We start from the raw sequence: 72089 nt of genomic DNA on the forward strand, positions 1-72089 counted from the left end.
GAAAAAATGCGACAGGCATCTTTGTGAAACTCCACCTGCCACAGCTATTACCCCTTGGTAACTGCCAGATTCCAGGAGGTGCAGGCAACAGAGTACCTATACATGAGTGGGTATTGCGTGCGCCCTTGGTGTCTGGTGCTCCAGGAGTGGGTGCAGGTCCCCTATGAGGTCCAAGATGGTGTTTGGGTGTAGCCTGTAGCGCTCATGGATTTCAGCCTCAGTCAGTAGGAACAGTGTTATTCGCACTCTGTACATGCGCTCCTCCCGTCTCCAGATCCTCAGTCCTGCTGCACGCAAACGTAGCCACCTTGCTATCACGTACAAGGGGGGCGCCATTGTGTTCAAACTGATACATTTTGGGGCTGTTTTTATGCTGTGCACCTGATTACCAACTGCTTTCACTTAGTGTTATATACCGATTCTTAATTACCGATTTTTGACAAATTCGGTATTACGGATTCCTGGTACATAGCATTAACGAATTTTTACCGATTCCTTATTTCCGATTCTGTATTTTTTTTCCGATTCGGTATTTTTTATTCTAGGAATCGGTAAATAAGGAATCGTTAACTGTTTTTCCTTATTTTTTCTGATTCCTTATTACCGAGGCCAATCGGTAATACCTACATCGCACATGGGTAAATACCAGTCTGTAACGGTGAAATTTACCGAATTTCACCGTCACCGACCGCTATTTAGCCACCTACATCTAGCCCATAGTTATGGGAATACACAGGCACTAACTATACAGATATGGAATGGAACTACTGATGTAGCTACTTTGTACTCAGGGAATCATGCAGGCACTACCTATATTCTGAGAGAATTACACAGACACTATCTATGCTCTCATCCATTCATCCAGAGACTATTGTTGTGCCCAACCAGAAGCACATGTATTTACAAGTTTTAGTGAGTAATGTGTACTCTTTCAGAACCATCTGGTGAATTATATATGTAGCAAACACATAGAGAAGATGCGTGGAGCACTGAAACTTTTCACAGATTCACCGCCGTCACAGATCTGGGTTGAATCCATCATCGTTCTGTAGCTCACTTTGCCACCTCAGTTCGGACCCAGCTATATGCAAATCAGTCTTGACCCTGTGCCTCATGGGATCAGTCCAGCCTGAACTGCCAAGCCAGGTCTTCCCTGAACTGGAAACAGGCATCCTGGGACCGGTTTCGAGGTAACACCCCTGATCAGCCAGGCTAGCTTGAATCCAGAGGCAAAATAAGCAAGGGACCAACGTCTGGGCACACCCTGCCAACTTAGGGTGAACAAAGCAAACCCAAAGAGATGATGGACTGAGCGCTGAAACTTTTCAGACACTCACCCCCAGTCACAGATCTGGGCTGTATCCATCATCGTTCTTTAGCTCACTTTGCCACCTCAGTTCGGACGCAGATATATGCAGAGTGTTCGAAAAGTTTCAGCACTCCGTCCTTCATCTCTTTGTGTTTGAATTATATATGTTACCTGTCACACACTGTTTGCGTGTACTGTGAAGAATTAGTGAGCTATATGGTGTGATACACATTATTGTGCAGATTTTTATATGGAGTGTTTCTCAAAATGTAAATCTGACACATCTAAGTAGAAAAGTATTGAAACACTAAATGTACCGGGATCACAGTAGTAGAGAGGCACAGAAATAGGTCTTATGTTGTATTTTTAGAATTACAGTATTGAAACACTGTATGTACTTTTATTTTTTGGTTGATGTCTATTTGAAAATTGTGTACTTAAGGGATAAAGTGGTCTTTCAGCCTGTATAATTGAGAACTGAGATATGGTGCAGGTGTGTTGTTGGTTTTGGGTATGGTATATTGAAGTAAGTGCTTGTAGTTATGTAGGTAGGTTGATTTTAGATTTAAAACTGCAAGATGACCTAGAAACTATTTTTGCATTATGTGTATCCAGTAGTAAAGTAGCCAATACATTGGCTATAAAACAATTCAAATATTTTCGTTTTTTGTACTGAACAATATCTGCATAATTACAGACAGATTGCCTACAAAAGCTCAGAGGGAAAAGGAACAGAGGCAACTACGGTATCTATGCAGAACTGAGATTCAAAAGAGGCAAAATGAATTAAAAGTGGTGAATAAAAAAGAGCTTACGGTAAGAGGACAAACTCATTTCTTAAAAATATACGTGGACATTTCCAAAGATAATGACATTATGAAAATAAAATTCAAACTATCGGAAAAAACAACAATTGACAAAATCTATTTAGCAAGAACAGGAAAGAATGCAACAGATATGTATACACCATAACCAGGAGACCAAAGCAGTTTAAGAAAATCAGAGCTAGGATGTTTTGTAGCAGAGTACTTATAAATTTTCTGAGAAATACTAAGAAGTATTGAAGAAGGAGACATGTAATGAAACAGAAAGAACGAGTTGAGAGATTAGTTGATAAGGCCTTTGCTTTGAAGGTGAAGGATTTTATTTTGATTATTAATAGAATGAAGACTCTTGACAAAATGGTGTTTTACTTGACGAGACAAAACCAGGAAAAAAGATTAGTGAATAGTAACTTTTGTTCAGGAGACTGCATTCATACTTCTACTTCAGAATCTTTCTTCAATTAAGAAAGTTATCTCAAGGATAATAGATTTGTTACTGCTATTCTTTACAGAGGATGATGTTATGAAATAAAGAATGGCACTCCTACAGCGAAAGAGGGGATGGTATTTACAAATATAGAACAAGGTATTGGAGAACAGGTATAAGGAAGGCGGAGACAAGCGTATGTATAAAAATGGAATCGTGGTAGTGTTTGTAGTAATCAACAGCTGTTCATAGATATATTCAGTACATTTCTACATATCTTTCCAAGGCAAAGTTAAAACTGGAAATAAGTACTTTACAACAATCGGATCCTTGAAAGATTAAAGAGCATACAAATTTGGGGTAACACTCACTAGCTTGTTTATCAAACAAAGTGTGCCAAAACCCTTTTCATCATTTCAGGATGATAGTTGTATCCCACTCTAAATGTGAATGTTTGTTAAGAGGATGTCTATGTGAAAACTCCTACTTTATGTTTCAGAGAAATGAATAGAGCACTTTTTTTATAGTGCTGTGGCACATGTAGAAAAGGTTTTTGTGCAGTTTCATTTCTTTGGTCTTCAGCGGGATTTCAGGGAAAATTATGATTTGTTAAGAGGAGGAGTTGTAGAACAGGACACAGATATTACAGTTGATAGTTTTGAAGAATAGATTACAAAATGTTACACAGTGTGGTTTACAAAACCAGAGTATACTTGTATATGTTGTTGATGCACTCACTAGAAGATTTAAACATAGACGGTTGACTTATATTTAAAAAGTAAAAAAGCCCTAATGATAAATGCCAAAAGTTAGCTGGGTATTCATTTTTAGAAGAATAATTTGACTTGTCCATACGGCAAGTTATATGTAAGTAGTGTTAATATAAATTAGAAGATAATAAAATGAACAACACATAGCTATTAGATACCCATTTTGTAAGATAATAAAATGCCTGCTAACGTAGAAAATTTTGAAGAGCCAAAAATAAAACATAATCCACATTTATAATTCTTTGCAGCATTGTGAAGTGCACTTATAGATTGCTCTCCAACACTCACTACAACTATACTATCCATGCAGTATGATGCAACCGGGAAAACTGTGGAGACAAATCTGAAAGTTGAGATTGGACCTCTGAAGGGGCTAGCTGCCCCAGTGTTGTTGTGGCTGGTATTGAAGTTCAGGGTTCTTCAGCCTTGCGTTGCGTTCTTGTTGCTTTTACACTATTGCTTTGGTATATTTTTATATGGTAAAGCACGGATGTAGTCCCACAAAAATATTTTTTATTTTTGCCCCCGACAATGTCTTGTGACATATTGTGCACTGAGCAAATGTGCTCACTATGAACTCTTAAAGAATGTTCAAGGTAGATAAATGGGCGTGTACTTTTTATTTTTTTATTTGAAAAGTATTTTATACAATAATAATATTTTATTTCTCAGTGATGTGATTTTCTATTTTGCTTTTGAATTTTTTTGTATACTTGCCCATTCTTGAAAACTCGAGCCATATCTGTTGCAGTAGCCTGCACCTCTCAAAGAACTATCTGGGTGTGAATTGTTGCTGGTACCACTGATGTAGATGATTGTCCAGCTTCTCTCTACTTGACTGCCAGTTAGAGAGGTTTTCTATGTTAGGTTTTGAGATGATAGACCATGGAGCTCCACTCTAGAGGGACTTTTTGCAAGTCCCTCTAGAGTGGGTCTTTTCACGGAGTGTGCTTTGTTTGTACTAGTGTTGGAGCAGTTTTTGATTCCTGTTGAGTTTGGATAAGAATGGGTAGTTTGATGTGTGTTGTGTAGTTAAGTTCTATTAATGAGTTCAGATGTTGAAAGTTATTTTTTAAATTGTTTTTGTTAAATGTGCTGTTAAAATAAAGTTAAACAATTATGTTACGAAACTGCTAGACTCAAACTTTGTTTAAAATATGTTTAAATATCTGTTTTACATTTTGTCATTTGTATTTGTGACTACTGATGTCATTGCAACCTTTGGTTTTGCTGTGAAGAAAGAAAATGCATTTTAGTTATCGTTATTTCAACAAATCTATCCAAAGGGGAAATTAAATAGAATCTTACCAAATAGCTCCATTGAAACATTATGTCAAATATGTCTATATATATTTTTTACACTTCATCAAAAACACCAGGGATTTTCAGTGTGTCCGTGGCAATGATACTCATAGATTCATACAGGCACTACCTGTACAATTACTCAAGGATATCCTTTCTCCAAAACTCTGCAAACACACCTCCTTGCACACTACTTGTTGGGGGATGAAGTCTCCTTGGCCATTTAGGGTCGTTGGGGCCAACTACCCCTCCTGTTACCTCCAGGAAGTCCCACACAATGAATTTGCTAAGAGATATTTGGAGGCCACGCCCCGTTTCTGCACAACTCTGCAAATGCTTCTTCTGGCACACTACTGGTTGGGAAATGAAGTTCTCTTGGATGCAAAGGGACCTTGGGGACCAAGATGCCCTCCTGGTACTTTCTGTAAGACCTGCACAGCAGAATTCCTGAGAGCTGGCCCGAGGCCCCCCTTCCTTTCCCCACCACTCTGCAAACACCATTGCTACTTAAAAAAACCATAGACATTTACTGAAAAAAAGAAAGATTACACAGATGTAATAGTTAGGAATTAGCATTTAAAAAAACCTTAGAAATTCACTGAGAAAAACAAAGGTTACTGGGACAATATAGTTAGGATGACATTTCACTTGTAAAACCAGAGAACTCGTGCCCCAGCAATGCACTGCTTATGACCTCACAGATTAAATCACTCATTCATGGTCAGCGACATCACTGATGATATCACTGGTGACATCACTTATGACATCATCCACAGAATCTCTGATGCACCCACTCATACCCTAATATAACCATTCATACGCCCACTCTATCTTCCAACCAGCATTCTTAAATCCATTGACACACCCATACCAGTACATACACACTAAGCACGGGCGGAAAATCCGTTTCGCTCGCGGATTTTGCGGATTTTCGGTAAATTCGCAATCCGCGAGATTTGCGAATCTCCCGCAAAATCCGCAAATCCGCGAGCAGCGGATTTTGCTCGCAACGCTCGCACTGTTCGCGTGAGTTCGCGGCTTCCCAGTACAACTTCGCGCCCCGCGAATAAGTGCAAAATTGCAGAAATACGATCTTAGCAAAACTGAAACTACTTACCAGGTTCAAAAGTTCAGGCTCATCATTAGTAGCCATTTCCTGTAGTGCTTCCTGAGGGACCCCTCCAGAGTTCAGTTGCCAGTTGCAACTATTATGTGACCCTGCTCTGAACCTCAGAATAGTTACACATATGCCACAAAGGTCCTGAATTACAGCTAAGGGAGACAAGCAGGAGCCAGGCTGGAAGTTCAAATCCATTAATCAGCCCCTAATTCATTATTGTCAGTTGGGGCAGGGCAGGTGTTGTAACTAATTTTGCAACAATGAAAGCACTTAGCAAGTGCAAAAGATCACTAATCAGGAAGCACTAAGGAAGCAGGTGCCAGCTAAAAAAATATTCTGTGACACATTAATCAGCCCCAAATTAATTCAGGTCACTTGAGGCAGGGAAGGTGTGCTTGCGTTGCCACAATAATGTACACTGACTGGACAACCAGAGGGTGCTGTGATGAAACAGAGGGTGGCATGGGTGGGCCAGAGGGTGGCATGAGTAGTCAGAGAGTGGCAGTGGTGACAGAGAGTGGCAGTGATGAAGAAGAGTGTCCCAAACAGGCTGGACACGCAGAAACAACAAGTTCGCGAAACTTGCGACCCGACAGGTAAGTTCGCAATTTGCGAAAGTGTACAAAACCCTCGCGAACTGGCAGAAACCCGCGCAAACACAAAAAAAAAATCCGCAAATTCGAGCGAATTCGCGGATTTTGCGGATTGCGAGTTCGCAAATCCGCAAAATTCGCGAACGCGAGATTCGCAAAATTCGCCCATGCTTAATACACACCCACTCACTAATTCCTAGGTCTACACACACACATGCAGTTACCCATATAGCCACTCATACACCAACTCACTCTATAATACAACCACTGATATGTCTACTCATATATCCATACAGCCACTCACACACAGTCAGTCACTCATAGAGCTACTCACATACCTACTCACTTACCTATAGAGACAATCACACAGCCATTTATGCAGCTATACAGTTATACACACACTCACTTATTTAAATATATAGATACTAACACATATTCAATCACCTATACAGTCATTGACACAAACACACAGTCCCCAATTTGGCAACTCTTGCCATCGCACAGTCACATATACAGTCACTCTTATACTCCAACACTCTCCTATACTGCCTTTCACGTTTTCAGTTACTCACCCATATACCACTAACACATCCATTCACTCACTGACACAGCCATGCACACCAACTCACCCATACAGCCCCTTACATACACACTTACTAGCCCATAGAGTCACTGACTCACCCACACACAAATCAATACAGGCACACACCCTCACACACACACATTGAGACACCCATACACACACTCAGACAACCAATCACACACCCATAAAGAAACTCATGTACCCACTCACACAACTATGCAACCACTTAGATACCAACTGACCGACATATATAGCCATTCACACAAGTCACTCACCCATACATTCACTGAGACACTTAGGGGGCCATTATGATGCCGTCCTCCATCAAGGGGGTAAGTGGGACCGGCCGTCTGTATGACGGCAGGCCTGCATGTGCAACTACAACACGACCGCCACCGTGGTGGTCACATCTTGCATGTTTATCATTGCGGCTGGTGCTGCTGGCTGCAGCACCCGCTGCAATAGAAAAAAAATAAATGGAGTGCCTTTCTCTGCACTGTGTGGCAGGCAACACGCGATTCCTGCCACTCAGTGCAGGGAAATGCAGGGGAGCACCATGGGTACCCCCAGTGCCCAGTCACCTCCCAATACAAGGGGGGCCCACAACGGGCCCCCAAAACCAATCCCCACCAGCATTTCAATGGTGGTTTACCCACCACAGAAAGGCTGCTGCAGCCAGGATCCTAATCTGGTGGGCGGTGCTTGCTAGGCACCACCACCATTTTACTGATGCTGACCACTCCCCCAGTCAATCGTAATGATTGCCTTTGGTAGATCCATGGTGGGTGGTCTTTGAGTCCGCCCCAGTCTGATTCCCCCTGCCATTGTAATGTGGTGGGGGGAAACTGTTTTCCCATAGCGGAAGACCTGCCACTGCAATGCTGGCAGTGACGGGCCTCCCGCCAACATAATGACCACCATAATTGTTCACTTATACAGTTACTCACGTACCCACTGAATCATCCAATCAGGAACTCATACACCCACCGATTCACTTATAAACCTTGGTATGTATATTTAACACTCATAAACTCATAAAAAAACACTCAAAGTCATTAGGTGATATCATGAGTGATGTCATTTGAGATGTCATCAGTGATGTCACTAACCATGTCAAGAGTGATGTAACATGTGAGGTCATAAGCGGTGTATTGCAGGGGCGCAAGTTATAGCTAGCTCAGCTAAATATAACTGCTGAATTTCCCTGGTTTTGTTCGAGGGAAATGTTTGGCTAATTATAATTAACCCTGGGCAAAGCACTACGCTATGCTCGCGTAATTTGCGCAACTTCACACTACGCAAACTGCACGTAGCACAGTGGAAACATGCATAGCGTAGTGCAGCGGTCATTTTTTGCTTGCTCGCGGTCCTCAAGGACGAGTTGGCGACCGGGAGCAAGCAAAATGACATCCTCACAGGACTTTTTCCTTGTTCGCGATCGCAAGCATGGAAAATAAACCTCCGGGCGAGATTCTCAACGCGGGGAGGTCAGGTTTCTCATTTCAAGTGGTCGCATATGCTCGCAACCAGTCCACGTTGAGAAAGCAAGATGCCGTTTTCAATGATTGCACAGTGCCAGATGCTTCTCCGCACAGTGAAATCATTGAAAACGACATCTTGCACAGTGCGTACATGCTACTGCGCAGTTCGCGAAGTACTACACATAGCTCACGTAGTGCAAAGTGCACTTTGCACAGCTACACATAGCGCTACTTCGCGAACTACGCCCACCCCTATTATAATGTCCCTGTTACCTTTGTTTTTTTCATTAAATATGGATAAGGATATAGATACATTTACATATAAAGATATATAGATATTGATAATAGGGTTTAGGGTGGGAATTGGTGTTTGGGTAGCAAGGCATTTTTAGGATTTAGAGCGATCATGGGTTTTTGAATGGTAATAATTTTTTTAAGGTTTTGGATGGGTAGGGATTGTTGGTGGTACATGAGTTTTAAGGGTTTAGGGTGGTTATGGGTTTTTGGTAGTAGGGTATTTGATAGATTTTAGGTTGGTTCTGGGTTTGGTTGTCAGGAGAACATTTAGAGTTTAGGGTGGGTATGGGTTTTTGGGTGGTAATTAATTTTTTAGGGTTTAGCATTTGTATGCATTTTTGGGTGGCAAGGGAATTTTTAGGGTTTAAGGTGGGTATGGGTTTTTTGAGTGGCATGGGAATTTTTAGCGTTTCGGAAGAGTAAGGGATTTGTTTTTAGGGCTGTGTGTGGGTAAGGGTTTTTGGGTGGCAAGGGAACTTTTAGGGTTTTGGTATGTATGGATTTTTGGGTGGTAAGGGATTTTTTGGGGTTTAGGGTGGGTATGAGATTTTGGGTGGTAAGGTATTTTTTCAGGTTTAGGGAGGAGTGTGTGTTTGGCTGGTAGGGTATGTTTTAGTGTTTAGGGTGTGTATGGGTTTGTGGGTGGCAAGGGAATGTTTAGAGTTTAGGGTAGTTATGGTTGGTAATGTATTTCTTAGGGTTTGGGGATATTAGTTTTTGGGGCAAGGGAATTTTTGGGTTTGAGGTGGGTATGGGGTTTTGGGCGATACAATATTTTTTAGGGTTTGGGGTGGCTATGGGTTTTTATGTGACAAGGACTATATTAGGGGTTAGGGTGGGTATGTTTTTTGGGCGGCAAAGGATTTTTTAAAGTTTAGATGTTATGGGGTTTGGGTGGCAAGGGAATTTTTAGGGTTTAGGGTTGATATGGGATTTTTGGGTGGTAAGGGATTGTTTAAGTCTAAGGGTGGCTATGGGTTTTGAGTGGCAAGATAACCTTTAGGGTAGGAATGGGTTTTTGGGTGGAATTGAATTTTTTTAGAGTTTAGCGTCTATATGGGTTTTTGGGTGCCAAAGAATGTTTTAGGGTTTATGGGTGGCTGTGGCTTTTTGGGTGGTATGGGTTTTTTCGGGGTTTAGGGTGGGTATTGGTGTCAAGGGTTTTGGGTGGGTATGTGTTTTTGGGTGGGAAGGGAATTTTTAGGGTTTAGGGTGGGTATGGATTTTTGGGTGGTAAGGTATTTTTTTAATTAAGGTGGGTAAGGGTTTTTGTTTGGGAAGGGAATTTGTTTGGGTTTTGGACGGGTATGGGTTTTTGAGTGGTAACGGGTTGTTCTGGTTTTAGGCTGGGTATGGGTTTTGGGTGGCAAGGGAACCTTTTGGGTTGAGGGTGTGCATGGGTTTTTCAGTGGTAATGATTTTTTAGGGTATAGCTTTTGTATGGGTTTTTGGGTGGTAAGGGATTTTTTAAGTTTAGGATGGATATGGGTTTTTAGGTGGTAAGGGATTTCTTTGGATTTCGGGTGGGTATGGGCTTTGACTGGCAAAGGAATTTTTAGGCTTTTGGATGGGTTTGGGACTTTTAGGAGGCAAGGGAAGTTTTTGGGTTCAGATTGGGTATAAGTTTCTGGGTGATAAGGGACTTTTTAGGGTTTAGGGTGGGTATGGGTTTTTGAGTGGTAAGGGAATTTTTATGGTTTAGGTTTTTGGGTGGTAAGGGTTTGTTTTATGGTTTAGGTTGGGTATAGGTTTTTGGGGGTAAGGGATGTTCAGCATTTAGGGTGGGGGAGGGTTTTTGGGTGGGAAGGGATTTTTTTTAGGGTTTTTGGTAGGTATGGGTTTTTGGGTAGCAAGGGAAACTTTAGGGAGGGTATGGGTTTTTGGCAGTAATACATTTTTTAGGGTCTAGTGTTTGTATGGGTTTTTGGGTTGTAAGAGTTTTTTTAGGGTTTAGGGTGGGTATTTCTCTTTGACTCACAAAGGTTTTTTTAGGGTTTAGGGTGGGTGTTGGTTTTTAGGTGCTAAGGGATTCATTAGTGTTTAGAGTGAGTTTTTGAGAAGCAAGGGAATACTTAGGGTGGGTGTGGGTATGTTGGTGGTAAGGGATTTTTTAGGGTGGGTATGGGATTTGAGGTGGCAAGGAAATTTTTAGGGTTTAGGGTGGGGATAGGTTTTTGGGTGGTAATGGTTTTTTTAGGGTGGGTATGCTGTTTTTGGTGGCAAGGGAATTTTCAGCATTTAGGGTGGGTGTTGTTTTTTTGGTGGCAAGGGATTTTTAGGTTTTAGGGTGGGCATGTGTTTTTGGGTGGAAAGAGACATTTTGAGGTTTGTGGTGGGTGTGGATTCATGGGGAACAAAGGAAATGTTATGGTTTTGGGTGGGTATGGGTTTTTGGGTGATAAGGGAATTTTTTTGTGTTTTGGGTGTGTGTGTGTGTTTCTTGGGTCGTATGGTATTTTTGAGGGTTTAGGTTGGGAATAGGTTTTTGGGTGGGAAGTGAATTTTTCAGGTTTAGGGTGGTTATGGGGTTTTGGGTGGTAAGGTACTAATTAGGGTTTAGGGTGGGTATGGGTTTTTGGGTGGCAAGTACATTTTTAGGGTTTAACGTATGTATAAGTCATTGGGTGGCAAGGTTGTTTTTATCAAGATGAGGGTGAGTCTGGGTTTTTCAGAGTTAAGGGATTTGTTTCAGGTTAGGGTGGCAAGGAATTTTTAGGGTTTAGTGTGGTTATGGGTTTTTGGGTGGCAAGGGAATATTTAGGGGTTAGGGTGGGTCGCGTTATTTTATAGCAAAGGAATTTTCAGTGTTTTTTGACTTGCCTATATCTTTTGTGCAGATAGACAAATCTTTATGAAATGTTTCCCAAAAAGTGTGCCAGCGATTGGAGCTGTGCATGGAAAGTATCGTGGGCAGAGAAAAAGGATGGGGTCAAAAAAGTGTGTTTCCCATGTTAAGTACCTATAGCCTTTAGACACTCCTGCAGCCCAAACACCTGGACAGAATTACACAAACGTTGGGAAAACTGTAGATTTTATTCCAGAGACCACACTTTTGGAAAGGGGAGACCACTCGGTCCCCCCGAACGTATGGATGGGTTCCCCGATCCCCTGGGAAACCATTGTGGGCGGAGGGGCATGTCCCGGCTGGTATGCCCGAAGCGGCGTGGCCGATACACGCTCCTCCCGCCCAAAAGAGGTTGTCCTAAACACCCGCCCGGACGTCCGTGCACTGATGGTCGTGCTTGAGGCCGGGCCCCGCCCCCTCGCACCTGGATAAAAGGTGCGGGAATCCAACGAAGCTTCCTCTTGTTCCGGCGCTCTGAAGGTTGCACCACTCGTCGCTCGTGAGCCCTCAAGGAAACAAGCTGCACTTTTTTGACCCACCCACCAGCCCCTTGTTGCAGAGTTTGTGAAATAAAGAAATATCGAATGGTGTTATTTGATGTAATAAAACATGCAAATGTATGACGAGGGAATGCATGTAATTAAATACTTGCTTGTAGGCCATTTTTTCCTTTGTAGAACGTAAAGGAATGGATTCAATGAAGATTGTGCTTTGCTTAGGACCTTTTTCCCTTTGTAGCAATGTTGAGGTCGGCGAATTTATCAAGCTGTTGCAAGATTAGTCATAGTTTTTCTTTCCTTTGTAGGTAAAACAATTGTCGTATTTATTTTTGGTCGGGCGGTAAGGTCATGATCGGTGAGCAGTGATTTCAAGGTCCCTAGGGGGGGTGCCACCCATTATGGATGGGAGCGCCCGGGGGGAGGTGGCCATTGGCCCCTCCCACGGGGGGTGGCACCCACTACGGATGGGTCGCCCAGGGGGAGACGGCCATAGACCCCTCCCAGGGGGAGATGGCTATATGCCCCTCCCAAGAATTTCCCGGGGGCCGGATATCCGCTCCGGCGGAAGAGAGTGGGGGAAAGGGGGGAGTCCACGCTGTCCTTCTTATGGATACCTCGCACACAAACTCAGATGACCTTAAGATGGCGTCGAGTGAAAGGGGGCCCCCACGACAAGGGAAGTTACAATTGGCGGCGAGGGTAAAGTCCTCTGCGCATGCGCCACTCACACCGTGAGGGCGGGAAGTTGGTGATAGGGATCTGACACCGGTTAAGACCTTGCCGTTGGCCCTTAATGTTAGGTTGTACAAATTCAAATGTAATGCATTCATCAGGATGCTAGACTCGGCTAGGCAACCTTTGTATTAGAGATTTGTTAAGGTTAGCCTGAAAAACCTGTCTTCATCAAGATGTAATTAAAGTTGAATTTGTACATGATTCATGAAGCGTTTTAATGTAAAGTTTTAAATTTTGTTTCATATTTTAATAAATACCGCCGGGGGGTCATGAGGCCCCCCCGCCTTCCAAAAGTTCAAATCTGTGTCTGTCTCCTCCCATGGGAAATTGGTGTTGGGAGGGGTGGCGGGCATCCCGGACCATATTCTTAATTTGTGTAAATCCATATAGTAGTTTTCAAGCTATTACAGGAAACCACATTTTTATATCTGGGCATATGTGGTGTTTTTGTAGTACCTTAGTATATATTTAAAACTCATAAACCTTTAGAAAAAACTGACAATCACTGGATGATATCATCAGTGATGTAATTTGAGATGTCATCAGTGATGTCATGAGTAATATCACTGACCATGTCATGAGTGATTTCATATGTGAGGTCATAAGCAGTGCATTGTGGGGGGCATAAATTATAGGTAGCTCAGGTAACTATAACTGCTAAATTCTACTGGTTTTGTGTCAGTAAAGTCTGAGCCTAACTAAAACATTCCTCTAACCCTTGGTTTCTTCTGTGAATTTCTGAGGTTTTATACATTTTATTTCCTAATTAGAATGACCCTGAACCTTTGGTTTTTCAGTGAATATCCAATGTTTTTTTAATGTTAAGTAAGATGCCCATCGCAATGCACAGTGAGGGGTTAAACACAGGGCCTGGCCTGGCTTTGTGCTCTCCCCATCCAAGCTTGGTGCTCCTGCTCCCCCTCCTCCTTGCCATCCATTGTCCAAATTCATGATCCTGCTTCCTCATTGTAGGCATTTGTGGCTATTGTTCTGCCACTGCCCTTCCTGCCTGCCCAACTTAGTTTGCGTGCTGCCCCATCCACCTCCTCCCTACACACTTTTGTCCTAGTCCATGCACAAGCCTCCTCCCTCCTGCCCTGCATGGTCTGATGTGCTGATATTAACTTCTGTTAAGCTTGGTGTCCCTGCCTACTCCTCCTGCCTTCCATTGCCCAATTCTATGCCTCATCATTGCCCCCCTGCTTTGCATCTGTGCTTAGCTTGCTACTCCTACTCTCTTTCCACTTGCCTTCTGATGTCTGTGTTCATGTCCCTACTCACTCCTTTTGGCCAACCATATTCCATAGACCTGCCTCACTCCTATCTATTCTGAGTGTTCTGTTAAGCTGCCCCTACCCCCTCCACCTCCCTAGCATGGTTAGATGGTTACTTCCTGTCATTGCTGCCTCCACCCTGCCTGTCCAGGTTCCATTACCATCACCTCTCTCCTGTCCTTCATGTTCCATTTTTCTGCCACTCACTTCTGCCCTCCATAGTCTGTTTTGCTGCAACTGCTCATGCAGCCTGCCTGTGTTGTCTGTTGTTAAGCCCAGTTCCCTCTCCTCTTTTGTATGTGTCCAGCCCCTACCCCTCCCTTCTGTTCTCCATGGTCCTTTGTGCATGCCCCTGTCCTCTCTCTCTTGCCCACCATGGCCATTGTGCTGCCACTAACCCTCCTGGTTGCCATGTATGGTCTTCTGTGTTGCCACATGCCCTCTTACCTGCCCTGTGTTATCAGTATGCAGTCCCTGACCCCCTCCCACCTTTCCTCCAATGTCTGTGTGTATGCTGTCTGGCTGTCTGGCTGCTGCCCTCCATGGAGTCTTGTGCTGCAAGTGTCCATACCTCCTGCCCTCCATGTCCAGCTTACTTCCCCTGTCCTGTCCCCTTCCCCTGGCCTCCGTTTTTCCTGTGCAGACCCCTAGCCCCTCCCTCCTGCGTTGTCTGCTCCTTTGTCACGCCCCTGCCTACTCCCTCTGCCCTTCACAGTCTGTTATGCTGCAGCTGTCTCTCCTGTCTGTCAGGTATGATCAGCTTGCTGCCCTTTCTTCTTTCCCCTCTCCTCTCCCTCTTGTCAATGTGCATGGCCTTGTCCCCTCCCTATTGCTTTCCATTATCCGTTATGCTGCACTGCCATCCCACTTGCCCTGTGTGGTATATTTTGCTGATACAGCCCTTGGTGCTTGCTCTGTAAGGTCAGTTTGGTGCCCCTGCCCATCGTTGTCCTCTCTTATCCAACTCCATGTCCCTACTCCATTGCTCCTGACCTACATGTTCCAATGTACCTTATTTGCCAACATTTAAAACTTGGTAAGAGGGAGATTTTGAAAAAGAAAACCTGGGGAATTGATTTTCCCCATTGGCTCACATTGAAAAAGAAGAGCTTTTAGGCAGGAGACAGATCAAATAAAGCACTTTTGGGCTGAAAAATATAAGGAGTCTCCTGCCTGAATTGGGTCTGTTGGCATGCATGATTGTACTGCCACTGCCTCTTCCTTTTGCCCTCAATGGTGTTTCATGTTGCCACTGCCTCTTTTGCCTGTACTGTATGGTTAGTTTGCTGCCCTTGTCCCCTTTCCTCTGCCCTCCATGGTCCGTTGTGCTGCCACTGCCCCTCCCGCCTGCCCAGCGTGGTCAACTTACTAACCCTGCACCCTCCTCCATGAGAGGGTTTTATTCTCAGAGAAATTATAGTTAGTGCTCCAAACAACTGAAATCAGGACATATTTTTTAAGTTCTCAAATAGCGACAAAGCACCTTTAATTAATTTGCTATCTTTATATTTTTTCTATATATTCTGATCACATGATTTTTTGTTACATTTAAGGGAGAAGAGGTGGCATTACGGCGTGAGCTGCATACATTGCAACTGGGGAACCAGGTTTGAGTTTCGGCATCAGCTCAACATACTGAGATTCTGGACAACTCACTCAATCTCCCCATGCCTAGAAACAAAATTAATGTGTCCTTGAGTAATGATACTCATACTCCAATATTTCCGGGTCAAGTCTGCGCTATATAATACTGCGAAAAAACACAACAAATTACATGTTTTGCATACTTCTGATATTGGGCTATACCTTGGCCTCATGGGGGTGATATTTGTGCTGTATTTGGGCTCTTTTCTTCTCTAGTGGCCATCTTAGGAGACTTATCTGTTATGTAGCTCCCTACTTTCATACTTTACTGCAGTATCTTCAGTAGAAAATGCTTTCAGTTTTCTATTTCCTTTCTATTAAGATGGCATTCAGATGTGACACACTATTGGCATAAATTTAGAATGTTAGCACTCTAGTTGGTCATTAGAACACCAATTAGTTAGTAAATTAGTAAAGCTGCTGATCACCAGGGAGTTAACAGGCAATCTGCTGCTGTTGTTGAAAGTGTATATTTCAGTCTGTATGTCAGAATATTTTGATAAAATAGAAGAGGAAGATATTTGAGAACTCACTTAAAATGTGCCCTAATTTTTCTTTCTAACGCACTAACCATAATGACTTCAAGTGTGCCACAGTTTTCTCATAAGTAACACTGTTAGCGCTCTAGTTGTTCTTTAGAATACTCTCAGAGGATGCAATAGAACACAAGGAAATCAGCTGCTGCTGGTACATGATAAACATAAATATCTCTGAAACGACTGAACAGATTTACACCAAATCACAAAAAGCACACTTTTGGACTGTCTGGACCACCTTAGCTTTCTGCCAAATTTTGTGTAATTCGGTTTAGCGGTTGGGGCTGTAGTCGGGTTCAAAAAATGAAAAATCCCCATAGACTTAACATGGGGAAAACGCATTTGGGACCCCCACTTTTTTCTCGGCCTCCGCTTGATAGATCACCCTGAAACTTTCAACATAGCAGCTAAACCAAAAAGGGGAAATGTTTTGAAAATGTTGTGAAGATTCAACAAGTGATGCCAAAGTTAATCTCTCTCTCTCTCTCTCTCTCTCTCTCTCTCTCTCTCTCTATATATATATATATATATATATATATATATATATATATATATATATATATATTCCAACCGGAAAGTTCGTGCGACGCCTTTCGCACCAAACCCAGTGCGCAGACACAGGTGAATGAATCCACAGCCAGACTTACTAAGGATATTCTTCGTCCTTTATTGCATATAAAGTGCAGAGGTGCAACACACTGCCAAACAGACGCGTTTCGGGCTCCTACTTACCTTTACTTTCTCACCTCTCCCCTTCTTGGATGGCACAGGGCTGTGCCCTAATGTAACCCTTATGGTTTGGGTTATATGATGTATTTTGAGATTATAAACTTATCAAACTAATAAACATTCCCTGACCGGCTGGTCAAGGAATCCTGAACTATATAGAATTCCATTGTGATCTATATACATCAATTGTTTTCTACATTCTTGTATGCTCAGGACCACTTGTTGTTTTGATAAATACTTGCTACCCATGGTCCCGAGCAATTTAATGGGTTCCCCTTGTTCCTTCTTGATCAAATGTTTATTGCAGCCAGATGTCAGAGATGCGTTTCGCGGCGCGAACGCCGCTTGTTCACTCGACAATTACATTTGAGCGCGAAGGCTTTTTAAAGTGACAGTGCTGTTGTGAATCAATGACCACATGATTTTCTAGAGTCATAGACATGGAAGAAATACATATATTTCTACTATGATCCTCGTAAAATACATTTCATATATATATATAATTATTTATTTATTTATATATATATATATATATATATCTTGCTGAGCTTGTAGATTGCTAGCAGGCACCAAAGTGAAAGTGATGCTAGGCTTTCTTTGAGAACCGCCCTCCTCTTCATACATCCAATGTAATTTTCCTGAATAAACTGTGAGGAAGGCACTTAGGTGTTGCTTGAAATGTTATTTATTCAATCTTGCAGCAGTGGTTATTGTGTTTCATCTACCACGTAACGTTGTAAAGAGTATACATGCGTATTTCCATTCGTCTCCTGATTATGGGAATATGGGACATAAATGGTTTCCAATAGATTTGTGTCCTTGCTGGTGCTTTACTAAACAGAGAACCTTACTTTCATATTAACTGAAGGAAGCGGGACGGAGCAATAAAGCATGATTGTTGACTCCTATGACATTCTTGGCAAAGACAGTTGCATGTGTGACACCTCTTACAACAATTGAATAAGCAAAACTGGAGCAATGCTCATATTTTTATCACACGTTTGATCCACATTCAAGGACATATAAGCCTGTTATCATGATGGAAATAAGAAATCCAAAAGCACCACACTGCAATAGTAAACAAGTGGATAAACCACTTTCTGAAGAAAAAGGTGAGTTGTCTGTTGTCTTATGCCATGTTCCAGCCCTTTGCAACATGGATCCCTCAGTCTACTTAAACCACTTAGTTATTCAGCTAGCACAGATTAAATTGCTGACATTGTGCCATATCTTGATTCCATACTCTGAAGGCCATGGAATTGAAAGGTTGAGAGGATAACAAAGATGCACGCTGGCCATGCCCAACAACTGACCGATGGCTAATATCAAATTGTACTAGTGTTTCAAGAGCTGTAATAAATCAGAGGAGTTCCAAAGAAAATGTTTTGATTGCAGATTTCAAGGAGAGAACAAAAGTTGCTTGCTGCAAGATATCTTGCCTTCTGTTTTAGAGACGTACACAAAAAGTAAAATGCTTAATCATTGCAATGTTACATGCCCAGTTAATTCATTGTGATGCACTGTATGCACCCAGGTGTTTGTGTATAATTGTGCTGACAATGTATATTTACATATCAAAACATGCAAACTGAATTATAGTTGCCATCTTCTAATTGGTGCAAATAGTTGGCCAACCTAATATAACTCATTTTATCAATGTCAGAAAACAGGATGTTTTAGATAAACCTGGAAAAAGTTAACCGCATGAAATGAAGGTTAAATTAGATGTTTGCATCACGTGCTTAACTCCCTGAACTGTGTACCAAAATAGGAGCTGCAGGTTATGAAAGTGTGGTCCTAATTTCGAATTTAGCAGGGTTGCACACTCACCAAAAAGTGAAGGATTTTTCATCTGATATATTTAGGTGGCCTATTAAATAATGGAAGTCTTAGTTGAGCTGACCATAGTATTGGTGGTGTGGCTGTAGAGATCTTGCGATGGTGGTGAGTGTTTTTGCAAATGTATTGATGCCTGTCTGAGTATTTCAACTGCATGTGTGTTGAATGTGCACACATGCATGATACATGTGGATAAATACCCTCTATGTATTACAAGAACTGGGCACATATGTGGTCAGTCCTGGCAATGGGTATATGGTGCAAAAAGGTCTCACATGTATATCGCTGCAAACAGGGTCATAATCCTCGGGATGAAACTGCTGCTGTGAAGTGGGGACCTGAAGAAAGGGATCCACGTCATACTATACCTTGTAGAACAAGAAAGGGGTGAGTACACACACCAAATGCCTTGATTTCCACCACCTTGAAGCAGGCTGTTGGACTGTTACAATCAGCTCCTAGGAAAGACAACTTGCAATATAGAGGGCGGTGGAGCTTCCCAGTTCTGCCCTTTGGAGCTGTCCCCACACGCGAGCCTGGGAGTCTGCTGGTGGTCCCAGCGGTTCAGCTGCTGTCTTTGGAAACGCAATCGGCCAACTCGTATTACGGCGGTCGGACCGCCGAGATTGCCACTGTCAGACAGCTGGTACAGCAGTCTATGGACCGTAAACTTGACATAAGCCCTTAATATGGCAGACAGGAAATCTGCACTTTTTGACTCTAAGCAAAGCCTGGAATATGTCAAAACTTTTAAAACCTTTGCCCTATATTATTTGGATTCCAAACATGATCTGCAGGCTTCTGACAAATATCTCCACATACACACAAACCTTTTACAAATCTTTTGATGATCCAAGTTTGTGACCACCTGTTACACATAGATATTTGTAGCAACTAGAAAGGGCATTAATCTCCTTAGGTGTCATGCAGATTTATACCCTCAACGTTGCTTGATACATATGTTTCTGCTGCAGGTGTGTTAAGCCGCTTTGTCATCCTACAAGAACTTGGTTAGGAACTATAATTGGTAAGATCACTTAGTAGTTAATGATCCTACTGTGGAAAGTTGAGGATAAGATGAAGGTCAACAGGTCTTAACCTTTATTTGGGGGCACTCAGACTTCCTTTTTTTCTGTTGTGAATGAAGGCCACTGAATTACCATTGCTAACATATTAAAAGATTTTATACCATGTGATATATAAAACCAAATATAGGTGTGAGTATGTGCAAATTCACTTGCATAGGTTAAAAATATACTGCAGAAGCGCAAGCAGCAATTGGACCCGTACCTGAGTTATGATAACTCTTAATACTGATCAGTAAATTGCATCACTTGAAATACGGGGTATGCAAAAAAAGAGGGGTCTGTGATTTCATTGACATATAGCAAAATCAAAAAGGTGATGTGCACCCTCTTGTTTCAAGGAAAATTGGCATCCCTGCAACAGACTACAGATGAAACTAGTTGCCAGCCTCAGCCCATGCAGGTAAGAGAGGTGGGCCGGTCGTGTGGGTCGGGGGGCATTTGACAGACAACCACAAGGAAAAATGTAATCAGTAATAAATTTTCCCTCACCGTTGTCTGTCCACATACCCCCGCCCCCACCCAGCCCCACCGCTCTTACCTGCATGGGCCGCGGCTACTAGTAGCAGCAGCTTCATCCTATGGCTCTTCCCTCAAACATCAACTCTGACCCAATAATATACAGAAAAAAACAAGACATCCAAGAGCCAGGTGGTGAATGGGTTCTCCCAGCCTTTATATTACTTGTAAGCCTTTTGGTCTTGTATATATGTGTGCATGCATGCAGAAATGTGGTATTTCCATCGAGAGGACTTGGCCAAAAAGCAGGTTAGCACTGTACATGGTCAAGTTTTTGTACCGCCTTACTATGCCTGTAGACTTCAACGTTTCTCCAGCCAACCAATATTTATAGGCTTCACCTTCTAAATATACTGCACTAACACAGCAAGACTCTATGCCCCCCCCCCACGTGACCAAGTAAAGTAAAGCCTTGGGGGCATATTACCAACAACTAGCGATAATTATCGCTATGTTGGTTTACCGGCAATATTTTTATCGCCGAGCTGCGGCGATTTTTATCGCTTAGGAACCTTGCTATTATCAAGGTTTATCTCCTAAGCGATAAAAATCGGCCGAAATGCATGAATATCGCTGAAAAGTCAGCGATATTCATGCATTACCGAGCTAATGCTCTTAGCCATGTTATCCACCTACCATTGGATAACATGGCTAAGAACTGTTTAGGGGCAGGTGTTAGCTTTTGGAGATATTCGCGCTTAGCGCGAATATCTCCAAAAGTTGGTAATAGGAGATAGCGATGTTAGTGACTGTTTCCAGTCGCTAAAATCTTGGCACGCCCACTTTGCATGTCATTAGTGATAAATATCACTGACACGCAAAGCGGGGCCCAAGATGGTCGCTATCTCCTACTAGCTGTCGCTAACTGGTGTTAGCGACAGCTAGGTATTAGGGATATAATTTTATCTCCGCTTTCTTTGCTTTTAAAGCCAAAAAAGCGGAGATAAACCCCCTTGATAATATGCCCCTGGGATACTTGTGAATGCTTACTTCCTTCTACACTGCTGCCGCAATCCAATGGTCGGCCAGGTCACTCCCGATTGACCAAGAAACATTCAAAGTAACGAAAGCAGATCATTAGAGGTCTACAAAATCAACAATCTTTAAAAAATGCTTATAAAGTTTTTTTTAATGTTTGCGTTTCTTTAATTTAAAATGGCATTCACATTGTTATGCGTAACATTTCGTACTAGCATTTTGGTGCTAATGTTCCATTTGACAACACACACATTAACCACCACAGCCTTTTTTTTCAAACCACCTCGTGAAAATGTTAAGACGCAATACCGCTCCGAAAACAAATTACTGAGGGGAAATTTCCAATAGTTCCACACACGTTTTTGTATTTTTTTTGTTTTTATTCTGCTCTTCTGCTGGGCTTCAGACGTTCATTCATACCCACAACTGCCTACCGCTGCTTGGGCTATCAAGTTTGTATAGAACACTGCAGAGAATGTTGCAGAGAAGCTCCAGTTGCTAAGGTTGAGAAAGGACTCTCCTTTAAGGTGAGGTGACTGCCCGCTGAGCGTAGGAGGTATGACCTATTTTAAAGAAATGGCGGTGGGAGCATAAAGACAGCAATAAATGGCGAGGGTGCTGCTAGCCTAGAGCAGGCTGCGACTAAATATAAAACGGGAGACAGAGTAGACAGCTCTCCAGAGAGCTGATACGCAGAGTTCAAAACAGCTTGTTGTGCAAAAAAAAAAAGAAAAAAGAATTACTAAAATCTAATTCTGCCAAAACTATAACGAAAGTTCAAGCGTCAGGGTGCTCACTGTGGGAAACTGATAAAATGTGGAGCATAATGAAATTTTACTGCAAAATATCCTTCGCTGAATTTGGAAAGACAAATTATTAGCATTTTTAAACAATTTCAATATGTTTAATGGCTCAGAGTTAAGCTGAAACTGTTCCGCTCACTGAATAAAGTGTTAAGTCTGTAAACAGGAGTCTTAAGTTACCCCAAGAGTACACTCATTTTAAATTTTACTTGAAAGCGGGATGTACGTTTATTACAATTTCAAACAAAATGCTAATGCCATTAAACAAATGAGGTTTAGGCAAATTAACTACATTTTAATATTCGCGAGGCCTATGATATAGGACATTGTGTTACGAAACATTGGCCAGAAGTATCGTTCGCAAGTGGGATTTTCATTGCTCTGAATCTCAGGAGAATATTTGTAATTAGTATCATTTGCCTAATACTTCAGGTTAATTAGAATATTTAATTGAATAGCTGTAATCTTCAGAGATGACTATATTATGATCAAATTAGCACCATCGCAGCACACGCTGATCACTGCTGCAGCCTGGCTCACTTCTGGTAAGCTATTCAGCCCTCTGGAGCGTTCAACAACATAAGAAGAAATCTGTTTCTTACACTTTTGAATTTTAATGATCCATTTGAACTCTGCCATCAACATTTAATTATTCTGGAAAAAAAAGTCCCGAGCATGACTCCCATATGGCATGTTGGCAAATACACTTGCCCACATTGGAGGAGACTGCGCCTCTCTCCGGCAGCTCTTCTCAGGGAATTTTAGCTGAACCTTTTATTCTCCTTTTCTGTTTTGTCAAATAGAAGGCTCTTTATTTCCGATTTTAATAGTGTTTGCAAATAGAGATCATACGTGGCGCCTCTAAGGAGGTTACTAGGATACTATTCAAACTTCTATTAGGGACAGATGAATTGATTTGCAGAATGCTCCAATGGTTTTAATCCTCTGATGTCTGGTACGACTTTTTTTTTTGTATTGTTTCCACGTTTGAAGGAGTCAGGGGCCTTATTTATGAAGGAATTGCGCCGCCGGTGCGTCACTTTCAACATGGGAAAAAGTGACGCATTGGCGGCGCAAGTCCTTCATAAATAAGGCCCCAGGTGTTTTCACTGCTCAGCTTTGTACGCGCGTCATGCTACGTTGACTATACATATTGATTCAATATTAGCTTATGCACCATTAAATAAATAAATAAAGTTAAAAAAACACACATATATATATATATATATATATATATATATATATATACATAAATATATACACCCATACACACACACACACACATATATATATATATATATATATATATATATATATATATATATATATATATATATATATATATATATATATATATATATATATATATATATATATATATATATATATATTAGGATGGTGCATTGTTTATTTTCATGTTCCAATAGAAAAAGGGAATTTCAAAAACGTATTTTATCATCCTAATCGCTGCCATCCTCCGAATTCCACTGCTTCATCCTCTTTCAGTCAAACTTGATGTCACCAGACCAGAATGTCATTTATAAAAAGATTTTTTTTTTACGAAGCAGAACTGGGCCACCCTGGATATTGTTTAAACACGTAGATTATCCCGGGCTCTGGGACAGCTGGTTCCCATGGGCTCTGAGCTGCTGAGGTCACTGCAACACATTATGGCACGTGAGAAGCTTGATAAACATTGAAATTTACGACTGCCACCGAGACATATGTCTATATTTTAATTTGTCTGCTAGAACACTAGCCGTTTGTTGGGCTGTCAACAAATATTGCTTTCGCTTAACCTAGGTCAGGGGAAATAAGTAACTTGTGGGCAGCACCAGCCTTCCATGTTGGGCCTCAGAATTTTCTAGAATAACATTCTTTCAAAAGAATAAACAAGCGAAAAAAAATAACGAAACCATCATTTAAAGTTTTGTGTTTATGTGGTCAATTCGAAAAAAATTAACAAGCCTGCTTCCAAAGCAATTCTTGTGTTAAAATCTTTTCTTTTATCGTCGTTAAGGAAACGTGATATAATAGTAGAATGATAGATTTACTCCTCAGACTCTGCTTTTAATTGTTACTGAACCACTTAAGCTAAACTTTGGAGCATATTAATGCGAGGTTTTGCGTCTCCCTTGAGCCACTCTAGGGGGCTACCGGATGATGCACAATTTAGATTGAGATTGATCAAGCCATAGAAGGCCACCTTGAGGCCCAGGGTGCTTTGGTAAATCTGGAGTAACGCAAGGCGGTGCAAGTCTCAGACTTAAATTACTCTGCTCCATGGATTTTGGCACATTCCCAGATTTAGTGTCAGTGGTAGACCTGGGATTGCATAACAAATCTATGGCTTTCCAGGGGAGGTGTTATGAGGAGAAATATCTTTATTTCTTCTCTCTTTTTTTCTCTTTCTACATGAACTGAATTCTACAGCACACATAGAAAGAGGAAAATGTCTTAAAAGATTGTTTTTGTGCTGGAAGGTGTCCCTTCCTGCTCAACAGCAATCCCGCCTGCAATGCAGGCACCCTTGTACCATGGCCCAAGTGTGCCTGGTTTAGGGCGAGGCAGTACATAGTGTGCCAGTGCAAGGAGACGACCGGAATGCACCATATAATGCGAAATATGGTGCTTTCCTGCCTGTGGCGTCTAGCTGGACACAATCTAGTGTTTGTACCAGCCACTCCCACAAGGCCTAGCTTGTACTCCCACCCCACAACTATCCAACACAGCCATCATGAGTGATGTGTCCCTGCTAATAAAAGGGTCTGAGAGCTTGAGCTCGTGGTTAGTTTGAGTACCCTACTAAAGGGGTTCCTGTCAATCATGTATTAGCATGTTGGCCTAGGGCGCACAACATTGGTGATGAGTGGGTCTGTTTCCGCGTGTCAGCTGGCAGCAGGGTTTCAGTTTGTTGTGGGTGGAGGAGTGGCCAGAGTCTACAGCTCACCCCCGCACCTACTGCGGTGCTGTCGTTGGTTGCAGGGTGAGAAGAAGGCCACCTAGTGCACGCACCAGCTTCTGCAGCCATATTGCTGACTGGCCCTGCAGCATAAAATCAGAGGAAAAATGGAATGGGGGAAGTGTTGCAGCTAGCCCCATGCTCAAGGTGCCTCCATGCGGCTGACTTACCTGCAAGAGGCCTCCTCCATTCCGGTAGTGCCTGCGTGGGCAGAAAGTAGACTGCACAGACATTGAAGTGGGCGAATCACCTGCTGGTGAGAAGAATGGGCACATCTAAACAGACGTAAAGGCCGCCTGTGCAGCCAGATACATATATCTCATCCTGAGGTTCCTCCTACCTCCTGGAGTGCCCATAAGTGGCCCCATCTGCAGCTAGCCATCCCAGAGGGAAAGGAGTGAGCAACACCCTCAAGGTGCCTGACTGTTGTCTATAGAGGTGGCTGCTGCAGGCCACCTGTCATCTTGCTTGCCCACATAGAGGTGCCATAAGTAGAAGCACCATGAACAGATAATGGAGAGAATGCTGAACAAATCAAACATTCACCTCATTCACAGATCTGGGTTAAATACATTGCTTTTTTGCATGCCACACCATTCCAGTTTAGACTGAGCAATATGCAAATCAGTTGTGACCCAGCTCCCCATGGGAATAGTCCAGCCCGAACTCCCAAGACAGGTGCGTTGTAGACCAGAAACAAGCATCCTGGGACCGGTTTTGGGGTATCACCCCTCATCAAGCAGGTTAGCCTGCATCTGATGGGATAGTGCGTATGGGACCCACTTCTGGGCATACCCTTCCCACTCAAGGCGACAAATGCTAAAAGAACAAATGATGGACGGAATGCTGAACAAATCAGACATTCAGTCCCAGTCACAGATCTGGGTTAAATCTATTGTGAGTGAAAAATCCAGCAGCGGGGGAAGCCCAGCTCTGCCATCTGCAGCAACTGTCGAGGCGTGCAGCAGGAGGGAAGACTCCCACCCCCAGTGAAGAATAGCACTGCAGTGCCACCTAGTTGGCCAGTTGACAAAGAAACGGCCCGCAGCACTAGGAAGGCTGCCTTGGCCTGCAGTCAAAATTAAGGTAGAGCCAGCTCCAGTCCCTTCCACGGAAAAAAGAGAAAAAAACACTCCCATGAGCACTGAAAGGCCTGGTCATTATCAAATTGGAATAATAGAGACCTGTAGTGCCTTCACCCAGGCAGCAAGCACAGAGACGATCCTGGAAGGAAGCCAGGATGTTTGCTGAGTGTATTGCATGGCCCCCTGGTGACTGCCTGCTTTGCAAGTGCAGCACTGAGCAAGGGGTGTGCTTCAGGACACACAGGCCACCCTCTGCCCGCAATGAGGGAGTAGTAAGCATCAGAAGGTAGAGAGGCCCCCTGGTACTCTTGTGACAGAGCTCTATGCAGCCACAACAAAAGACTGTTCAATGAGAGCACCACACGCCCACTGTGGGCTGCCTAGTGTTTAGAGGGGAGACACTGTGAAATCTAAAGAGAGGGATAACTAAGAAGGCTGCCCCAGCACAGATTTCAGTGGAAGCCAAAGGTGTGACGCCTCAAGTAGACAAGAACAGCCAAGCCAAGGTAGCGAAGCCACAGGCAGCCCAGCACAAAGCAGCACAACCTAAGAAGGAAGCGCCCAGGAGGAAGATAGGAAGCACAGCAGCAGAGTATGGTGCTAATACCTCTTGGCCCTGCTCATCATTCTGTAAGTACTGCCAGGGACTAAGGCTGAAGGCACATGGGACAGACAGCAGACACTTGGACAAGGAAGGTCCCAGGTGGGTGAAGAAAGCAGATCATGCCCCCTATTGACAAACAGCCACCACCGCAAGAGAGGAATGGGCACGCAAGGTGTCAGAAAAAGGGCACCAGCAGAGAGACAGAAAATTTGCCTTACCAATGCCTGACAGGACAGCAGCTCACTGCAAACGGTGAGTGACTGAGAGCATGAAGTTAGCGCAATGCGTTGTAATGGTCTGCGTTGTAATGGTAGTGCGTTGTAAAAGTTTCGCTGTAAAGGTTGTTCACCGACTCAACATCAGGGGACTGGACCAACTACAGCCTAAGGACATGTTTCCAGCAGGTATGCTGACATAGTAACCTTGACGTCTCCAAGACAGCGTTTGTGTCCTAAGTCCCTCAGGTTAAAATAGGAATGCAAGCAGATATTTCTGGGTGCAGTATGTTTTTATCAGCACACATGTCCTCCGCTGTACCATTGATCTGACATCAGAGACTGATGGATCATGTGTTATCCAGTGTATTGTTTTTTTATTTTCACAGGTTGGATTTGTTTTGTTTTGTTTTGCAATAAAATTTGGTCGGAATGTAGTGTCCTGCAGGACACATTCTAGTGCTGTACCAGCCACTCCCATGAGGGTTGACTTGTACTCCCACCCCACATTTATTCAACACAGGCGTCACAAGTGATGTGTCCCTGTTAATAAAAGGGTCCGAATGCTCAAGCTCGTGGCCTGTGTGAGTGCCCTACTAATGGTGTTCGTGTCAATCATTTATTACAATGTGGGCCTAGGGCCCACGACACAAGACCTGCCCTCTCCCTTTCAGACAGTGCAGCAGGTCTTGCTGCATTGGGTTACCTGCTAAAATTATAAATATGGGAAACAACCTTTACAACGCAGTCATTACATTACACTACCTTTACAATGCAGTCATTACAGCGCAACATTCTTTACATCGCATTCCACTGCAATGCAGCCATTACATCTCATGTCACTACAATGCATGTCATTACAACGCATATCACTACAACGCATGCCATTGCAACGCAATATAAGGTAAGTAATGGGGAATAGTAATTTTTACCATACACTATTGAACACTTACCCTACTGTTGCACTCACTGGAGTGGGAATAGTACATTTTACCCCTACAGTATCCAACACTTACCCAACTGATGCACTCGTTGGAGTGGGCAAGGTAATTTCACCTCTGCAACTATCCAACACTTACCCTACTGTTGTACTCCCCTGAGTGGGAATAGTAATTTTTACCCCCTACACTATCCAACATTTACCCTACTGTTGCCCTAAAAGTAATATGTGTTGTAATGGTATGCGTTGCCATGGAATGCGTTGTAAATGTAGTTTCTAAAATGCGTTGTTTTGGCATGCAATGTAAAATCATGCGTTGTTGCAATGTAAAAACTGCACTGTAAAGGCATGTGTTCGGAACAACATGAGCCTTTATATTTTTATGGGTATGCTGCTATAATTCTTCATCATACGTCTATGATTTCCCATAGTATAGCTAGAGCCTGATTCAAAAAGCTATGCTTATGATCAAAATTGCATCATTTAGTCATGTCAGTTATTCACAATTGGATACCTCGCAGGTGTAAATGGTTTTACTACAACGAAAATGTGTACCTTGAATATGTATACCTACATGGTAGTAAATACCATTCCCCTGGCAAGAACTCAACAAATCAAAGTGTGGTGTGACTTGAAAGTTGAGAAACAGTCACAAACTTGTGAGTTTGTTGGTGTTTGCAAACTCCTCAAAGACTCCTTACTAATCTGGACGAAGTAAGAGATATATTTATTCCAGCAAAAGCCCTTTAGGGTGAGAGGGGAATGGACCCGTCTCAGATTTCAAGGGGTTATTGTGAAACAGGTTTCTGCATGGGTAAAAATCATTTGTCCATAAAGAAATAAATAAAGGAAGAAAATGCATTTGCATAGTGGGCTTCCTTTCCACAATGGGGTGCTGGATTTAAAAATCTGCACTGGTAAAATAACTGATGTTACTTGACACTCCCAGTAGTACACATTGAAGCGGTAACAGGTGCAGCTTTCCATGTATATAACTGGGAATGTTTGTGAGTTCCTAAACTGAATGTGAGTACTGCTTTGATTCAAAACATTTTGATTCAGGCCTGCACAGTTTGTCGAAACATATATTGCAGATTTTCTCTTATCTAGAAACATTTTGTTCTAATTGAGCAACTCCTTTCTCTAGACCAACACAAAATACTGGAATCGTTGGTGCCATTTATCACCCTAACTATGGAGTTCATCTATGCAACTAGTTTAAAAAATGCATTGTTTGTGTATGTGGAATCTATGTTATGTATCAAGCAATAGAGAAATGAAAATAATGTGCTACTTCACCTCCCCTATTAATGAAAGCAAAAATCAATGGGAACTAGCTATGGGATAGAAGCTCCATGTTTATGTTGTGGAAAAAATATTTATTTTTTATGAAGACCCTCACCCACAAACCTAGTAGGTGGCATGCTTCATCATCGGGTCCCAACTCAGGTGCCAAATGCACCTAGGGTGTGCTTCAACGCTTGATTGCAGCGGAGCAGGTTGTGTACAGTGAGTGTGCAGTGAAAGTCGAACGTGTGTAGGTTAAAAACTGTCCGAAGGGTCCCAAGATTGGAAAAATTTAAGACTGGGCCCCTGGCAGTATTAAAAACAGAGAGGTGGATATTTGTGGAGGTAAATTATGTCTCCAATATCCTGTGCGGTCTTCATGTTTCAGTCAGGTCTCAGGATTGTGCTGGCTTTCGTCAGGACCTATCTGAGTGAAAAACTAGTGTTGGTCAAAAAATATATTTTGTGTGTTTAAGACCAAAATGTGTCGCACGCGCTAAGGTGCGGTAACTGGAGGTATTTCTCTAGTAGCTCAGTGCCTGTTTGGGAGGAAGAGACGACAAACAGAAAAAAAGAACATAAACATTTAGAAACTGCAGGCTTCATTTTCCACATTGAATCATGTGACTGAGTTGACGTTGTGTCCGTAGACTATGCGATAAATGAGTGGGAGTGTAATGGATTCTGACATTTGTGGAGAAGTAGCTATTTAATCATGTCGGATTATGCGCTACTGTGCAATAGTTCAATAGCATCAGGGCGGCAATCTGCTTTAGTTTAGAGTGGTGAGTGTAACAAAGAAAAATATGCTTACTCTGAACTTTTCAGAACGAGTCCCATGAATCCTGTCAGGCAAGTCGGACCTATAGTCACACACTGTGTGTGTTAAGGGAGAAAAACAATGTGGATGTAGCGTAAAGCCTGGCCTCGTGTGGGCTTGTGTCCATCCGCCCGCTGAGTGAGAAAACCCCCCTTATTTTTAGCATCCCACTTACTTAATCAAGGTCTCTGGCCCCCTGTCCATACCTATTGCAGCCTGCTTCGGGACTCAGTTGTTGTCAGCCGATGGCCGGGAGGGCGTTTAAGTACCCTGTGTTTGCTCCAGGTGCCGTACATCAGCGCCAATGTATCATGTCGGCAGTCAGGTGCGCGTGAGTAGCGTCTGATGCTGTTGAAACTCTGGAAGGACTGAGTTTGGTGTGCGTGTCCTGGGCTGGGGATGTTAGTTGAATAATTTTTTTAGCATGAAACTGTATGAAAGATTCATCATAAATAGTTAGAATCATTTATGTTACTCATGAATTTAATGCCATAAAATATAGGCAAGTCAGACATAGAAGAAAGACAAAAGATTAGTCGTGTTCCCTCTCACATCGCAAGAGGTATACTCTTTATATATTCCGAGGATGTGAAAAGTGTATCAGTGTGGGCCCTTAAAGGTGTATATGAGGTGTTCATGATGATGTTGCCATCATCTTAAATGGTTGGGCAGGCGGAAAGTAAATGTTCAGACTCACGTGTGTAGGGGTTTCAAACAATGTTGGTTGCGTGAGTCGGGAGTCCATAGCCAGTGAAATGGCTCTCTGCTATCATGTGCCCATGGGGGTGATGCTAGGTTATGTCGCCAGTGACGAGTAAAGACAAGTGTGTCATGTCATGTTGGGCCATTCGAATGGGGCACTCAATGCCAGGTCAGACTGTGGTGCCATAGGTCAAAATGTGTTGAAAGTTTACAGGGTGTCCTAGGATTGTCAATCATGGGGTTAGGTATCAGCGATTACATAGGGTAATCCATGAAATGTTGTCATTGAGTCCTACTATATGGGTGGAAATGCGGTAGCTCCAACGTTGTTCTTTCTGGAGTAGGATCTTTTTGTTTGTCAGATTGATGCTCTTGATCTGTTTGATTATAGTCCACCTCATGTCATTGGGGGTGTATCCATTTTGGATAAAGTGGTCGGTCATCTTAGTTGTGTTTCTTTTGCACCGTATATTGCTGTTATGTTCCCCTATTCTGGTTTTGATTTTACGGCCTGTCATCCCGATATGACGAAGTTTGCAGGTGCATGCTATAAGATATATCACATTTGATGAATTGCAGTTCTCTGATGCCAGGTTTTGCCTTCTTCAAGATCCAGTGTTTTGGTGGCTTTGGTGAGGTGGCAAACACAACAGTTTCCACATGGATAATGGCCCACTACATTGGTTGGTGAGTGAGGGTCTTCATAAAAAACAAATGTTTTATCCGCAACATAAACATGGAGCTTCTACCCCATAGCTACATCCCTTTGATTTTTGCCTATGAAGTGTCTATGTCAGTAAATATCTGTAGGTCCTGATTCTTTGAATTATGAACTATAATATTCAGTACAGATGGCACTTGTACATAAAACGTAATTTATATGTGCAACATCATTGTGACAGAGTCATGCATGTTTTCTTTCTACTGAAATGTTTGACCAGCGAGCACAGCTGAACTTCAACTTTAAACTGACTGTCTGGAATTTCTTGTTCAGTGCTGGGGCAAAAATGTATGCACTTCACATGACATTGGTTCTCTGGAGAAGCAGAGGAGCTGTTATGAATAAAAGCTAGGGGCGGCGCCACGAAAATGGCGGTGGAGCATGGCCCACCTGGTGCGAGCACAGCAGACAAACACTAATAAATAAAATGGCATAATAATGTCATTTTATTTATTTTCCACCATCTCGTACAGTACACAGCATAAGCATGAGGCAGGGCTGTATCCTGCTACAGCAGGATTACTGCTGCTCATTTCAGTTTGCTTGTCAGTTTGTCCGACTGACTACCTACGGCCAGCTTGACATGTGCACTGCACACTTAGTACTCCCCGGGTAGTGAAACAGCCAGGGGGATGCAGTCACACACCCCCAGTCTCAAAATGAGCACTGGGCTAGCCTGCTCCAACCAATCCTGGAGCTGCTCTCATGCAGCTCCAGGATTGGTCTGGAGTCGCGCTCGACTAGGCAGGAAGGGAAGTCCTTCCCTTTCTTGTGTATTGACGTCAGACCACCATCACCAGCATTGCTGCACTAGGCAGAAGCATCATTAAGGTGAGTTGAGCACATGGCACCCCGCTATATTTTGTATTGACAGCCGCCGCTTCTAAAAGTACAGGTACAAGACCACTACTTGATGAATACCAAACCTTTCCTGAGGCAATCAGAAAGATGAGGAGGCGCTTAAGAGTCAAGGCCAATCAAACCTAAATACAATTTGGGTAATATGAAAAAAATGTTTTTTGTAAGTATCGCGAATAATCAGGTCGAACAGAGGAAGAAAACAGTATGTCAAACAGCAACTGACTAGCTCATTTGCAGATTGTAGAATGAAGGTCTGTTAAATGACTTTCAAGTATCCATGGTCTCTCTACTGTTGATAACCCAATAAAAGGCCCTGCTATGTAAGAGCATGAACCAAGAAGGAATGCTGCTCAATGAGTAATCAAAGTAAAGTCACTCTGAGTAGACTTTTAAGATTTTGGGTGCTATGTTTGTAGGCCTATATTTGGAGTGACTCTTTTACAGATATCCAATGCCAAATAGAGAGGCTCTCTTCTCTATTATGGAATCCCTACATTGTCTATTTCAACAGTAAGTAGGCTGACCTTATCCCTGCGGCAACACGCCCCTCTTGGGCCAAAGGATGGGTGTGATCACTGAAAGCATCTGCAAAGAAGTTCAGGAGACAGAGTCTAATTGATGTACTCCCAGTTGGAAGAAAGCCAAAGAGCAATTGAGGTTCCACTCAACCAGAAGGTATCAGTAGTGTGGTATCAGAGATGAGTTTTGGATCTGATAATGGAGTTTTTACGAATCACGAACACAGGGATAACTGAAGGGAATAAGGCGATCTAAGAATTTCTACAAAGTGTTGGGCATTTAGAAGAAATGCAACTGTGGAAGTCACAAGATCATGTCTGTTCAAGTCCAGCTGTAGTTTACATTCATGACATTTTTTTTGGGGGGGGCGTTCAGTTTATTTTATGTTTTATGTCAAGAAGCTGGCCATAAATATCTGCAATTTGAGTGTGTTATCTAAATTTCCAACATTAAGGGGCTTATTACGATGGAGTTTGGAAAGCCTTCGACCTTCTGTCGGAGGCTTTCTGACCCCCATCGTCGATTTCAATTCCAACTGGCTAATTATATATCAGTCGGTGTCAATTGAAAGTGGCCGGTCATTCCGGCTGGCTTTTAATGGGCTCAAGGGTCCCATGGGCCAGTCAGATCTGGCTCTTAATCCAAAAGGGTGGGCCTTTCGTCCCTTGGGATTATGATGCATGGTTTCCGGCATGGGTACCATGCTGGCCTGTCCGACGTGGAAACAATGTCAAAAAGCATGTCTGGGGGGCCCTTGCAGGGCCTCCTTCTGTATTCAGCCTTCAGATGTTAATTCCTGTACCTTGTGGAAGACACCTTGAGGTTATGGGGTGCAGGGATGAACACAGACTCCCATTTCTCAATCGGAGTGTGTGTTACAGCTGGTTTACGGCTGTAACATGAGCTTCCATTGAGAAATGGGAGTATGCGAACGGACAGTGTTCGGTCTCATTGTACTTAGGCGGTCAGCACCGCCGACCGGAGGACGGTCAGTCCTGTTTCTGTAAAATCGTAATTAGTCCTTAAGACTTATAAGGATCCCTTGTTGTCAGTGTTTTCCCAAAATTATTTGGAGATGAAAATTTGCAAATGGTTGATGAAATCCATTATTCCAAGAGCCTCACTGCCATCACAAATCATCAGAGACATCATTCACATATGCCAACTACTGCCTGACATATTCAAAGATACATATCACTGTCGGTTTGTTCCCAACGTTCATGAAGGACATGCACCTTTGTGTAAGTGTGTGTGCCTACTCATACTAGAATATATGCCTGACCAAGAACACAAATGGATCAAGCCAGCCTCTACTTTACTTCTAAAGTGCACATTAATGTCTTGTCAAGATGGTCCTGTTTTTTATTTAACAATTAATACTTGGAGCAAAGATATTCTTGTCATGATCAGTTTAATGGCAAATCTCCTGATATTCTTAACACCTCATTCAAGATCGGAGGCCTGTTTTATTTTGTGCACCTCAAACATTGATATATTATCCAGAGATTGCATATGCTTTGATGTAGACCAGGTAAAGAGTGGTTGTGATAGTATATAAACATTGCTGAAGGGGCACATGCCCCAGTGAAACCTGATGTACTTCTGCAATGAACACATTTAAATTACAAGTGATTGGGAGCAGTTTTTCAGGGTACTCAAGGTCATGAAACCATACGAACTTGTTTGTGTGCATCTCCGTTGTTTGTCAGTTTGAAAGCATAATCGCCATGTGACAGGCATGAGAGGACTGGCAGGCTAATAATGACACGAGGCTGTCAAACACAAATACTAAAACATTGCAGAGAAAGTGTATTGATAGCTGTCAATAGCATTAACAACACATGGAGTCATGGTGTGTGACAACTGTTGGTGTATGTAGTTACAATACAATGTTGTCAGACCACACACGTTACAATCGCAGTGCACTTCTATGGGGCTTTGCATTGAAAATGGTTCTTAAGCAATATATTTGATGTGCAGTGGCCTGGACAGGGCAAATGACGCTTGTTGGGGAAGATGTAGTACAACCTCTGGTATTAGTTTGGTATGAATATTTAGATTTGTGAGTGGGATCAATCACTAGAGCCAGCACAAATGCGAATTTGCAAAATAATCATTGTGGTAACATTGTGGCACATGATGTTTGATTCCAGCTCATGAACCACCCGACAAGAGGCCACGACATTGAGGGGCATATTATCAAGGGGGTTTATCTCCGCTTTTTTGGCTTTAAAAGCCAAGAAAGCAGAGATAAAATTATCTCCCTATTACCTAGCTGTCGCTAACACCAGTTAGCGACAGCTAGTAGGAGATAGCGACCATCTTGGGCCCCACTTTGCATGTCAGTGATATTTATCACTAATGACATGCAAAGTGGGCGTGCCACGACATTGAGGGGCATATTATCAAGGGGGTTTATCTCCGCTTTTTTGGCTTTAAAAGCCAAGAAAGCAGAGATAAAATTATCTCCCTAATACCTAGCTGTCGCTAACACCAGTTAGCGACAGCTAGTAGGAGATAGCGACCATCTTGGGCCCCACTTTGCATGTCAGTGATATTTATTACTAATGACATGCAAAGTGGGCGTGCCAAGATTTTAGCGACTGAAAACAGTCGCTAACATCGCTATCTCCTATTACCAACTTTTGGAGATATTCGCGCTAAGCCCGAATATCTCCAAAAGCTAACACCTGCCCTGAGCAGTTCTTAGCCATGTTATCGGATTGGGAGGTGGATAACATAGCTAAGAGCATTAACTCGGTAATGCATGATTATCGCTGACTTTTCAGCGATATTCATGCATTGCGGCGATTTTTATCGCATTTGCGATAAACCTTGGTAATACCAAGGTTTATTTGCGGTAAAAATCGCCGCAGCTCTGCTGTAAATTTTTGTCTCTAACCAAGCAATAGCGATAATTATCGCTATTGCTTGGTAATATGCCCCTCAGTTTTTGTCACCAATCACTCTACTTAATTCTCATAAAGCAACCGATCACTGACTCCCTATAGCTCACCTTCATTTGTTTCAGAAATTGCTTGATATATCTGCTCATGAATTAATAAAATAAAAGCTGATCTGCTCCCTGAACCACGAGTAGGTTAATTTAGTTCACTGTGCCAGATAACAACCAATTAAAAAAAAAAGATAATTAACTCAACCAGGTGAACCCACATGGATCTATTGGTTGTGTTGGGTTGATTATCGCATGCTGATGCACCACCATTGTCAGGTGTTGACAATGGTCAACACCTGACAACCATTATTATTCTCTCCATGCTCAAATAATTATCCCCTTGTTACTGCAGCAATTGTATAGATGCATTGTGAAACTCCCCTTCTATCGTTTATCTTATATGTCCAAAATCTGGTATCAGTTGTTTTCAAAGGGTGACATCAAATTAAATGGAAGCAAATAAACTTGGCCCATTTGCCCCACTTGTACTAAAACACAGCAACTATTGGGGACAGAGCCATCTCGCACATGTGGACTCTGGTGCCAAAGCACATGCTGTCCCAGGACATCTTCTCAGACCGCACTCAACCACTCCCTTCCACTTAAGCTAGGTTAGCATCATGGATTGTACGACCATGGATAATAGTTACCCAAAGATCTTCCCCACTGTTATCCATAGACTCAGTAAAAGCAAAATGACTTGAAATTGCAACAGACTACATATTTTGAAAAGCCATCTGCCTGTTGCTTTAGAATTAAATGACACCGCCCCTGTAAATGCAAGTATGGCATATAAGACATGGGTAAGACTAAAGTGTACATGAAAGGAACACGCTTTTTTCTGGCCGCATTTCATAGAATGACACAGTCCTACGTCCCCTAAACATAGTGCTGCCCGTGTTAAGGAATTGTCCTGGGGTGCCAGTGCCAGTGCTGTTAAAAATCGTTAAATCAAATCCACGAGAACAACCCTGTGTGTTCTTGAGTTGTAAGACAAGTATTTACACATGTGTACCCTATTGTGCTGCTGAATTACATGTGAATACTTTTACAAAGTGGAAAATACACAAATAAAGTGATCTTCTTCAAAGTTTATTAGTAATAAAGACCCCCAAGGTCATGCTCCAGTAACAGCTTTTCTGAAAACCATAACCCTTAACAGAACATTCTAATGTGTCATCATTGCAAACATTCTAATAAAATCAAAGAAACATGACATGAGAATAGATAAGAATGTAACAAATACATGCACTCAAAAGACCCGAGGGCATAATCATGCAACACAGCCTCAATATTACACATTAAACTCCAACAACATTAAAACATATACATTAAGCATAAACTTTAACAAATTAAAATATGAAAATAACAATGAAACAATTATCACAATTACAAACCAGTTGAATAATTAATTTGCAATAAATAACTAATTGCCAATATATATAAAGTATTTACCTATTTGTTTGTTTATGTATTTTTGTCCTCATTCACCTCAGGCTCCAATGCCTATTAGCCTGGCCGATAATTCAAAACTTGCCTGAAGCCAGGTCCAAGTGTAGACATTGCCCCAAAAGGGTGCATCTGTCACAGATTGTCTGATTAACGGCACCTGCACGGAGTAGGAATCAATCACAGCCAGGGGAGCCATGTAGGTGTTATCATTGGGCAAGGTATATGTTCTTCTGCATGTTGTATTTCCACCCCTTCAAACTAGACCCTGGCCCAATTCAATAGCAAACACGAGAATCTTTTCTTTTTAGACTTTTCTCCAATAAGTCAATTTCGGACATATAGAAAAGGGAATCTAGTAGCCACTCTGAATGTTGAGGGGGGTACCTCCCACCCATTTAGGACATTCTTGCCAGTAAAATAGAATAGGACAGGAAATCTCTAAAAATTTCTGCAAAGCCTTCAGCCAGTCCCAAAATGATCAATGAAAGGCAAACCTTAACATGTAGCCCACTGTGCATGAAATGGTCTTATCCACTTCATCCCAAATCTTCAGGATCCCTGGGCCTTGTAGAAACATGTAAACATCGGTCATCCTTTCTAAACCGCATTTTGCACATTTAGCAGATTTTCTTTTCCTCAACTTCAACAGCCTCTCTTGTGTCATGTATGCCATGTGAAGTGAAGAGAGGTGGTTTCTCCTTAAACAAGTGGGCTTAGCAATGAAATACATTGTGCACATCGATACTTGCCAAATGTTTTGTATCTGCTCCCTCAGCAAACAACCTCCCCACAGCTCCTCTGCCAGGCTGAACTCTCCATCTGTGATATCTTGTAGTTCACAATACCAGAGTGAAACGTCCTTGTTTCCTGGAGGTTTGCCCACAAGCTGTTCTTCCAGGTAGTTTCCAATGCCCAAGCACGACCTTCGGCTTTGCTCCCAACTTTTCAATTGTAGATATTTAAATTTCGAGAGCTTTCCCTCCAGCATTTTACTTAGCTTATCCAATGGTAAAAGCTTACCATCTTTAGTTAGATCACCCCATGACGTACATCAGCATTTCTTCTTGGTAGGGCTAGTTTGTGTTTATGGTACTCCAGAGTCCCTGAAGACTCCCACATTGGGGATGAAAAAGAATAATAGTCTTGTTTTGTCAATTGTCTGATTGTAAACCACATTCTAGCCATTGCTTGAAATACTTTTGATTTAATCTCTTTAAAGAATTTTCAGTCTCCAAATTTAAATAGTAACCGATCTGTACTAATATTTTTTTTTTATCATTATCGTGAGCATAGTCCCTAGTTCTGATCCATCTGGCGTATTGAAAAGCATTCTAGAGTTTGTCAACTTGAAGGCCCAGGCATAGTATTTGATGTCTGATAGGGATAACCCCTTTTCTCCCTTCTCCTCTGCAGTTTTTCCCATGAGATTCTGATCGTCTTGTATGCCCAAATAAAGGCGTTTATAGTTGCTGTACTTTACAAATCAGTGGCTTCTCAAAATGCAGGGGAATTGTACTGAATAGGAATGTGATTTTTGGCAGTATCACCATCTTCACCAGAATGACACGCCCAAAGATTGTGAAGGGTAGATGTACCCATCCCTTTATGATGCGTGTAATTTCTCTTAATACTTTTCCCAGGTTTATATCTGGGATTTCCTCAATATTCTGCACAATCTTTAAACCCAAGTATCTCATCTCCTTCTTGATCAGCGGGTTATCTTTTCCCTGGTTCCATACCATGATCTCTGTTTCCTCTTCATTTACTGAGGGTCCAGACACTTTGCAGAAATCTGAGGCATTCTGTAGGATAGCCGGCAAGGCCACTGCGAGATCCAAGATAAAAATCATAAGGTCGTCCACATATAATGCTATGTCCTTTACCCAGCCCTCGTGAGAAAAAGTTCGAATGTTAGATGCCAATCTGAGTTTATGTGCTAGGGGCTCTATATAAAGATTAAACAAAAGAGGCGATAAGGGGCAACCTTCTCTTGTACCTCTAGATATATTGAAGGAAGCATTGCGGCTGCTGTTAAATCTTGCTACCCATGTGTATGGAAGGCTATGGACATAATTGGTTGCAAAAGCGCCCATTTCTGTGTCTCTGTCAGCCACCATTTCACCTTCTCTGGCCTGCTTATCTACCAGCCTCCGGGTCCGGACGCTGCCTTTAGGGCAGCTCTTCCTGATGCAGTCAGCTCATTGGCTTTAAGAGCTGCCAATTTTAGTATTGTGGGTGATTTAAATCTCCACTTTGACTCCCCCCGCTCATCTGTGGCTAGTAGTACTCTCGCCGACTTGGAGGCTCTCCAGCTAGTTAATCACCACACCCATGTTGGTGGTCATATTCTGGACCCTATTTTTACAAATCTAACTATGGCTAAGGTGTTGCCCCCGAGGCCTATGGCCTCGACCGATCATCATTTAATAGAGCTGCACCTCACGCTTAACGATTCACCCCTTAAAGCTCCTATTCCTGTCACTCTTAGACGTCCTTGGAAAAAACTGAAATTGGCCGATTTTCATCAGCTTCTTAGTCTTTATCCTCTGGGCCCTTTTACTGATGCGGAGTCTGGCTACGATCTCTTTTGTAATTGGCTGACTAAAGCCCTAGACAGGTTGATTCCAATTGCTGAGAGTAAGCAACGGCGCACCGAATCCAGCCCCTGGTATGATGACTCGCTTCGGCTCCTAAAAAAATCTTGTAAACAAGCTGAAAGAGCCTGGCATAAGTCATATCAGCCTGAAAGGAAAACTCAGTACCTTTCTAGGATTAAGAAGTACCATAGAGCGATCTGTAAGGCACGTGCTGCCTACTTCTCTCTTGAATTTAGTACCAGCACTAACCCGACTAAACTAATATTCAAGGTGCTTAAGGATCTCACAGCCAGTAGAGCCCCAGTTGCTGAGATCTGTTCCTCCTCCCATTGTGAGGATCTGGCCGCTTTTTTTGTTGAAAAGGTGGAGGCCATTTACCGCTCCTTTCCCGGTTCTACCGGGTCATCGGAGAAACAGGAATCTGCTTCGAAAACAACCATGTCTTTGACTTATCTCCCAGAGCTTCCGATGGAGGAATTTAACAAACTTGTAGTGAAAGTTAAATCAGGTTCTCCAAAGGATCCTTTACGACCTGCCCAATTCAGAGAATTTGCTCCTTTCTGCCTCCCTCCTTTACGTGACCTTATCAATTTATCGTTGTCCTCAGGCTCCGTCCTGGGTACCTGGAAACAGGCCCAGGTGATTCCCATCTTTAAAAAACCTGCCCTGGACCCACTGAAATTGGAGAATTATCGTCCCATCTCCCTTCTCCCGTGGGTAGCTAAACTGACCGAGGCCCATGTCAATACCATCTTATCCAATCATCTCCATTCTGCCAATATATTAGATCCTTCGCAGAACGGGTTTCGGCCCAGCCACAGTACCGAGACTGCGTTACTCTCTATGATTGAACATCTACGAACATTGGTAGATTCTGGTCATACTGCGGCACTGGTGCTTCTTGATCTCAGTGCCGCGTTCAACACGGTCTCCCACGCTATTTTATTACAGCGTTTGGTGAGGCAGGTGTCGACAACGTGGCACTTGAATGGTTTCGATCTTTTCTATCTGGTCGTACTTTCAAGGTTGCCACTCCACCTTTTGAATCTAAACCTTATCCTATTGTCCAGGGAGTTCTCCTCAGATTCTGGAGCATCTCATCTCTCCATATGCCCCCACGCCGTCTCTGAGGTCCTCAGGATTACACCTGGCTACAGTTCCGCGCTTCAAGAGGTCTTGGACCGGCGGCCGCTCCTTTAGAGTGCTTGCTGCTAGGCTATGGAACTCTCTTCCCGTCCATGTCCGTGCGATTGACGGACTCTTGGCTTTCAGGAAGGCTGTTAAAACTTTCCTCTTTCCTTTGGATTCCTAGTGTTGTTGTGTTTGTGTCCCTAGTATTACTTTTGTCCGGTTTTCTGTCCTGTTAGCGCCAGGATGCCCCTTTGCTGGGGCATCTGTGCGCTCTACAAATCCGGATAACATAACATAACATAACATGAGGTTAGGTTCCCATTGACTACTACTCTTGCTGAGGGATCCTGAATTATTAATTTGAGTACTCAACAAAATGTATCCCCTAGCTCGTATCATTTGAAAATGATAGACAGGTAAGACCGCTTTACCCTATCAAATGCTATGGTGGCATCTAAAGTTATCACTGCTTAGGGGATCAAATGGGTAGTTGCACAATAAATTTCCCCAATAAGACCATAGGTTAACTCATGTAGGTATCTTCCCTTAATAAATGCCTTCTAGTCATCGTGTATCATTTCTCTGACACTTTACTCAATCTCTCTGCCAAGACTTTTGCAATGATTTTGTAGTCAGTGTTAAGAAGTGATATCGGCCTGTATGTTTCAGAACTTGCGGGTTCTTTCCCTGGTTTAAAAATAATTGTTATTGTTGGATCACCCCAGGATTTTGGCTGGCTGCTATGACCCTTGATCTTGAATCTCCCCAAACATGGCTGTCATATACGGGATAAATACCTCACCCAGGATTTTGTATAGCTCCACTGGTATGCCGTCAGGCCCTGCAGCTTTACCCCTTGTACTTGTATGTATGGGCCTTCTGACCTCCTCTTGAGTGATGACATGATATATCTGTCGTGTTAGATCAAGGGGTTTAAAGCTTCCTGCTAACCAGTGGTTAACCTCTTCTTCTGGGACAACTCCGTCTTCTGAGTATAAGTCCTGAAAACAGCTCTTAAAGGTTCACTGGTCTATTTAGCACCTGTCTGTGCACCCTTGATTTCCTTAAACAGATTTTATTTTGGATGGCTTTAATCTTCCAAGCTAACAACTCCCCTACTCCCTCCCCATATCCAACATGGGCCAACTTACTAGCATCCCATCACTTCTTAATCCGAGTATGGAGGATATCTGTCTTTTGGTCTTTCAATGTATGCAGTTATTTCTCTAATAAGAACCTACTATCCTCTTCTACATGTTTTGTTATATCAGACTCTAAATTTTTTATTTCATGTTCTAGCCAACTCACCTTGCTTCTGTATCATTTGTTCTTAAAACAAACAGCACTTGTGTTCTTACTTTAAGTGTGTACCAACTATCCCTGTGGGAGCTGATCCTATATTGATCTTAAAAAATTCTCCAACCTCCAATTTCAAAGAGTCAATTGATTCAGTGTCTGCACATATAGTAGGATCTAGAGGCCATTTCCTTTCAGTAAACATACAGGTATGTCTAATCGTTAGTGTTACTGCAGAGTGGTCTGTAAGGTGGGCCGTCGTATACCCAAAATTCAGAATATCCTCTCTCTGGTTCAAATTAACTAAAAGAGAATCTAGTCTGGATATGATCTTATTGTGGAAGGAAGCACCCTGAAAACTGCCAGACCTTTCTCTCCATAAGTCACAAAGAGTGGTCTTCAAAAACTCTCGTAACTTGGGGGTAGGTATTGCACTGCTTTTATTCGATTTATCCAAATTCAAATCCATCATCACATTGAAATTTCCTGCCATAATTACAGGACCCGGAAATGTCAACTGATTGGTAAGTACAGTTTTTAGTGGCCCAAGATCATTGTAGTTTGGAATATAGTACCCTACTAGTGTTAGTAATCTATCATATATTTAAGTTTTTGCTATGATCCACCTACCCCCCTTATCCAACATAGTATCTAATATATGTACCTTCAACAATATTGCCTCCGCTCTTATATTCACGCTCTGATCAGTGAAAACCACCTCATGTACCCATCTCTGTTTTCTGAATAACTCAACGCACTCATTTTTCACCAGGTGGGTCTCTTGAAAAATTAATATCTGTGCAGGAGAATCTCTTAAGTATTGCCAAATTTTATCCCTCCTTCCTTTCGTGCGCAACCCATTAACACTCCATGTTAATACCTGGGTAGACGTATTCCTGCTTCTATCTCCCTGCTTTCTAAATGCTCCCTCGTCCCACCCCACTTCCCTCCCTTTCCTGGAGAGCCCACCCTTGCTTCCTCCTGAACTTGATGTTAGTCCTTTTTCTAGGCACCTCTAGCACCCACCACCAAACAGTAAAAAAATATAAATATATTCATATGCCCCCCTTTTTCCCCGAGACAGGACACATCCGTGGCCTACAACCTACTCTTATCCTCTATATCTTCTCCTCCACCTCGTCATGCAATACTAATATCCAGTCCCTCCCTTCTTAATAGCCTATAACAACCCATCCACCTCTCTTGGATTCCTTAGAATGTGCATTTTGTTACGGTACATGACTCTTAGGTTTGCAGGAAATTTAAGCTGTGCCTTGGCCCCTACTTTTTTAAATTCCTCTAGGCGTCTCCCCAACTCCCATTGCCTATCAAGAGTAGCGCTTGATAGGTCTGATCTAATTTCAAAAGAGAAGTCTTTCCCACTCAATATCTTCATTTTTAATGCATTTGAAATATTTGTTTCCTTTAAAGCAGGGGTCTCCAAACCGGTCCTGGAGGGCCGGATCCATTCCAGATTTTTTGGATATCCCCATTGAGATACATGTAGTAATTTTAAAAATCTGGCATGGATCCGGCCCTCCAGGACTGGTTTGGAGACCCCTGCTTTAAAGCATATGTCTGAAAATTAGGGAGAATCTTCTGTGGCTTAATCCTATTGGCATTGTTTTCTAAATGGATCTCTATGCACCCTTTGGATATCCTTTTTTATGTCCTTCTCACTCTCCTTAATCTGGGCCCCAACCTTTATAAAAGAAACCACAAATGCCTTCAGGTCATCACCTTCTTTCCCCTGGGGACATTCTCAATCCTCAAATTATTCCTTCATGATTTATTTTCCAGCTGCTCCAGCTTCTCCTGCAACTCTCGTCATAGAGCATGTATTTCTGTCATACTATTACTCAAATCTTCTCTCAGCTTCCCAACGGTAATCTCAAGAGTCTGCATTCCTATGTACAGAAGGTCCATCTTTATCTCAAGGGCCTCACAAAAACTGTGTGCTTGTGAAACCGCAAAACCTTTCCTGATATCCACTATGAGTGAAGAGAACATGGCTTCTATGGACCTAGATGGAGGCTCTGAATTTGTGTCTTCCTCCCCTATCACTTTTGGGGACATATCTTACGGGGATTTGTCTTAATCTTGAGTTGGATCACAAACCTGGGACATACCTGTTCCTCCTCCTGGAGATGTATCAGGTCTATCATTGTTTAAATAGATTCTTGATTAAGCCACCCCTCGAGGTTGGATGTGCTCCCCTCTGCTGCCATCATTGAAAAAACTGCTTTTCCGCTCTGCAACTTGTATGGCTTGTCCTCTCAGGGCCACAACGGGGGTAACATCTTAAAGAAGGAACTAAGGGGGTCATTTTTAATTTATGTTCTAAAACCACAGCCTTCTTGTGTGCTCACCCAGTCAGCTGCAACTTCCTTATAGGCTGATCTTTAGGTCTAATCACCTGGGGTCCGGGATACTAGTCACTCTCCATAGATTCAGATGCCTCAAAAGGAGGGGGTGTACCTGAAAACAGCTCAGGGGGTGCTTTCTGTTGTTCCCAGTTGTACTGAGGTGCCTTCCTCACCCGGAGAGCTTGCTCAAATCCTGTTGTTCCCTGCCCAAACTAGCCCCCCTGCTTCTTACTTATCTAGCCGCTTTCAAAGTAGTCTGTTTAGCTGATTTTATCACCTTCATGCCGCCAGTCACCAACATGTTTCTGCCTTCAGTAATCCCTGCGAGTCCTAATGGTTCCAACTGCACCCCAGTGATTGCAGGAGCAGCGCATGTGCTGACACTGCTCCCATTGACCCAGAGGAGACCTCTCTCTGCAGCCCTGCGGCTTTTCCTGAGCTCCAGGGCAGTTTCGGACCAATGTGTCTTAATGGCATTTCTGCAGCTTAGCAGCCCCTCTATGGCCTCAACCAAAACAGTAAGGCACATTACCTACTTTTCAGCACGAGAGGGGAGGGGGGTGGATGTTACTCAAATGGTAGGGGGTGTCCGTCAGCGCTCTTGCAACCCACCTGCATCGCGGCCGTTATGTTCTCCTCCCATATAAACTATTTAGAATTTTATTAATTTCCCACCCTATTTCCCTACAAACCCAACAACCCATCACTACACTATAAATACATACTTAAATGTAAAAGCTAAATAAGCAAACAGTTATTGTTTACTGAGACATCCCCGATGACATCATCCAGCATACTGCTCTTTTTTTACTCAACAAACCAGTACACCATTTGAAATATGTAAACATTTACTTAATGGAACACAATCATGTAAAGCATAAATTACATAAACATATGTACTTATGCAAAATTAGACTGTAGCCCATTGCTTCTGGAAACACTAACCCCCATTTAGTGGCCTAGCCTCTACTGTGCACGGGCTGGGGAATTTGTATCTCGCGAAGTCTGAGACATCTACATTTCTTACAAGAACAAGAGGTTTCCATTTCTTTTTTGTTTGAAGGACAAGTAGAAGGTCTTACTGCATTCTGATATACAGCTGTTTAACCCTGTTGGTCACAGCCAGTTAATAATCAGCTTTGAGAATATTATTAGCAGAGAAAGAGTGGATGCAAAAGGTGAGGCCTGCACTTCCATTTCCCCAGAGCAGAAGATTAACATGATTGAGCAGAGCTCAAAGTTGCATCTCCGAATAGAACATCTACAGCACTGTCAGGTAAAAGGTTTTTGCTTTCTAAGCGAGGCTCTCATGTGGCTTCCGGGCCCTCCTTTGGTCCTTTCATTTAATTTGAGCATGAGATGAACATCAAGCTTCTGCAGCTGCAGCACTGGTATGTAAAAGGCTGCCTTATCTGCCTCTGGGCCCCTGCTTTGACCTGAACTTTGCGATCTCTGCCCTTTATTCTGTGCTCCAACATTGGGCCTCATACGGCCCCAAGATCCCCCTAAAATTTTCTCCAGGTCCTTAAGTCAAGTGACTTGCTTTCCCTTCTCATGCAGCACGTGTACCCCCCTTTGCATTTTGCCTTTCCTGTACACCTTGGGCTAGATGTACGACGCAAGGTAAAATACATTGTCCTATGTACTAACCCTATTTTGCAAGTTGGTAACTTATTAGTGAGTCGCTATTAGGAAGGGGCGCAATGGTATGTATGAATGTTTTGCAACCCGGAATGCAGTCATAAATTATTTGCAAATTGCCACCAATTTCAAATTGGTGGTAAGCCATTTGCAAACAGGAAGGGGTCCCCAAGGTAACCCTACCCCTTTGTGAATTGGGGCAACAACACTCACTGCCCACTCTAAAAAAGTTTTCATATTCGTTTCTGAAATGCATCCCATTTTCTTTAAAGGAAAACAGGCCGCATTTTCTATAAAAAAAACAGCTTTGATGGTGGTCTGCTGACCCCACCATCACTTTGAGTGCTGGCCATTCCCAGTGGATCAGAATTTGACCTGCTGTATAAATGATAAGTAGGTAGGTCCCTTGTGACCCATTATGAATCGCAAACAGTGTCTGAGACACTGTTGTACATCAGGGTTTCCGGCTCACAAAGTGCAAGATGCTAAAAGTCGCAATTTGCGAGTAGCAAACCCTGATGGTCCTACATGTAGCCCCTTATGTTTCAGCCGGCGCCTGCACCTGCTTAGCCTACCCCATCTCCCTCCGCCGCCCTCTCTAACAGCACTGGCCCACTCCCCTTGGCCTCTTATATCTTACATCATACAGGGCTTACAATAAATCTCCTTACTATCCCATGAGGCTTTCATGCAAGCCTCAGGCCCACCATCATTTCTGTCCTGGCACTGGGCCTCTTGTCTCACTTTGTGCCAGCACCAGGGGCATCGTAAACACACTGCTGTAGCAGCTACAGCAGCTGTGGAGTCCTTAATGGGCCTCTTCTATCTGCAGGTCTGCAGACAAATGCTAATAATCAATGTGAAAGTGTGGGTGAGTGAGTGCAAGGGTGGACTGATAGATGCATGGATGAATAAGTGAACCAATGGAGGTAAGGATGGGCGAGTTAAAGGATGGATGGATGAGTGAAAGGGTGCATGAATGGACGGATGTGGGGATGGATGGTTTGAAAGTGGATGGATGAGTGAAAGGATAGATGGCTGAATGAAAGGATTGATTGATGGCTGAGAGAAAGAGTAGTTGAATGGATGGGTGAATCAATAGATGGGTGGGTGGATGGATGGGTGGATAGATGGGTGGGTGAGTGGATGGTTAGGTGGATGGATGGATCAGTGGGTAGATGACTGGTTGGAAGAGTTGATGGATGAATGGGTGGAAGAGTGGATGGATAGATTGCTGGGTGGATAGTTGAATGACAGGTGGATGGTTATGTTAGTGAAAAGGAGAATAGATAGGGTGGAAGAGGGGATGGATTGCTGAGTGAAAGAATAGACAGAGGGATGAGTGAAAGAGTATATTGATATATGAGTGAAAAAGAGGATAGATGCACTATAACGGTGGATGGATGGGTAGATGGATGGATGGATGGATAGCCAAAGGGATGGATGTAGGGATGAGTGAAAGGGTGGATGGATATATTAGTGAAAAGGAGGCTGGGTGGGGTGAAAGTGTGAATGGATGGATGAGAAAAAGAATGGATGGATGGATTAATGAGTGAAAGGAAGGAGGGATGGATGGATGGATGAGTTTGAAGGATAGATTTGGAGATGCAAGGATAGGTTTGGACAGGGGCATTGTGAACCTTCTGCTTTAGCAGGTATGGCAGGGTGGAGCTCTTGATAGGGCTCTTCTATCTGCAGCTGGGCAGCAAAAGGCTGATTTATTGTGAAGTGAGTGAGTGGAAGGATGGATGCATGTATGGGTGAAAGGGTGGATGGATGAGTGAGTGTAAGTGTGGCTGGCTAGGTGGATGGATGGATGAGTAAAAGGATGGGTGCAAGGATGGATGAGTGACAGGGATGAATGATGAATGAACAATGGATGTGTTGATGAAGGAAAGGGTGAATAGATGGATGGATGGGTTACAGGGTGGGTGGATTAGTGAGTGAAAGGATGGATGAGTGAAAGGGTAAATGGGTGGATGAGTGGAAGGATGGGTGGGTGGAAGGATGAATGGGTGGAAGGGTAAATGGATAAATGGATGGATAGGTGAAAGGGTGGATGGATGAGTGAAAGGGAGGGTGGATAGATGGATGGCTGGATGGTGTGAAAGGGTGGGTGGATGGGTGAGCAAAAGGATCGATGGTGGATGGATTATGGATGGATGAATCGCTGAAACGGATAGATGGGTAGTTTTGGAGATGGATGGGTAGGTTTGGATATGTATGTATGTATAGGCATTTATATAGCGCACTACTTACCCGTAGGGTCCCAAGGCGCTTTGACCGCTGCGAAACCCTTCCTGGCTTCCCTGAGAGATGGTCCCTTAATGGGTATCTCCAGGGTGAGACCAGGCATCCCCGGCGGTCTGGTGGGGCCATTAGTGAAGATGAGGCAAGCTAATGCCCAGAGTTGCCGAGTGTGATCGCTGATCAGAGTGGGCACCGAGGTGAGAGAATTATCGAGTCCGCTGACCCTGGTCCAGAAACCTGCCGCGCCGGGAATCGAACCCTGGTCCCGGGCCGTCCTCTGCTCTCGGGTCTGCCGCCTCTAACCAGTGAGCCACACTACTTCACTGGATGGGCGGATGGAGGGATGGACTGACAGAATGGTTAAAAGTTGATGGATGAAAGAAAGAATGGATGACAACGTAAATGTAAATGGTAGATTTCAATGGGCGAGTGAAATGATGAATGGATAGATGATTGGAATAGAGAAGAGAGCTCTTCTGGCGAGGGTTGCAATGGCTTTCTTTGCTTGTTTGGTGTCATAAGAGCTTTGATTTAAAGTGGGGGTATTTACATTTTGTAGTTACTCCCTAGGCCTGCACTATGTTTCTATCTCTACCTGGGACTTATCAGGTGGGCATAGTGCTGTTTGCCAGCACTTTCTTCCTAGACAGCCAGTCTTTTTTTGGTCTCAAAAAGCCCACTTTTCCATAGTAATTCCTGGCACTGAACAAAACTACTTTGTGTGCCAATATGCTCCTTGTGAAAGAGCAGAATGCTTTCACACACAGTGAAGGCAGCCAATAAATAGATAGAGATGGCATTTGAATAAAAACAAAAGCTCTTGGTTAACAGCAGACCTAATTAGGGTCACAAAAGTGCACCATGATATATGTCCTTGCATTAATGCAGATTTACATATTTCATGAATTTACATGAATTTCCTTAAGTTGGCCAGGAAATCGTAATCCTAGAAAATATTAATGTGTTGTTTTGCAGCAGGGAAAATCTGTTTAATGTTTACGAGTTCACTTTTCCTCCAACCACATTTGTCCCAGCCCTGGAGATATTTTTACTTTGTCGTTGTCAGGAGTTAATTTCCAACTTTTCTCAGTATAGGAAAAGATTGAAGAAGAAATGGTGAAAACCGGTCAAAACATGCAAGTTAGTAGGTTTGCAAAGACTCAGAAGGACATTCTAACCCTGGAACTATTGCTTACTGCCACCTCCAACCCTGCAGAACAGAGGCAAAATAAGGGAATTACTAGTATTCAAATCCTTCTATACTATGAGCCTGACATAACCAAAATATAAGCAGAGCTCTTCTATAATGATATTGCTGCCTTTATTTGACAGTGCACTGCATGACCCCAAAGGAACAAGTGGATTTTGTTAAAGGAGAAGTAGATTCATGAAGCTACCTGTCCCATGGACAAGTAGCTATTTTATTAAATTCCACACCACTGTACGCACATCCTTTTTAATGCAATGTGTACATATTAACATGGAGTCTCCACTGCCTCCTGACATCCATCTCTATTAGGTGCCTAAATCCCTACTACAAACAGCCTTCACCCTGTGCAAAACTGTTTATGAAGATCCCACTCCCTCCAGACCTCCAAGCCCCACTATGTGGCCAAGCCTCTACTATGTACTGCCTTCGCTGTGTGGAAAGCTATTCATGGAGAGCACAGTTCTTTGGGACAATGAAGCCGCATTAGGTGGGCAAGTGCCTTCTACGCACAGCCTTCAACATGTGCACAATTCGTCTTGCAGAGCATACTACTTTCATACACCCAGTCCTCAGGGGGGTGTGGCCAAGCCATCGACTGTAATGGCTGCACGGCGTTGAAGCTTCGGTAACTGATGCCTGAGATAGTTTCGAAACAGCAGTAATTCTTCACCGCCACACGCTCAAATCACTATACGAGCCCTTTGGAATGTGGCAAGGCAACTTTTGGCTCCTTCTGAAACCGGAGACGCAACACAGAGGACTTTTCAGCCTGAGCTCCGAGCGGCGTCATCGGGAGGTGCAAGGCAGAGGACCAGCCCACCTCAGAGGCCCCGTGGAGACAGTGTCCACAGGTGAGCCTGAGGCTGGAGTAGTAGAACTCTGCCTGGTCCCACCGCCTCTCAGTGGAGTCCCTGGTTCGGGAGCAAGACGGGCCTCCTTGGAGCAATGACTGGTCCTAGGTGTGCTACCTGCTCCAGAGGTCGGGTGAGTGAGAGAGGTGGGGTCGGCGGACTGGACCTGGTTGCTGTTGGCTTCCCCCAGCACTGGTGCTGCCAGGTGTGGTGGGCCATTGCTGGTATCCCAGAACCCCCTGCTCTCCCACCACCCCTCCCCTCCCTCCCTTGGACATTGATTTGCACATTGGATGCCGCAGGAGAGCTGTGCTTGGCGATGCAGGCTGTCGACTTGGGGCCGTTGCCGAATATACTGACCAAGTGGGACACTTACACCACCACCACCACTGCTGTGCAGAGCACAGGAAAATATTAGGAGGGATCAATATCACCCTCCCTCACCTTGCCACAATTGGTTCATCTGCAGGGCTGAGACTTAGGCCAGTGGAGCCGCTGGGCAGGACCGCCGCCATCTCCCCCTACTGAATAATGCCAGAGGCCCTGCGGGGGTATGAGAGGTGGGGAAAGATCTGCGACGCCCCCTCCCCTCCACTGACGGAGTCAGTGCTACCCTGGTTAACGTGGGAGAGACCCGGTGACTATCTTGTGTGGCACATCTGAACCCTAACAGGGAAAAATCATACTGGGGATTGGTCTGACGGGGCCCTGATACACCGCCCTACTCTGCTGAGCCTCCAGTAGATGCCACCAGTGTGAATTAGCCTGAAGAAAACACCAGTGCAGACATCTTAATCTATTCCTGCACCTACTACCGACCCTGGTGCAGACACTCTTTGGCTGCTACTCTCGCTGCTACGAACCGTGATGATGGGTCGAGGGGACCCTAAACAGCGCAAGATCATCTTTGATAAAATTTCCACCCCTGAATGTACTGACCGTGACCCTGAGAGGGAGGAAGGTCCAAAACGTACTGAACCTCTGCAGCCTATGGACGGGGCTGCTGCTATAATGGCAGACCTTCGTGCAGGGTTCCGTAGCATAGACATAAGACTCAACACACTGTCCTCCAGACTTGACGAGATGGGAGAGCGACTGGATGGGCACAACACCAGGCTCGATGAGGCTGAACAAAGAATATCTGCCCAAGAGTATCAGGCTTGTGACACAACACGCATGCTTGAACCGGTGGAGAGACTGTTAAAAACGGTAGAGATAAAGAATGACGACCTAGAGGCCAGATCGCACAGAAATAATATCCGCATAATGGGCCTTGCGTAATCCACAAACATGGGCCACCCATAGCCCTTCATTGAAAACATGCTGAAAGATTGTTTGGTGCCGAGAACCTCTCCGGACATTTTGTGGTGGAGCGGGCGCATCGATCCCTTGGCCCACGGCCTCCTCCCGGAGGTCCCCCGCGCTCCATTATAGCACGCCTGCTCAATTACAGGGACCATGATACAGTGCTCCGCCTGGCCCAGGAGAACTCCCCCATTCATTACCAGGGGACTGTGCTTTCTTTTTACCCTGATCAGACTATTGCAGTTCAGGAGGCCTGACGGAAATTCCTGGAAGCCAAGCAACAACTTCGTGCTATGGGTCTCAAATATGCTATGCTCTACCCAGCGAAATTGAGAGTGATAGTAGACAGTAAGCCCCACTTTTTTGAAAGTGCTTCTGATACCCTGGCCTTTTGCAAGCAGCATCAAGGAACGATCTGCAGGAGCCCGGCGCGATCCTCAGGACACTCCTCCCCGAATAGACAATTGGCCCTAGCCCTGATCTCTTCACTGTAGACTGGGGACTTAGAATCCTGCTTCCAGCAACTGTGTGTCGACTAAGTTGTCTATATTTGATTGCAAAATGTTGATTTCCTACTGATTTATATGCCTAAAAAATGTTCTACTGTTTACATTTTTCTACATTGCTAATGTTACATGGTTTCTGGCATGGGCATTGGACATCCGAGGCGTTGCCTGCCTCACTAGGATGACTCCGATTCAAATTCTATTGGGGGTTTTCTTTTCTTCTTTTTTTTCTGGCTATTTGGGGAGGGTTAATGTTCTCTGGGCCTTTGAGCCCAGGTGTGTGAGGTGGGTGGACTTTGAGATGTTTGTTTAATGTGCTGTTTTTTTATTTAATGCATTGGTATTTTGGGTATTTGCCCTAATGTATGCCCCATTGTAGGTCTCCTTGTTCTATTGCTCCGGCCTGGTATTACTTATACTGGCCAGGAGGGTACAAACTCACTTATCTCTGGGTATGGCCATGGGTCATGTGGTAGATGTTAATTTTATCACTTAGAACGTACAGCTCAATAATCCAAGGAAGTGTTAGTTAGTGATATTGTACCTCTGGAGATATGATGTAAAATAGCATTTTTACAAGAACCTCACCCCCCATACAGGGTACCCCCTTTGCATCCTCCTGGGGATCTCATAGATTCTTCGCAAGTTATAGTACTTACTCCAGAGGGGTCTGTCTTCTTATTTATCGCTCCCTCCCGTTTACACATAAGGAGACCACAACGGACAAACATGGGAGGTATCTGTTGGTGCTGGGCACATTATTGGGCAAGACGGTGCTTTTCCTTAATGTGTACGCACCCAATGTGGATGATCCTGGTTTCTCTGAAGGACTTCAAGTCCTGCCTAATCATTCTAATTATGATACAATATTCCTTGGGGAGACTTAAATCTTTAGCTTGGGCAGACCTATGACTACTCTAATCCACTCACCGCCACCAAAACACACTCGCTTAGAATGATGAAGGACCTCATACACTGTTTGGGCCTGCGTGACCTTTGGTGCATACACCATCCCATGACGCCCAGATACACCTTTCATTCTGCAACACACTTCAAACACATACGCATAGATTACATATTAACGGACACACTGGGATGTCACTGGACCACAGGTATAAATACACTGCCATGTACAATGTTGTATCATGCACCGGTGCTTCTTCACTTACGCATTTCACACTCCGCTGGTTGGGAACGTGGATGGTCATTTACAGCTTCAGCTATGCTGGATGAGGTCTTCCGGTCGGAGGTACAGGAGGCCATTATTGAATATTTTATCTGAATACAGGCATGGTGGATCAATACTCAACATTGTGTGATGCCTTTAGCGCCTTCTTTGGGGCGTTACCATTTCAAAACAGGGGGGTGTACTAAGAACGATTTGAGAGAGCCTCTCCAAAGTTGAAGCTGAAATAGCATTCTTAGATGCTGCATCACTTGAACCACGAGCCCAGAATAAACGTAGTGCCCTCATTTTTGTGTTTAATGAACACGCTGACAGGGAGGCATCACTGCTTGGCAAGTTCCATACAGCTCGTAGGTATGGGGAGGGAGAGCGCCCTGGTAAAACACTGGCAGTTTGGTGCATCCCCCCAGGGGCGTTTGACACATAGCGGCGATAACATTCGCAGATGATACCTTAGCTACAGAAGATACTGATATATTAGTGGAGCTGGTTGCATATTATCACTCTCTCTTCTCTCCTACTCTCCCCAAGGATTTCTCTCAACGTTTAGCATTCCTGGAGAAGTTCTCGGTGGTTTAGCTCACTAAAGGGCAAGCAGATTTTCTGGCGGACCTTTTCTCTAGGCTATCATTGTTGTTAGAACAAATCATCTCCCCAGTTCAATCGGGCTTTATCCCACATCGGTCTACGGCCCTAAACTTAAGAACTGTATTTTCTGTTATAAATCGTATTGAACCTACTACTCCTGCAGCAGTGGCCTTATTTGACGCAGAAAAGGCCTTCGACTCTCTCGAATGGCCTTTCCTCAAAGCCACACTGCGTAAATTAGGCATCCCAGCCAATTTTATTGCCCTGATTGCTTTGCTTTATATGGACCCAACTGCTCAGCTTCGAGTAAATAGCTCTTTACCGTCCCCCATTCCGATTATACGTGGAATGCAACAGGGATGTCCGCTATCCCCATTGTTATTTATAATAGCCTTGGACCCGTTGGTTCACCACATGTAGGAAAAACACATGTTTCGTGGCCTACAGTTTCCCGCGGGCCCTATGTTAATGTCCATGTAAGCGGACGCTATTTTGCTTTTGTACGACACACCAATGATAGCTTGCAACCCCTCATAGAGGAGATTGGCCGATACAGGGCCATGTCCGGACTGATTATAAAATGGGACAAATCAGTATTATTCCCTATCACAGCTGCAGCATTGGTGGATGAGACCGAGCATCCCTTTCAGAGAGCAGGTGACACCACTAAGTACCTTGGGACACACATCCACAGAGCAGGTCATACGTTTAAACTATGGACCTGCAATTGAGCAAGTTACTGCACAGGTCGAGAGGTGGATGCAATTGCCCCTATCTATAGCTGGTCACATCGCTCTAACCAAAATGAAGGTACTGCCTAGATTCTTATATTTATTTACTACTATACCCTTTCCACTTACCAACGCTTTCTTTAGTCAACTACAAGGAGTACTTATAAGACTGATATGGGCAGACTCAGACTGAGTGTCTCCTGGGATACTCTGACACTCCCATATAACCGAGGTGGGTTCGCGGTCCCTGATCCCCAACTTTATTTTTTTGTGCCTAAGGCACAATTTGCTCATCACTGATTCCACCCGGATGCTCGCATACCTTATACGAAGCCTGATCGTGAGCTGTTGGCTCCCACATCGTTGGCCCCCTGCTTCCAAAGGGCATACCACTGGATCCTCATGACATCCAAACCCTTTCAACCACCTGTTGGGCATGGGGTAAGCTTACCATTATGTTGGGCAATGGCCCTCTCTACTGTCCTGCCATTCCCCTACCCAATAACCCATTCCTCCCACTTAACTCCGAAAAGGTGGTACAGCACACCCTTACTAAACTGGGCTTGGATACCCTTGGCACTTATTTCCCGAGGGTCGGGCACGCACACTGACGGAACTGTCTACATACCCCAGGATGACGTACATGGATAACTTTATAGCAGCCAGATTACTGGGTACACTTTGCTTAATGGTCACTTCCTTTCCCTCCCCACCAACAGATTTCACCCCACTTATTTTGCTTATCTCTGATAAGGAAGGAACACACTTAGTTACTTAGCTATACAGAGCTTGTATAGCGCTTAGACAGGTCCGGGACAGAGGGTCTGACAACGCTGGGAAGAGGATTTGAGGCAATCATTAACAAATCAAAGATGGACTTTCTGTCTTGATCAAATACAGAAAGTCTCCCCTAATCATAGACATAAACTCCTCCATTTTAAATTCATTCACAGGATCTATGTCACTCCACGTCAACTGGTCAAATTTGACCCTACCAAATTGTCAGGTTTCCCTAAATGTAGGACGCTGGATACCGATGTTTCCCATATGACCTGGTCTTGTCACCACATCATGCCATGCAGGTTGGAGGTATTTCAAACAATAGCAAAAATAATTGCCGCACTTCTCATTCCTTCTCCACGGCCCGGCCTGTTAGGATTGATCAACAATATTAAACCTTGTTCCGTAGATTCGTAGCCATAGCCTTGATGCTAGCAAAAAGGGAAATAGCGTCTCATTGTGGGGCTAAACTTTGTCCTACAAAAGCAGCACGGATACGCAGCATGTCCTACTGCAGTCTGCAGACTGATATTTATGCCACACTTCAGCCTCCAACCTGAAGACCTAAGTATATATGGTGTGTCTATCACACATACTTACAACAGGCTCATGACACCTCCAGAGCATTATCTCCAGAACCGTGTGATGCCTCTGGGAACATAGAGGCCAGACTCCCCCGATGCTGATTGATGCTTAGACATAGTTACATTACGCCCCTACGTATCCCTGCTATGACCCATGCCCCAGAAGACGAACAACAAAGCTTTCCCACTATGAACCCCCCTAGTACTTTCCCCATGTAATAGAATGTTTATTTGTTTAGTTTTGTGATGCTTTTAGTCTCTATCTTTTATGTCTTATTTTTGATGCAATTTGCATGTCAAATTCTTTTGTCTCAATAAAAACTTTGAAAAAAAGGTCACCAAGCTCTTGTTACGTAAAGCCATTACCCTATTCTTTTGCAATACATGCCATTACAACGTGGGCAATACAACAAACAACTCCAGTCTGTCCAACAGAAGGGAAGGTGTTGGATTTAAAATTCAACAACACGTTCCATAATGCAAGTCATTGTAACGTCTTGCATGGTAACTGAACGTGTGGTAATGGAACATGTGTTAATAATGTGTTGGTTGTTTTGCCTGTGTTGTAATGATACTGTGTAGTTCTGGATGCATATTAAAGGCTGTCTCCCATTAAGTGATGAAGCTGCTAGTACTCACAGTCTTTGAAATGTGGAAAACTCTTCAGAGAAAACCGACACCCTCCATACATGCAAGCCCAGAATAGAACCTATAGAAAATATGCTTTAAATGTAGCTCACCAAATGCCATTCAATGTCAGAAGACATCAGTGATGCCACCAATTATGTCATTGAACATGTCATGAGCAGTGCCATCTTAACGGATGGGCAGTTGCTTGGGTGCCCCACGAGCATAGGGCCCCCATGTAGACCAGAATTTGACACAAATTTTGTGTTTTATTCCTGTGAGTGGCTGCAAAGGCTATCTTTGCTTTCATATAATTGCCAGTGTATTCATACAATGGCTTGTGTGTATAAAAAGTAGGCTAAACTGTACCCTACACAGGCATATTCAGACATCAGAATGTTCTTGTAATAAGAAAATTCACCTTCTCACTAGCTTTTAATAACATTTTTACAAAATCAAGCAGTAACATTATTAAAGATTGCAGGAAATGCTGTTAGCATGAGCTGAAAGCCAATTTGTACTTGGTAGCCATCTTAGTTAGCCATGTGCTCGCCATGTGCTTTCTCCCTCTTCCAGAGCCTTGCACATGCTCAGAAAGGCCTAGCTGGTAGAATGCACATGCTCCTAGTATGGAACTATCAGGCGATTCTTACTGATGTGTTCAGTTTAGTCTCCCCTCTCACTTTGTTGAGCAAGCAAATTTTGTATACCAATATTAGTCAGAAAAATCATGCTTGTGTGTGCCAGGACCTCCCCTTGGTTTTATGCTGACTATGGAACCTATGCATATATAAGGCCCTGCACTCTCTACTCCTTAGACTGTCTCATACAGCAGCCTGAGGGTACTGTGTGACGCAGTCTCACTCATGTGAGGTTAATAAATGCATTGTTTTTATATTAGAGCTTTTGTGCCAATCTCTTCTTTGTTGGTTAAAAGGACCAGGTGTATCAGTGAACCCCTTGGAAGGTTTTTATTTCTTCAACATCTCAATAAATGTTCTCTCCTTCAGCTGGCAGTGAATGGGCAGCTGCCTTTCCCCATAATATGAGAAAAGATGGTGTTCAGTCATACAACCACACTCTACCAGAAATGAGTATCACATCCCTTCCTAGGTATGGGCACTTTAGGTTCCAACAAGCCGACTGCAGCAGTAGCAGAATACAGAAAAAATGCTATTTGCTGTGGATTAGAAATTCAAGGCATTATTAATAGTAGACAACAAGTATGGCAGCAGTAGGAACTTGGGGGAAGGCTTTGCAAAATTAATTTAAGTCAATTCAAGATTTGTCTTGTGTAGTAGATTGATGTATTTAATTGAATTAACATACTTTAAATACACTTTTAAGTTTTTTATGTGCTATCCCAAAATGTGTTTTTTTCAGGGTTAGCAAAAAGAAGTGTCTACATAATCCTTTTGTTAACTTATGCTTTCAGTCTTGGATCAACTTTATGCTCTGTACTGTGTATATATTGTACCTCAAAATGGTATGCACAAACTATGGGCAGACGTCTCCTCTTCCAGCTGTCCTAACTTTTTCTGTGCTGAGATCCCTGCCCTGACTGCAGAGTCCACACACACAGGTAGTAGTAAATGTGGGCTGGAGGAATAGGGTAATAGCTGGAAAATGGGAAATAATTACTACTGGAGGGGTTACGGCAGGGGTATATAGAGGGGTTAAGGGAGGGGTAGGAATAGAAGTAGGGGTCACATGCACCCACCCTCAAAAGAGTAAACCAACTTGTACTCACAAACAGCAGTTCTATAGCTACTACAGCCAAAAAAGATGCAAAACTTTAGCAAATATACACCAATTCAGAGCTGGAATAAGTCCAACAGCTCTCATTGCCACCCACTGGTACTGCAACACACGCCTAAAGAATATAATGCATATACGGTCTTTAAGTAGATCGCCATGAGAAATAATGTTAAAATAAAGTAATGTATTTTACCTTTTTTCAAAATATGAATAATGTTACTTTACAGTTTTAAAAATTGTAGATAATGAAAAGAAATTATTTATAAAATCGTTAAATAAATTGGTTTAAATTATAAATATCTAAGATTAAACACAAAAGAAAAAATTATAAATACTATGCATAATTTATGTACATAATTTTATGAAATTTCTAATACATCAAAAGCCATACACTTTATACTATAGATGGGAAAGTTTATTTATAAAAAGAATATAGTTACATTAATATTTATTTCATTTAATATGATTACCTACATTCATTTGTTTCAATTAGAAATAATGCTAACAGTGCTAGATCATAGTTTATCTTCTTTATATTTACAATAAATGTATTATTTAATTTACATTATTATTTACCATTGAAATATGTTTTGTAACTTTTTTCAAGTTTTATAAACTTTTAAATTTTACACATACTTTACTGTAGGGAGTTCTACAATTCAGTGGTGGAGATCACCTCCTACCTGTGAAAAGTACTGTTTTGAGATCTAGATTAATTCAGTTTAATGCACAAATATTTATAAGTGTATTCAGACATTATGGGCATATCTATAAATGTTTTACTTACCTTTTCTATTTGAAATTACTGTTAAATGTAATTTTTTTATAAAAAATATTTAAATTATTTTAAGTATGACTAATAACATATTTCGTGCATAGTATACTGTTATACAATGTATTCTTTTGGTGAGAAATGTTTCAATAATTAAAACCTAGAAATAAAGTTTAACCTAATTTATCATATAAAATTAATCAAATTATTCATATTGGGTTAAAAGTGCAGTATCACTTTTATTATTTGTTCTACATGTTAATTAGGTTTATAAAATAATTTAACAATAATATTTAACATTATGTTTTCATTTTTATTAGCTTAAATAAACCTTTACGCTTTTCCCAATGCTTTTTGATAGAGATATCTCCACCCTGATTGTGGAGGTACGGGAAAATGTGCGTCGCATGAAATATGGTTATAAATTCACTATTCGTAGCAAATTTACAGCAATATATGATGTTTTTTACTGACTCCACCCCATGTTTCAGGGAGCAAGGTCTTGTAAGCCTGTACCTTTGAGTAATTATGCCCTTGGATTTTGTGAATCTCTGAAAGTATTAAAGTAGATTTACCATCGTAAATAGACCTCTCAGTTTGTTTTTGGTAGTGGGCTTGCACTTTTGTGGGCAGGTGCATGCCCCTCCCTGCCCCCCTCATTAGCCCCTCCTTAATCCATGCTTGCTGCTTCTTTAACACCCTTTCATAGTAAGTATTCCTCATTTCAAGCCACTCCCTCTATCCCTCCACTTTTACCTCTAAAACACATACCTATGTGTGCAGTGACTCCACAGTAGAGGTGGAGATCTCCACGCAGAACAAAATAAGATAGGCAGAGGTATAGACCTCCGCACATAGTTTGTGAACTGCATTTTCTTGTTAGTTTGTAGTACTATTGTAGTACTACAAACATACTAATTTACTACTTTCACTTATAATGAACACAACCCTGACTGGGGTCAGTCTACTTCTGAAGAATGCCCCATGAACAAAATGCTTCCTCCAAAGGGACTGAAACTTTTTATTTATTTATTTCAAAAGTTTTATATAGTACTGGCCGGACCCGGAGGTATCAGATCGCTTTACATGAGGATCAGTGAGTTACAGGTTACATCAGTTAAATCAAAGACTCACGGAGGGAGGAGGAGGGGGAGGGAAGGAAAAACAACGGGGAAACAAGAAAAACAATGTTAGATGACCGGCTGGGTAGGTGACGGCCGATGGGGTGAAACCAGGACCACACTCCTCTGTAGCTGCATGTGACAGATCCACCGGGTATCGGCCAAGGTTGCTCGTGCACCGAGGTAAGTACAAACAGTTTTGGTATCCGCCCAGAGTGACAGGTTACATAGTTACATCAATTAAATCAATGAATCATGGAGGGAGGAGGAGGGAAGGAAACACAATGGGGTAACAAGGAAAACAATGTCAGATGACCGGCTGGGTAGGTGACGGCTGAGGGGGTGAAACCAGGGCCAGAATCCTCTATAGCTGCATATGACAGCTCCACCGGGTATCAGCCAAGATTGCTTGTGCACCGAGGTTGGTATCCGCCCAGGGGGCATTGTCAAAGATCCATCGAAAGTTCTAGCAAAGTTCCACCGGGCATGAGCCATGTTGATCCGGCTCCGAGGTAAGTACAATGTTCAAGGTCTCAGTCCGGGGGGCGTCATCATAGATCAATTGGCAGCACCCATCCTGGAGTTACTGGGAGCTAAGACTCACTGTAGGGTTGATATGCTCTTGATAGCAATACTTCCATGGGATGGGCCAGGACAACCATCTTAAGGTCAGGCATATAAAATGTATAGGCCCGGGGTTGTAGGGCACTCAGCTGTTGCCCCAGGCAATTCTCTCGGTGTGAGTGAGGCTGTTGTCAGACTAAGTGTAAAAAACAGTCCCATTGCTAGACTTTTGCGCTGTGGAAACCCTGATGTGAGCAACGAAATCTCGCTCCTGGCGCCTTATTAGGGTCAGGCAAAGCCCTTTGCTGGCCCACTTTTGTGCAACTCTGCCACAATTTGCAGCCATTTTGGGGTCAGGCGGGCAGGAATGTTGAAATGTACTTTAACAAGAAGGCAGGACCCTAATGAAGCCACCCTCATATTATTAAGTTTGTAATATTGTATTATTGAGGCATTGAATAGAGGACTTTCGCCCCAATAGATACTATGTTAAATGGTGAGGACACCATCCAGTAAAAAATCATAACATCTTTATGAGTTAGTAACCCTTCTCAACCAAACTCACACACATAAAAGCCCTCAAAAGGAGCTCGCGATGAGCCCACTTACAACAGGATCAGAGGAAGCAAGGATTATCACCAATAACGACGCGAGGGGTCTGCGTCCTTTTTATATTCACCCAGAGGATTCTTCAAGAGGATCTGATAAATAGATGTTAATCCTCTACTGCAGTTCAGAATATTTGGAATGCCTTACAGTGGCACGTTCTTCTTCTGTATGTAAGTACTTGTAAGTCCTTGTATACAGTCAGCAGAAGTGTCAAGAGAATGGTTCTCACTGTCAAAGATTTTCCTGTTGTACTACCCTCCTCACAGCTTGTTATGTGAATGACTTATTTTGTTAATGTGTTTCCCAATAGTCATGATACTGAATGCATTGGCTGGTTGATTTCATGGACAAAATGGCAGCCGTTAATAGGTAAATAAATGAATGAATACATGATAACATGTTATTTATTGCCCCTTTTGCCAGGGATCCGCAGCCATAATCATCCAGTGAACTAGTTGTTGTGATGATGTGTCCACTGAAATGATCCTGGACCGCTGGCGTCGGTGAACATCTGCTCTGGGTAATTAGAATCAGGAACATAGAGAGTAGCTGCAATGCATTGTGTTGTTAGTGCGTTCTCGGATTTGGTTGGCGCACACGAGGAGACCTTCTAGAATAAAAAAATCTGCTTTCCTAATTGTAAAACACGTTTTCCAAACCCTCCTTGATTATCCTGCTCTAAGTATTTCACATCCATTAGACAGATGGCAGATACAATTGTAAACATATTTGCTTTATATTGAATAGATCGTTTCTGGCATAATACTTATTAGCGATTTAAATGACAGCCTTTCTGCATCGCATTAGGGTTGAAACTACTTTGTAAGTTGCACTTCAGTAGTTATTTACTGTAGAGAATCGAATGCAAAATAAAACAGGCAAGTGTTTTTTGGTATTGTCTTATATCTATAGGAATAGGAACTTCGAAAAAAACTGATTATCTTTCATTTAAATTCCAACAGTTGGATCCATAATAAAATGAAAGTTGCTATGAAATCAATAACAAAGATTGCCCTTCTGCTGTACACCTGTGCTCTTAAATTGTCACTGCTAGCATAGACCATAGCGGGTATCTGGTGTTTCCCCGGGCGGCTGGAAGTGTGGGTGCCAATTTGGCAGCATTGGGGGCATTTTTTTTGTTACTGGGGGCTTTTGTCTCGGTGCTGCTATAGCGGCGGCCCCAGTAACAAAACCAGCAAGGTGGGGTGGTCCATCAAAATTGCCAGGGCTGCTTTGGGTTCCCAATTAGGACTTGGCTGTAGTAATGAAGACCCAGAAGTCTACCCACCCTTGACCATCACACAGCACAGAGATCGAAGCAAAGGCAGACACTGACCATCTAGCACCTCAGAGAAGCAAAGGTTCCATTTGCATCTTTATTTACAAAAGGGAAACTGAACAAGGCATAGGAACAGTCATGTTCGAAATAAAAATTTCCTAGACGGAGAGGATGGTGATCAGTGGTGTGCACGTACCATTTTCAAATTAACAACGGTAAGCGTCTTACCCTATTCTTATGATTCAGTTCGTGTGCATACTTCGGACCACTTAAAAGGAATCGAAGTAACAAACATGATAAAAATGCACGTACAAACAAGTGTTAACAGAGCCAATCGTTCTGGCATTGCCTGCCACACGTTTTGCCTTTGTCAATGCCTGTTTTGTCAATGGATGCTGCAAATGTTATTGTGGCATTTTTGGGGACTTTTCCGGGCCACCACTAACCTGAAAATGCATTGGTTAAAAGCAAAAATATGTTTGTGGTCCCAAAAAGCACACATTGCAACAGTAGTCACTGTCACTTACAGGAACTACTTTGTGTGTGGAGTGCTCCTCATGAAAGGCAGAATGCTATTGTGGTCATTGATGTTAGCCAATGGCTCCAGCGGGCTGACCCACTGTCCCATGCTGTGGGGGGCAGAAAAAATGTGAATGATAAAAAAAAGACCAGTGGATGAAGATGAGTGACTAAAAGCTCTTATAAATAGGTACACTATAAATATAATGTTAGTGAAATCAAACGGTTTTGGCTAAAACCAGATTTAAACAAACACTGGCAACTCCAATGGGTCTTGCATTCACTGGTGTGGTGGTTACTTTCTCAATTTTAATTTTTAGTGCTAGATTATGAGACAAAATGTAAAATAAGTTTGAAAAATGTTAAATTTAAATCTTTCACGTTTCCATTGATGTGTTTTACACAACAAGCCTTTAAGTTGTGCCATGCATTCTTATTATTACTGTTGGTCAAGCACTGAATAGAAAAATACTTTCTTTTTTATAGGAACAATTAGCAAGGGCTTTGTGAAGTCACTCAAAGTGAAGGAAGCCGATAACAAAAGTGGGCTGACACAGGGAGTATGCTGTAATGGGGGTGAGAGCAAAATGTGAATGACAGTTTAGCAGACCATTGGATGAAGCCTATTGACCAACAGCACCTTCACCATTTATAATATGTATGATTGTTTCCAAAAAACAAGGCTGCTAATGCTGTCTCAAAAGTCAGATCTAAAAAGAGCAAAACAAAAGAGCACAAAATCACAAAAAAGCACAAAAACAAAACATTAAAAAAATTAAAAGATGATTTGTGGAATAGAATTGGTCCTAATTATACGTCTCTGCTTTTAACCAGGGCTAGTCCTCAAACATACAAACATTGCTCTTCTCCCTCTAGCCCATTTCCATCAACCATGCAAAACCATGCCATCTCATTTGCCTCTCTCTTGCCCTACTATCACTCATACTGTCCATACCTCAGGCTACCTCTTATTTATTTGGATGAGCTTCTAACCAGACCGGCCTTTAGCCTCCCCACAGTTCAAACTAATGTCTCTAATTCCAAAGGAGTACCATGCAAGTTCTGCTACTAACACTTAGGCCCATAAATAATGAACCCCCTTACAACAGTTACACTTCACTTCCATTTTGAATTCTTCAAAACAACCCCCTCAAAATGTATCGTTCCTCTCTGCTTCAATGCTGTGATCGTAATCCAGTTGCCAATCACCTTTAATTGGCCCCAGAATTGTGACCTCTTCTTTCTTGGTCCATTGATCCAGCTGTGCTGGGGCCAGGAAATATTTAGCTCTGCTGGCTTTAGAAAAGGCTTTGGTAGGGCGTCCAGTAGTCTTTCTTTTTTAGAACTGGTGTCTCAGCCCTCGGGTTAAGCACTCATGCCCAGGTTCTCTCCCATCAGGTTGGCGGGACAACGTGGTACTGTACAGCAGGCTCCAGTGATCTTAATAGCTTTCCTGACTGGTGGATGCTACAGCCTGTCTTCTGCCTTCCAAAAGTCAAAAAGAATTAGTACGCTGTAGGATTAACAATGCTATAACTCAGACCCAAGGGATGTAAAGAAGAAGGAGTGCGAAATTGAGAAACACTACACAAAGGCAATTACAAATGCACATGTTCAGATATGATTTATATACTTTTTTACAGGATGGGAATACATATAGAAGCACACAGCAGTTGACACAATATTACACTCATCACTGTGGGCTCCAGGGGTGCTCTTGACTCACATTATCAGGGAGACAGAACTACATGCAGTACTGTCGATGAGGTGAAGAAGAACAGCAAGAAACAGTAATCAGCAATTGAGAATAAACAACCCAAAAGGGAGAAGCAAATAAAATGCGTGCTCTTGCAAAGAAGTCCAGTGATGGACTGGACGGATGCGAGAAATCAAACAAGACACAGTTATCAAGCAACTTGCTGCTCCAACCTCTTGTTCTTTTTTACCTCGTTTGCCTGTTCCTAACTAGATGTTTATGGATTGCCATCTTGGTTTGGGAAGCCTAGTTCTGCGCATGCAGGAAAGTCCCCATCCTAGTCAGGGATAAATGCCATATCTACAATGCCACTGGGAAACTGTACACCACAAATGCTATGATTTTGTTATTTGATTTCTGTGGCCTTTATGATTTCCATACAAACAGCGCCTTGGAAGTCTCTAACACTGATTTGTGACAACAACCAATTTAACCCCTTCACTGCGGCGGCTATTCCGCCGCAGTGCTAAGGGGGGAGGGCGGCCGAGCGGCGGGCGCATGCTGGTGACAGAACCGCTCCGTCACCAGCGTCGGTTGCGCTGTGCTCATGACGGAGCGGTTCCGTCATGGCCCCTCCCGCTCAATAGAACGCGCCGCGCAGGCGCGAAATCAGCGCCGTGCAGGCGCTGCGGCCAGGCCATGACGGAACCGCTCCGTCATTAGCACAGCGCGACAGCGGCTGATGACGGAGCGGTTCCGTCATCAGCAGGGGAGGGGTTAATCTAGATCCCATATATAATAGTGCTAACTGTGCACAGATGGCTGACTGAGTCCAACAACAGTCTCCCTCGCTCAGCCTGCACATGCGTGCACATGTGCACTTACATGCAAAGACATGCTGAGGTGTAAACTGTGCTGAAATGCTTTCCTCAGCTGTGCAGCAGTGAACCTTAACTTAGATGTGGATAATGGAAATTACAGCTCAAATTCATTTTATCATAGAGATTACACTGATTGAGTTCTATTAGGGAGACTTACTCACAGCACCAAAAACTAGAGGTCTGTATGCTAAACAAATACAGGGAATTTTCACTGGTTAGGGCTTGCTTTATGAAAAACTAAATGATTCATTTCCATTTCACTTTCAATTTGACATCGGTTGTGACCAATTGTTCTAGAGGAAATGGAAGACCATTAAGTACCAATATTTATAGTTGCATCTTCGTAGGAATAATATCATTACTAAAGGTATGTTTTATTATCCTGAGTCCTAGCCCTCACCTTTTTTTCTCAACCCACCCTTCTTCCAATAATTCGAATTATGGGCAATTCAAATCCTTGTTAATTGCAGGTCTAAGATGGGATGGAGGAGGGGTTTTATGCTGTTGGCATAGGACTTCAGTGTCAAAATAACTTGCATGATAATCTTTCACACTTTTAACAAGCTTCTAAAGTTGTCTGTCTCAGGAAACAAGCCTCCTCACACTGAAAGGACCGGTACAAGGAGTGGTGGGGGAGGGTGTTGCAAAGGGGTAATAATGGCACACCAAATGTGGGCAGCAAGGAAATTAAATATTAGCTTATTTTTTTAAATATAATCTCATTTGTCAGTGGCTAGAAATCTAGAGGAGAGGTGTGGCTCACTGGTTAGAGGCGGCAGACCCGAGTGCAGAGAACGGCCCGGGACCAGGGTTCGATTCCCGACGCGGCAGGGTCTTGGACCAGGATCAGCGGACTGATAATTCTCGCATCGGTGCCTACTCCGACCAGGGATCACACTCGGCAACTCTGGGCATTAGCTTGCCTCATCTCCACAACGGCCCCACACAAACGCCGGAAATGCCTGGTTTCACCTTGGAGACCCCCAGGAGGGACTATCTCACAGGGAAAGCCAGGACGGGTTCCCCAGCGGTCTATAGCGCTACGAGGCCTCCGGGTAGCAGTGCGCTTTACAAGACACAACAATTACAATTACAATTAAATTGACATGCAGATCACAACAGATGTGTGCTTGTTATTTAGATCTAAATAGGAAATGAATAAAAATGACTGGGAGATAGCAGTGGAGATACTAAAAGCAGATTATCCATTATTGCTTTGGTTCAATTTGCCTTTAGCAATAGCCAAAACACTACCAATAGCCCATTTTATCTGTCATCGATTTTACGACAGACTCTAAATTGCACCAGCATGAAAGATAGAGTAGTGCAGGCATCTTTGCCCTATCCCTTTTTTCTATTTGTGCTATCATTATCATAAGACGGACTAAATGTTATGTTATGTTAGTTTAATTTGTAACACACACGAATCACCCCGGAAGCGGTATCGGGGCGCCATCCAGATCATAGACAGGTAATCATAAACATTTCAGCCACAAACAGCTCTTACTTAAGAAGTTTCAGAATTTAGAATGATCAGTACATTGATTTAGATAGAATGGACGATCATTCAAAAAAAAAGGGCTACCTTTCTAGTGGCCCACTGGCAAGCAGACATAGATTCTGGCTGCCAAATTATCAGTCCACTGTCATGACTGCTATTTATCCATGTGTAATCTCAGTCTTGATGGTCAGAATTGTGGGTCTTTCTTTTCTTCCCTTACTCACCCAAGATGTGAAAAGACATTAGAGTGGATGACAATACAGGCTTTTTCAATGGTAACCTACCTCTGCACATGTGTTTTTATTTTGAAAGAGGCACAGGGTATATACATGAGTTCAACCCTGCTGTTGCCTGGATCTCTAGGGCACCCTCTGTTTGCCAGCTGAGTACAGTTTCTTAACATTTTCCTCCTCAAATTCTCTCAATTCATGAACTTTTTGTTTTGAGACCATGCACTCTCATGAAATACTCTGCAAAGCTTTAGGAGCTTATTACAAGTCTGAAAGTCCACAGACAGCGAGACTCGAAGGGCACAGCGGTGGCAGTCTTCCAACTACTCTGATAGGACCAGGGTGGTTGGGCCACCCTGGGACCACTGCTACCTCCAGAGATCAGAGATCCTGGAGGTGGTGCATTGGTCTTGAGGCCAAAATATGCTTGGCGGGGCAGCTGTGGCCCACCCAGCCTATAATGAGTTTGCCCACTGCCACACTTTTCATGGCTATTGTACCGCCATGAAAGTGTGGCAGTGAGGAAACAAAGGGCCCCCTGGTGCCTCATGCTATGTGGATGCAGACAAGGGGGCACAGCATGTTCCTCCCTGTGTGCATGGACACTAGTACCTGCACAGCATGGCCTGGCATTGATTTTCCCATTGCAGGGCCTATTTCATAGGCACCACCCTGGGAACGCCAAAGAACCACCCACCAGATAGGAGAAAACTCCTGATCTGGCGGGTGGTTCCTACATGAGTTTGGCGGTGCGGTAGTGAGGCGGTCCCGCCCCAGCACCGATAAACTCATAATAAGGCTCTTAAGGTTTTCCTGCAACAATGTTAATGGGGAGGCATATGCAACCACATTTCATGACACAGTGAGACAACCAAGCTGAACTGTATTTCATCTTTTAATTCTGCTTGCCGATGCTGATCCCCATATTCAATTTTGTATCATGATTAGTTAAAGGTCAGTGGTTGGTGCATCATATTTCCCAAAACCTTTTCACCATGATTATCTTCATCACTTTCATTCTGCACTTTTAAATGCTGTAAATTGTGTTTATATGATTTTTTACAGTAACATTACAGTCATTAATACTATATTGCATTATCAGTAGAGGGAGACATAAATTTCATGGACGCCATGCCCCACGAGATCTCTGCAAGAGTTACTTAATGGGGAGTGAAATCTGATGCAGTCTGTTGTATAGCATTTTAGGACCCTAGTGCAATTTTCCCGATTCATGCCCTTATATAGGTATAAATCACCATGTCCCTATATAGGCATGGAAATCATAACCATATTTAGACATAGCTCATGCAGACCAAATACGGCATGGCTACTTCCACTAGTTCGGAAAATCCACAACGATTTCTTGGAAAACTCGGCTTCAGCAGTTAGGGACTTCCCCTTGCTTAAATATTGATTTGTCCAAGAACTCATGGATTTTTCAAAGAACTAAGACTCTTTGACAACGTCATTATGTCAACCTTTACGTCAAACTCAGCACATTCAAGGTATAAATATGCCCACACTTGCCCAAGCAAACACACTGTGGTTTGGAGCAGTTCGGCTATCTACTTACCCAACGCATCTCGCTTCAGCAAGTGCCGAAGGAAGCCGACCCTCCAGCAGACACACTGAGAGAGACGCTGTCTTTTCTCTTGCTGAGAAATCCAGCTCCAGTGTTTCCAAGCTCCCCTTGCTGGGTGTTGGGAAATAGAGTCCTGAGACTGACCTCCTTCATTCTAAACCAAGATACGGAGCTGATTAGACCCTAAGAGAAATCTTGGATAGATTCTTGGCAAAAGAATACTAAACTTATGCTACACCACACTTACTTCTTCCCTTGTGCTAGGCTTAGGTTTGGTACATCGGGGTAGGCGTATTTCAGAAGCACCCATTGAGTACGTTTAGCCTTTATTTATTTATGTATGTATTTTATAGCTTAGAAACCATACCATGCTTTTACAGTATTATTTCATAATACTCTTCCTGCTGTACGCATTATACTTTACAGTCAGTCTTACGATTGTAGCAGTTATTTTCTTGTGCATGAGAAAGAAGACTGTTCAATAAAGACTTTTTATTGAAAACGCCCGTCTCTCTATTTCTCTGCACCTCTGGTGAAACGAAGCATGCACGAATGACTGAGTAAAATATCTATCTATTGTTTCCACGACTCTGAAGATCAGTTTTATCTTGCCAAAACAAAGTTGTCATGTTCATGCGGTTGTCAGAAACTAATACCTTCTTGTGAATTCGAGAAAGTTTCTAGTGACCTCTGAGCTAGCAGGCACTCACAATTAAGTCTAATATATTCAATAGAGATCTAGTAGACATAAGTCCTACGTCACATCTATAGGATATATTATTCCAATGCGCAGAGCCTATTGGGAATATAGGAACTACACTACAAGTCTAGTTTTGTTGCAGTCTCGTTACCACATAGGTGACAAAGATTGCTGTTACCAGAGCAGGTTCCAAGATGTATTATGGCCCAGGTGAGGGTCTTAAGTACAGTTTTGGGATCAAATTCAAACAATGGAGCCTTGTAAAGGCAGGCATAAAAGTATTCTAAATAGTATAATTTAATTTAGTAATGTTCCCCACTAATTCCAGTTTTTTCTGCACAAAATAGGAGTAAGTGGTCCAGAGTGTCACCAGCTGTCGCTATAAGGTTTCAATGTTGTTCCAAAGGAGAACATGCAGATGATCTTCAGCCACCTTTGCTGTAAGTGACTCAAAAATATAGAATGTGTCACAATTTTATGTTATTTCAAAATATTGCCTGGTCAAAGCATTATAAGGAAATGTAGAGCAACAAAGGGTGCAGACTGGCTACTATGGCTATTCACACTGCACAATGTCTACCCACAGGAAAGATGACAACATCTGGCAGAGGGTCAAAGATAGGGAAATTTAAAATACACAAAAGTGTTCTGTCTATCCTGATCCTAACTCCCCAAAAATATTATGTAATGTGATAAACACAGTCGAGACAATATTGTTGTATTTAGGGTAAGTTCATCACTTGCTAACTTTAATTTTTGATCAGTGTGGCCCATAAGAGGAACATGCTTTAAACATATTTTATAATGTAAACCAGTGTAGCTCATTGTGTGCATTGCTGCCTTAGTCGTACCTTAATCACATGCAATGTCAATGCTTAAGTCGAAATTTCCATTTGGTATTCTGTTATCTCATATAAGTACTCTCACTGTGAATAAGCCAAATTTACTAAACCTTAGCTTTGTTCTTCTGAGATCACCTTCCCATCAGACTTCTGGACCCTGACACTTTTTTTTAACAAATTAAGAACTGACGGATTGTTCTTGATTGTAGTAACCTCTTGTAGCAGAGAAGCTATTTTTAATTTGATGCAGGAAGCCAGTGCAAATGTAGCGCTTCATGGCAGGCAAAAACTGTACTCCACATTCATTCCACTATTTTATATTCTCTTCTAAAGTGACACAATATTACTGACATTTTTCCGAAAAGTTTTTTGCCAATGTATCCTAACATTCATGTATTTTGTGAAGCACCCCTGAGCACACGTCCTAAACGATGACTGTATAATCTTCATTGTATTCCTTCTATTCTGATGCTCAACCTGAAATGTTTCTCCCCATGGAATGCGTCAACTGTCTGAATTAGTGGTCTAGATTAGCTTGGCAAGAGCAAATGACTCTTTCCAGAAATCTTAAAGTTAATTAATAATTAAATATCTAATATACACTTGTTATAAAATCTCATACTTCTGACTGTATTCATTTAGGTATGAATTCAATTGATTCTTGTCTTTTGACGTGCATTTCCCCTGATATCTGAAAAACGTCCACTGATAATAAATGATTGCCCAACATCATGTCAGTCACTGCCTTCTATTTGTATAGAATCATACATTACTGTATGTCCTTGCAGGAGACATAGTGTATGTCAGTGAGCAGTCTCCCAAGAATGCAACACTCATCCACCATTAAAATATTTGACAATTTCTCGCCAGTATCACATCTGGATCCTCGATGGATAGTTTGGTGGATAGAATGCCACTTTCCAGGTCTCCTCCTGCATTACCACTTCCTTAAAAAATCAGAGCATTTTCCAATATCAGTAGCAGCTTGGATTTGTTTCTGGAGGCTAGCTGATCCTTTTTGAGTCTTTTCTATTTATCAAATAACAGCTTCCTCAATGGATGGGGCCTG

This window comes from Lissotriton vulgaris, chromosome 4_1, assembly GCF_964263255.1.
Source record: "Lissotriton vulgaris chromosome 4_1, aLisVul1.2, whole genome shotgun sequence".
Classification (NCBI taxonomy): domain Eukaryota; kingdom Metazoa; phylum Chordata; class Amphibia; order Caudata; family Salamandridae; genus Lissotriton; species Lissotriton vulgaris.